The 71760-nt window shown below is 44.8% G+C and overlaps 1 protein-coding gene across 1 annotated transcript; it reads left to right on the top strand.

Moving 5' to 3' along the window:
- Positions 1 to 23226: 23226 nt before the first annotated feature.
- Positions 23227 to 52486, top strand: LOC309890694 (ATPase family AAA domain-containing protein 2-like; the record flags this gene model as incomplete). Its single annotated transcript, XM_082785121.1, has 7 exons — positions 23227 to 23248; positions 23469 to 23584; positions 24550 to 24724; positions 25098 to 25186; positions 50705 to 50864; positions 51730 to 51820; positions 52248 to 52486. Coding segments are annotated over exons 1-7 (888 nt in total), but the record flags the coding sequence as incomplete, so codon positions are not given.
- Between the last annotated feature and the right edge of the window lie 19274 nt (positions 52487 to 71760).

A 71760-nucleotide genomic window follows, 5' to 3' on the forward strand; every position in this document is an offset into this window, starting at 1 on the left:
GCAAGATACTCGGTGTCAAAGCCATGCCTGGATGAGCATTAAAGACAGATCAAAATTACCCAGTACAGGAGGAAAATCTATCATTTGAAGAAGATTATGGTCTCTGATTATTAGTTTCAAAATTAGTTTTTTTCTTTGGATTTCCTCTGAACTTAAACTTAGTTTGGAATGCCTTTGGTTTTGAATAGTTCTGAAATTGTATTACTTCTCCTAAGTAAGTTGATAGTCTGTTCTATTTACGTGAAATTCAAATAATATAGTGAAGGATCTGCCATCACTTTTACTGTGTGCCAGGCTGAGAGCCTTCCTGTACTTAAAGGCAACCTATAGGAAAGCTGGGGAGGGGGTCTTTATCAGGGCCTGGAGTGACAGGACATGGAGTAATAGCTTTACACTGAAAAGTTAGATTTCTGGTATATGTTAGGAAGAAATTCTTTACTGATAGTACTTCACATCCAGCCACTCCAGCCCCTGGCATGTTCCCTGCAGCCCCTCCAAGCCTGGCACAGGCCCTACAGCTGGCTCCGGGGACGACCCCGTTGCTGTCTCAGGCACCAATACACACAAGGGGAAGGAATGCATGCAGAAGTCATCTTGTCTCGGAAGGGCAGAAAGTTCTCCCAAGAAGAGGAAGGAGCAAGAGGAAGGCGAGGCAGCCTACCCCAAGGTAGCGCCATCCCAGGGCACAGGAGGCTGTTGGAAAGGAGAGCAGAGAGAAAAGCAGCAGGAAGCAGGTGATCCCCATCCCTGGGCGAGCTGCGAGCCATGGGACAAGATTGCAGCTGTCCTCCAGGCGAGCACATTGTCAGCTGGCTGCTGCGCTGCTGGGATAGCAGCTGCGGGAGCCTGGCAGCAGAGGCCAGGGAAGCCAAGCAGCTGGGATCCTTCTCTGGGAAAGGGGGCACTGAGAAAGCGCTTGCAAACGGGGCACAAGCCCTCAGCCTCTGGAGGCGGCGCCTGTCAGGCGTGAAGGAAAGGGATCCCTTCTGGGAAGATGCTGTGGGCTTGCTGAGGCTCGAAGAACAGACGGTGCTGGCTGCTACCAGCGTGCTGCAGCAGCGGCAAGACAGAGCCGTGGTGGTTTTCCTCAGCTGGGCAGCTGAGCTCCAGCACAAGCGCTCTCTCCCTGCCCCTCCTCCAACGCCAAGGGGAGAAAAGAGGCTGGCAAGGGCTCAAGGGCTGCCAGAAGGACAGGGAGATCACTCCACAAGGAGCGTCACGGGCAAAGCAGGCTCAGCACAGCCTGTTCCAGTCCAGCCCGGGGCCTGCTCCTGCGGGGGCTCTCCACAGGCCACGGCCTCCTCCAGGCCACAGCCACCTGCTCCACCGGGGGCTCCTCCACCCGCAGGGGGGCTGCAGCGTGGAGATCTGCTCCACGGGGGACCCATGGGCTGCAGGGGGACAGCCTGCTCCACCAGGGGCACAGCCTGCTCCACCAGGGGCCTCTCCCTGCACAGGCCGCAGGGGAACTGCTGCTGTGAGCCTGGAGCACCTCCTGCCTCCTGCTGCACGGACCTTGGGGGCTGCACAGAGCTTTCTCACTCCTCCCTGAGCCAGACGCTGCTGGGCAGCAGCTTTTGTTCCCTTTCTTAGATGCAAGATCTTCTTAAATTCAGTCCAGCCAAGTAGGAAAAGTAAATGTGGACAGCTGTATCTTGGCAAAGAAGATAGTAGGGAGCAAGGAGGTTCAGCAGTCAAGATGGAAGGTGATGCCATGAGGCTTACAGGCTAGTAATGTTCTAGTGAAACCCAGCCTTCCTAAAGAAACCTGCCTGACTACTTGATGTGAATAACAGACTCTGTTCAGCTCTTTCCTAACACAGAAACGGTGCTGACTGCTTCTTCAGAGTAACAGAAGTTCGAGATACTACTGAAATAGTTGTGGTTCAGATGTAGATCTGATTTATGCTAAGCACACTGAATTCACAACTGTTGATCCTCCAGAGGAGGCTTTGCAATTGAACACCTGGAGAATAGGTAAATGTCCCGCTGTTGTTCTCCTCTTGTTTTGTTTTGTTTTGTTTTGTTTTCCTAGTAGCATAGGCTTAAGACTCTGAAGAAACGGGCTGCTTTTTTTCATTTCCAGCACTGGCTGTTGCTCCTGAGCCCCGCCTTCTATTTTTGCAGTCATAGGATATGTGAATGTAAATTGGTGGGAGAGAAGTAGAAAACTCTGTTTCAACTGGTGTTTTTTCAGCTATGTGGAGAGAACAAATAGAGTGGTTTTGAATATTCTGGCTCTTATTCAGAGCAGCATGTGGAGGGAGACAGATACGTTTGCTTTTTAGTGCAATGGCTTCAGAAGCAAGAGGGGAAAAAGCACTTTCTCTGGGAGCTGAAGAAGGTGTCCTAATCACAGGAGAGGTTTCTAAATGGCATATCTTTGCGAGCGTTCCTGTAGTCCGGAGGTTTTTGTTTGTTTGTTTGACGTTGGAAGGTTTTACTCTTAATATTCATGTCCTTCAGCAGAAGTGAGAAATGTGATTTTATTTTGTGCAGTATCGCGGACCCTCCGAAATCTCCTGGGAATGATGAATACCTCGCCCAGTACCAATGTGATGACGGTGGAGACCAGGAGAAAGCAAGAAGATCAAAAGAACGTGACCTCATTTCAAAAGAAACCGTTTTGTACAGCGAAGAGTCTTGTGAGCCTGGTGAGAAATTGCGGCAAACTTCCTCTCTCAAGTCTGACACTGAATGTAGCTCTAAAAACCTTTCCTCCTCAGCTGTTACAGAGAGATGCCAAGATACAAAGGACGAGACTAAAACCACTGAGAAAGAGCATTACGAATGCAAGAGGGAACATGCTCCTAGTGAAGAGAAGGAGAGTCAAAAAGCAGGTCCTTCCAGCAAGAGAAGGGTAAAGTTGAATACAAAGAATACAAACTTGAGCTCTTGATTGGCTTCATGCTGAACTCTGTGCTGTTCTTGTCCTAATCTTGGTCTCTCCATAGATAATATGGTTTAAATCCAAATAGAATCGTGCGATGAGGAAGATCTCACTGCAACAAATTCAACATCTAAAATCAAAGTTGACATTTTCCGTGATTTTCTTCCTGAGCAGAAGTGTGCAGTACTCCTTTTATATTAACGTAGAGATTATTTCAAACAGTCTTGAAGTGCTTGATGACTTAACAGTCTGCAGATTTATTATCAAATCAAAAAAACCCCGACTTGGTAGACTATTTTTTTCCCAGTTTTGAATGACCACTAGGAAGAAGGTAGTTCCGGCATCAAGAAAGTCATGTGGAATGTAACAAAATTTACTGAACCAGTAAGTAAAAAATGTATTTTTCTATTAGTTCCATTGTTTCAACTCTTCAGACGCTTATGGATGGCATAGATAACAGAGGGGAGATCGTGGTAATCGGAGCTACCAACAGACTGGATTCTATAGATCCTGCTTTATGAAGACCAGGATGCTTTGGCAGACAGTTCCTCTTCAACTTGCCAAATAAAGAGGTGAGAACTTAAATTCAACGTTAGTGCTACCATGGCAAAGTCCAACTTTATAGGAAAAAAAAATAATTGACAACTTGAACAAAAGAGTGATACGTGGAGACACTGCGTTGTTCCATGGAGGGCAAATCTGGTACTGGATATATATGGTCAGGATGATACCACCAAGTAGTTAGTTCTATAATCAAACCTTTCATTCCCAAAGTTGTACCTGTTTGCTTAATTATTTAGTCCACTTGGGCGCTTTCATCATGAAGTTGTGTTTTTGGTCTCAATCCTTCACTTGTGAATGAATAGGGGACGTGTTTGCATTTGATTGTGCCCCTGCTCAGTGGTAGTAGTTTGAGTCATAATTCTTTTCTTCTTTATAGTAATTGTAGCAATTGGAAGCATTGTGCCAGAAGTGCTTTCTGTGAATTTACTGACTGGAAAGCAAATGTGATGAAGTAATGAGACTGTCCCAATGAAAGCTTGCTAAGTTTTAGAGAAGTTTTTTGGACAGCAAAGAAATGTTTCTGGATAAATTTTTCATGGCAGTATTTTCCTCTGGGTCCTTAGGTCTCGTAGTTTGGAAACTTGTTATTGAAGCTATAAATGCCTTTTCTTTCACTGTAGGTTCCTAGAACAAGTTCAGTATAACAAATAAGAAATATTCAATTTCGTGGTTGACAATGCAGAGTGTATATTAAATAACTGTAAAATACTTGAAAGTTGAGCAAGTAAGAAAAGTGTATTAGTAGATGAGGGGTTTTGAGGGAGGACTGTTTTGTTTTTTGTTGTTTGTTTGTTTGCCTTTTGGTTTGTTTGTTTCTTGTTGGTATTTTTAAGGAAAACTTGGGACAAGCTAAAATGCAATGATTTTGCCTCCAGGCTAGAAAAGAAATTTTCAAGATTCATACTCGTGACTGGACCCCTCAGCCACCGGACATGTTGCTAGATGAACTTGCTGAGAAATGCATTGGTAAGACTGAAACCAAAACGGATTCTTGCTTGTGACCAAGTTGTAAAGAACCTTAGCTTGTACCAGGCAGTACCCATGCTCTTGTGCCTTGCTGCACAAGTAGTCAACGAGGCAGCTGGCACGCCTTCATAGCAATCTGAGTGAGATGCTTTCATCTATTTACTCTTTGTTGTCGTTCCTCTTGTTGTCTAAGAATGTTAAATGGTTCTGGGGCATCTTCCTCAAGAGTATAGTTTTTGATGAGGAGTCTGCTTCAGCTGCATAAGTGCAGGATATCAGGCAGTGAGCAACATGAAACATCCTTGCAGAGCGGTAGCACTTTGAATTCCCTGTTAAGCTGTTTGGTTTTGGCATTACAAATTCTTTAAATGTTGCATGTTGTAAACCTGGGCCTTGACTGATGTAACATTTGATTTTTGTTTGTTAGGATACTGTGGTGCAGATATCAAATCTTTATGTACTGAAGCTGCGCTGTGCTCTCTACGCCGATGCTATCCTCAGATTTATGCAAGTAGGGAGAAGTTGCTACTAGACGTAAATTCTATTAAAATAAAAGCAAAGGACTTTTTCATGGCTATGAAGAAGGTTGTTCCAGCTTCAAACCGGATCAAGGCTTCACCCATACAAGCACTATCACCCATTTTCAAGCCACTTTTTCAAAGATCAGTAGAGAATATTTTACAAGTTGTGCAGAAGATCTTCCCGCATGCACAGCTTGCACTAATGGAGGACCGACAGCAAGGTATAACCACAGCATCCACTTCTTTATAATTCTGCTAAAGCAAAAACTTGTGGTTTGTGCAATCAACTTAAACCTTTCAGACGTAATGGTGGTAGAATTTTATTATTTTCATGTGCATGTCTTTTTTTTGGGCAAGTCTGGAATACAACACATAGGTTTTATTGTGGATTCGAAACTGAAATGCCAAATGGAAACTCTGAATGATTCAATACACAGTAAAGGACGATGCGTTCTCTACTGAAGCATCCTGCTTCTGACGGCAGCTAAGATAATTAGCATTTGTAGAGGTTGACTTGAGGTTTGAAGTATAAGGCACCTATTTTTCTTTAAAAAATCAAAACTCAGATCTTTGGAGGGGAAGCATTTCTAGGTCAATGTTTCTAATTCCTTTCTGAAGAATGTCAGGACCAGGATACAAGTATAACTGGTCTAAGCTAAATATTGTTTTAGCTATCATCATTTTTAACCAGTCTCCTAATTTAAATGTTTGTGGATCGTACTATACACGTGCACGTGAGATCAATTAGCATTGATACTTACTAGATGAATGGAATTCTGTGGCCATCACATCCTTTATCCCTATGCTTTCATTGTGGGAACCTCCTCCAGATAGATATGGTCTTGTTTGTTTTGTTTTTTTTTTTAATCTATTTAGCAACTGCAGAAATTGTTCGTAATCTCCTTTATTCTAAGGGGGAGAAAAAAATCACCAAGAGTAGCGTACCTTATACGTACACATCATTGGGACTTAGTAGAGCTTTGTAGGGCCTTGTGCCATCTCCTTAGATCTGTGGTGGGCTGAACTCTAGGAAATAGCTTTCAGTGTGTGCTCTCAAATGAAGAAAGGGTTTTGGCACTGATTTAGAAGCTGTATTAATGGAAGAGAAAGAGACAAAGGCTATTCAGGAAAGTTAACAAACCTCTTTTGCCTTTCAGAGCATTTCAATCCTATTTTACAAGGTGATATGTTTGACAGTGATGACGATGCATCCTTGGTTTCTGGAGATGAATTAAAAGATGGAATGCCTAACGGACCAGAGAAAAAATGCCTCTGTTTCAGCAGGTAAAGAAAGATAGATCCCTGTTACGTTTAAATTCTCAGGTCTGCTGAGTCTTTGTAAACAGTTCCAGCTGTTAAAAGTGCGAGGGGTGGTAGACGAAGGGGTAACATCAAGTTTGTGTGTTGAAGGGGTGCTTGGTATTCACAAGAAGAAAGGGTGGAGGGACTAAAGTTGTAATGAAGTTGCTCTGAATGACCAAATTGAAAAGCCCAGGCTTCTCTTCGTAAGCCGAAGTGATCCGTAGACTGCCAGAACACGTTGACTTAATCCATGGCATTCTTTGAAAGACTCAAGACCACATAAATGTGCTGTCTGTCCTTTTAGCTAAAAATACCCCAACTTTATGGGTTTGTGTTGCCACCTTTTGCCCTTCTGTTTTCCAGGATTGTTAAACCAGTAGTGAATTATGTAGCAGAAAGAAAACTGAGAAAGGGCTTGTTAAAACACCTTGAGAAAAAATTGAATGGTGTCTTTATTTGTTAAGCCACCAAGTTGTGTTAATCTTGTGATATTTTAGTATGGAAGTCATGCAAGCCCACAGTTGGAAAGTTAGATCATGTTGTCACAGCTGGATCAGTTATTTTTCTCAGTTTCTATTGCTGTGCTGTCCAGAAGATTTTCTGTGCTTTAGAGCAAGGCTAAGTCTCTAGCATCTTTGATTTAAGCCAGCAGAGGTACAGCCTGATTGTAGTGGGGAAACAAATGCTCCTCACCAATTTATTTCCTAGTAGTAAAGCAAGATTGCAGGGATATTAATTTGCAGTCTTGGTTTAGTTAAGAATAGGAAACACAAGGGAAGAAGATGAAACAAAGGGAAGAAGGTGAAACAATTGGAATGACTGAATAACTTAACTGGAAATCTTACATGTATTTAATGTAGCGCTGCCATTTGGATTATTTGGGGAGGGAAAAGAAAGTCTATAGGAAAATTACTTGGAACATCTGTGTGTCTATTCAGCACCTCATTTATAAGCTTGTTTTCTTAACTCTTGTTCTAGGAGTGCTTTCTGTGAACCAACATCATGCCAGCCCCGTCTGCTAATAGTAGGAAAAGAAGGGTACGGCCAGGTTTCTTACGTGGCACCCGTGGTGTTGCACGCTTTGGAGAAGTTTCCCGTTCACACCCTAGACCTTTCTGTTCTGCTTACAAACATTGCACCGCCAGAAGAAATCTGCGGACAGGTACCTTTTTTTCTTTTTCTTCTCATCGGATTCACTGACTGTATGTAAAGGATCAATCGAGTTGTAAGTAAGGTGAGCAAAATTAATTGGTAATGGAGGTGGCCTTGTTTTAATGTGCTGGGATGTTTGCTTCTGTCTGAAAATTCCCTTTTCTTTTAGACAGCACCACAAACAATCTGGATGTTGTACATGTCGACATTTTCCATACCCAATTTTACAGTGAGGCTGTTGCTAGCAGCTCAGGAAGCTGGGCGGTGTTGCTAATAAACATCTCTTTGTGGAAAGAAATGCTGCTCATGTCACTGGGATCCAGAAAGTAGTTCTCATTGCCTCCTAAGACTGTGTGCTCCAAGTAGATGGCTCTGTATCAGACTGCATGTCGGCTACTTTTTGTAGCCTTCTTCTAAATTATATTAGTAAGGCAACCAAGGTTTGGGGCTTCTGTTTATTTTGTTTTCGCATGGACATACACAACTTGTGCTGTTGCAGTATGTGCAATAACAGCATTAACATTCAGAAAACACTTCATTTGCACGGTGATGTGGTTTTAACTAGAAAAAATGAACAGATTTGGTGTTTTTACTTTTAGGCAGGAAATCCATTTTCTTGTTTGGCATCACTACCTTAAAATATTTTTACCTTTAGTGGAAACGTTTGAGAGCCATACAAGTAAGGACAGACATGTTACACGACTTAATACTGATGTGTCCCTTAAGAGGGACTTTTCCTTTCTTTGTTATGCGATGATTGTGGCTGTGGCCATATAGCTACGGTGTCTAGCCACTGCCTGAATATATCCTTCCCATGTTCTGACTAGAGTTCTCCGAATACTGATAATCTGAAAGGGTGCACAGAGAAATTCCTTATGTGAAAGGATGCTTGCCACTCTGTTCGCGTAGTTTCATTTCATGGGGCAGTCAGATGGCTATGTAGCTATGTATTAAGAGGTTATTGTATGTGTTTTAGTTTTCTTACCCAAGCTTTCCATTTCACTAGCTGATCCGAAATGCTCAGAAGACAGCACCAAGCACAATTTATGTCCCAGATATCCATTTATGGTGGGACAACGCCGGACCTGCCTTGAAACTTACTTTTCTAACTCTACTACGTAACATTCCAGCATTTTTGCCAGTTTTGCTGCTTGCTCCGTCTGATGTACGTCACTCAGATCTCCCAGAAGAGGTATTTGTCAATACTTTTCTTACTATTTCTTCAGTGTCTTGTAATTTATGAATGCTTTCAGCATCAAAATGCTGTGCTTTCTTAAATGCATGCTGTTATTACTCAGGCACCCTAACAAATCACTTAAAATTTGCTTAGAGAAAAAGAATACTGTGAAAGCATCTGCTTAAGGTTTTCTCTGAGTCAAGCAAGTGACTTTCACCCCCTTCTCACACATGCAAATAATAAATTAATACAATAATTCTGATGGCTGCAAAGTGGTTCAGTCAAGAATATGAAGTGCTTGAAATGACAAGAGGATGTTTTTACTGAAGAGATTTCTTCTGACAGTCTGCCATTCCACGCTATGTTGGGTAAACTGCTAATAATGCAATTTAGTAGAGAACTGAAACACTTTGATTAAAAAATAAATAAATAAATCAGTTTCTATCTTCATATAGGCCAAAGCTTTCCAAGCTGGAAAGCTGAGTTCCAATTTCTGCTAAAGTAACTTTGGAATCGAATTCTAGTTGTATTCCTAAATAAACTGTAGTAAAAGTAGGTGCAGAACTTCATTGACTTCTGAGAGTTTACATTAAGGGAAGGTGCCCAAAACAGGACCACGCTGTTGTCATTCTGATGATTTGGTCTCAGTCATTGGGGGAAGAGAACGGGTCTTACCTAGACGTGTTTATTATCAACTGCTTTGAAAGTGCTTGAGTTCCCACAGAAGTTTTTGTACAGGCTGTAAATTCCTTCTAAAATAAGTAGTGAAATTCCTGACCTACCTTTTAATACTAGAACTTGAAAATGGAGGAAGACGTGGAGGTACTAGCTACTTCAGACACCTTTTGGTAGAGAAATAAAAACTCAGCAAAAAGCCCTCACTTGTCTGCTGAAGCCTTTCTCTTCCCTCTATAGCCATAAAGGTTCTAAGTAAAGGCTGCAGCAAGGCAAGTAAATACAAAGGAGGCGCTGTTGGATGTGGTGAAAGCCATTACTTTATCAGTGTAGCGTACAATCCCTTCAGCGAGCTTTAATTCTACAGGTGATTCTTAAAGGTGATATTTGAATTTGCCGTGCCAGCCTGTGAAAATGTAGCCTTTTAAGGCCAGGAAGATAACTTTTTTCAGTTTGTGTTCTTCAGGTTATTCTTAATTTGAAAAGGTACTCGTCTTTTTCAAATAGAAGATGAGTTTTTTGTGGCCTTAAATCTGAAATGTCTCTCCTCCTTCTGCTTTAGATCCAAAAATTATTTAATAAGGAATTTGGAAAAGTGTGCAATATTGAGTTGCCTGGTAGGGCAGAGAGAGCAGCCTTTTTTTGAGGACCTAATTCTAAATGAAGTGACTAAGCCTCCTGTAAAGAAAAGAGGTGAGGAGGATATGAGAAGTACATCTAAAACTTTCCTATCGAAGTTACTATCTCTTTGGGCTTTGCTTTGGTGGTCATTTTCTGTCAGTAATTTGTCATATGCTTGTATTTGAGTACTGTAAATTGGCTAATTTTTCCTGATGAATTGAAGTTGATTGGACATTGGAAGTCGTGCCTGTAGCACCACCAGCTGAGCCTCAGAAGCCACAAGAGTGATCCCCACAAAAGTAGGGATGCTGGAGGAGGAAGAGGAGGATACCTTGCGTGACCTTAGAATTTTCTTGAGGGACGTTACTCGCAGACTTGCCACTGACAGACGTTTCAGGGAATTTGCAAAGCCCGTTGACCCACAGAAGGTAAAGTAGTGCTGATCTGTGTGTGCCTGTAACTTCTCAGTGTTCGTACTTCTCAGCGTTTTGGGGAAGGTTCAACTTTGTTTTTAGGGCTGCACTGTAAGGATTTTGCAAGAAGCAGAGGCAGTGCTTTTACTTCTGCTGACTCTCAAATGTCTCTTATGGGATTATTCGCTGAAAGCCCTGGTTTCGTTCTAAAAAGCCAGTCCAAATGCCAACACAGTTTGCTCGTGAAAAGGCTTTGATACGTAGGCGTGTCACAGCACTGAAAAGCACAGAGATCTTTCCTTATAATTACAAACAGTATTTACAGGACTACTTGAGTGAAGTCTGAAGCCCTTTATTGGACTGTCAGTTCCTGTGGGAACAGGAATAAGAGCAGCAGTTTGTAAAAATAAGTTTTGAGATCCTGTTCTCTCTTTCATCTGGAACTCCTCAATAGGAATCAACCATAAGTGCAGTGTGTTTTCTTTTTCCTCCAATTGGCTGCTTAGATGCCTCTTTCTCCTTAATTTATGAGATAAGCCTAAACTAGGGGCGTATATTTCAAAGACAGATGTAACTTGAATATACCTGGGGATCAGCAAAGTCCTCTTCTTGTGGGCATCCACTGGCTTTTCTTCCCCTTTTCTCCTAGGTTCTTGAGCTGTGAAAAATCTAGACAGATACATATGTCCTCATCTGAACTGGTCATTAGGCTCCTCTTCTGGTCTGAGGGCAGAAATGAGCACCTCAGGGCCCAGTTATCTCATTCTAAAGTAGATGCCTGCAATAGGTACTTCACAGGTGCAATTCATGCACCTTTTCCTCAATGTCGACAACAAAGAGAATGCCAGATGGCTTGCTCAGCTTTCACTGTTGTGATTTTCTGAAGCAAAGTGAAATGAATCTCCCATCCTGAGTTTTTCTTCTCTACCATGCATGTGCTTCTGACCTCCCTACTTCTTGTTGTCCTCTCCTAGCCGCGCTAATGAAAAATGAAAGAGCCCTTCCATTTTTGAGAAGCAAACTGGTTAATTTCAGCGTCTTGTGATGCATCGCAAATGTTCAGGGTTTTTAGGAAGTCGTTTATTTAAAGTTTTCAGAATAATTTTGGTAGACAGTGTGCAAGGTTAAGAAAACCTCTGAATGCTTGTATTTGATCTGCAGGTACCTGACTATGCCACAAGGATTAAAGAGCCGATGGATCTTTCAACAGTTCTGACTCAAATTGACTCGCGCCAGTACCTCGCTGCAGGAGACTAGCTGAAGGACATCGATCTAATCTGTAACAATGCCTTAGAGTACTACCCGGATCAAAGATCTACAGGTGAGGATGTGCTTTTTAGCCCTAGTTTAAAAAATCTGTCAAACATATAGATGGATAAATGCTGTGTGCAGACAATAGACGTCGGATGGATTAGATGATTTTGGACGTCCAGACTATAAATATTTTATCATTTTGCTACTTGGGCATGGAATTGTGATATAAGTGTTCCCCAGGAACTAATGCTTTTGTTTTAATTAACTTCGATGTTGTTATGCTGAAAATATTCACTGAGAGAACCTTTCGGAACCAACCTATGAAGAAAGCAATTTTCTTCTGTGATCAAAACAGTTTCATTGGTTGGTAGACAACATTCAGTTAAAGTCTGTAAAATTTCAGATCGTCACAGCGCCTATGTTTTGGAAGGCACTGCATATTCAATGGTGAGGAACGAAACGGATACAGAGTTTGTACGACTTTGTGAACAAATTAAAGAATCTTGTGAGAAAAGAGGTACGTGCTTTAACGCTAAGGATTTGAAGACTTGTCTCTGCATTTGTAACTGAAAATGCACGACGAAGATCTTTGGTATCTATTCTTTCTTGCAAGGTCGCACCTCTGCAGCGTGTGCTCCATGCGACAACTCCAAGTCACCACAGCAGAACCCTGCTACTGAAGACGAGAAACCAGATGAAGAGAGTAATGAAAATGAGGAGATGCCAGCGGCACCTGTAGATGCCAGTACACCCATTTCTAATGGCAAGTTGCATTTTATTCAGCTGCTCTTGTCGTTCATACCTTCTCTGTTCTTGAGGCGCAACAGGTGTCTCTGATGCCTGGCTCTTTATGGCAGAGGTATTTTGTTTTCAAATTGACTTCCAAATGGGAGAGAGAAATCCAGAGGTCATTCATTCAATATAGTGATGAATTAAAGTTCAAAGAAAGTTGGTTCATTTGATGTACTCTTACTGGAACTTCATTTTGTAAACAGAACGACCCCCCACTCAAGGATATCACAGCTTCCCTCCCGTACTAAAAATGATAGTACTCACCCTTGTAGGAGCAGCAATGTGAAGAAGGTCAAGGGCAGTAAGAAGGGTTCGAAGCTTTGATATAACAAGCCTTACACTTTTTTTGACAGAGCTCCTAATAAGCATCTTTAGCAAGGTCTGGAGATGGGAGAAAAACTCAAACTAGATTTTAATTCTAGGATGTATAATGTCAAGCTTGACTGTTCCTCTGAACAGTCAATTGAATTTAATTTTTTTTAATTTAAATTAATTAGTTTATTTTTTTTAATTTAAATTCAACTGAATTAAAAGTTTTGAATTTAAATTCCAATTGAATTTATTGAAAAAAATTCCAATTGAATTTAAAGGTTTTTTTGTTGTTGTTTGTTTTCACGAAACACTAAGTTTATGTGAAAGGTTTTGCTGCAATATCTTTTTGCCAAGGATATTAAGCTTAAGTTATCCACAAGAAAACGGTGGGGAGAGGGAAGCTTTAGTTTTGAAAGCTTTTTTTTTTTTTTTTTTTCTCTCCAGGTTTTTCTTGAGCACAGCAGCATTTCAGTGTCTGCCTGCCATTAGTTGCCCCACTACCAAGTCAGGAGGGTCAATTAAACTTGCGTGAGGCAGAATTTCTTTATCTGAATCTACGTGGTTCACATAAATATATTCTTGCTTCCTTCTTTCCCTAGGATTATTCTTCTCCCAGTATTGAATGTTTCAACGGACACCGTTTAAGATCAATGAGCAAAAGCATCCTGCGGTGTTCAGTCTCCAGCTTTGAAGAAAGTATGGCGATACTGAGGGGAAATGTCAAGAGAAGACGCTTTTCAAGGTACTGTATTTCTATATGTTCAATCTCTGTTCGATTTGTAGATTGAAAAGCAAGAGAGAAAGCATGTGCAGTGAGTTGTGGCCTGATAAACCTCCGGCTAAAATCAGCAGAGGCCTATGAGCATGCTGATGGCGTACCAGTACCTTAAAACTAGAATCCCTCTTCTCAGTGAAAGTCTTCTGCTTTTCTAAAAAAAACTGTTTTTTTCCCCAACCCCTTTGAGGTGGTGTTGTGGTTTAACCCGGCCAGCAGCTAAACACCACACAGCCCTTCTCCAACCCTCCCACCTCCCTCTCTGGGATGGGGGAGAGAAACGGGACAGTGAAGCCTGCGAGTTGAGATAAAGGCAGTTTATTAAGACAGGAAAATAATAATGATGATGATGATGATGATGATAGTACTGCTACTAGTAATGTGTACAAAACAAGTGATGTACAATGCAGTTGCTCACTACCCGCTGACCAGTGCCCAGCGTAACCCCTAGCAGCCCGGCTGCCCCGCCCTATCCATGGTGCAGCGTGTTGCCATAAGGCATAGAATTCTTTGGCCAGTTGGGGTCGGCCATCCTGAGTCTGTCCCCTTGCAGCTGTTGCTGTGCGCCGATTCTGATCGCCAGTAGGACAGTGAGACACCGAAAGGTCCTTGGCTTGTTGTAAGTACTGCTCTGCAGCAATTGAAACATCGGGGTGGTATCAGCAATCTTCTAAACATCCTTTCACACATCCTCAGCCAAAACATAGCAGCCTACCCGCTACTAGGAGGAGAACTAACTCTGTCCTAACTGAAACCAGGACATGTATCTTTTCCACTTGGGTGCTATTGCTCATAATTTTGAGAATTCAACATGAGCAAGCTAGGAAATGTGGGTACATACAGAACCGCGTGTATATGGCACGCAACAGACTTGGGATGTGGATCCTGCGTGAGGCCTACAGGCTTCTCTTTGTATACCATGGAGCACTGGCTTGTAAACACAGTGAAATTTCCCATCCTTGATGGGTCTAATACAACAAGTCTTTTCTCCCTTCTCTGCCCTGTCCTCTTTCTTAATGTAGGCAGCTGAGAAAGCCAAAATTGGAACGAAAAAAAGAATATAACACAGGTAAGTGGCTGTAAGTCCCCGGGATACCTATTTACGCTGGTTACTGAAGAGGATGGCACTTGGTCACTCCATGGCTTTCATTTGGCCCCAAAGCCTTCTGTAGTCAGCTGAATTCACTCCTCAGTGACTTTTCTGTGAAGAGAGGTAGGTGCAAATAGGAGATTTTATGAATTCCTTGGGGAGGGAGCAGCGTGAATTGCAGCTTGGTAGGCACAAAGCAAACTGTTCTAATTGTGCAAAGTAAATCGATACTTGATAAGTTCAAACTCAGTTTTATAGCTGGCAAGCACAAAAGTAAACCTTAGCTGTGATCCTAGCAGCACAGTGGTGTAGCTCTTCCCTTCCCCTTGTCCTCTTGGCTCTTTTAATGACAGTGCAAGCAACCAACCTGTGCCAAAGGGTGCTGTATGGCAAACAATGGGCAGGCTTTTTTCTAAAAAGCACGAGTTTGAGTTATGTGGTGTTTGGGTGTTTCTCTTGAAACGATTCTTCCCTCCTTGAGCTGTTAGATCCTAATGCAGGAAATGGAAGTGCTGCATGCATAAACAGAGTAATCAAACATACACCTCTTAGGAAGAGGCTTGCAATGTCATAGTGTTTGTTTTGAGCACTGTTAGATACAGTTTGACATGAATGGAGTGAAAACACCTTAGAATCACAGAATCACAGAATTTCCTAGGTTGGAAGAGACCTCAAGGTCATCGAGTCCAACCTCCAACCTAACGCTAACAGCCCTCCACTAAACCATATCCCTAAGCTCTACATCTAAACGTCTTTTGAAGAGTTCCAGGGATGGTGACTCCACCACTTCCCTGGGCAGCCTGTTCCAGTGCCTCACAACCCTTTCAGTAAAGAAGTTCTTCCTAACATCTAACCTAAAACTCCCCTGGCTCAACTTAAACCCATTCCCCCTCGTCCTGTCACCAGGCACGTGGGAGAACAGGCCAACCCCCACCTCGCTACAGCCTCCCTTGAGGTACCTAAAAAGAGCGATAAGGTCACCCCTGAGCCTCCTCTTCTCCAGGCTGAACAAGCCCAGCTCCCTCAGCCGCTCCTCGTAGGACTTGTTCTCCAGGCCCTTCACCAGCTTCGTCGCCCTTCTCTGCACCCGCTCAAGCACCTCGATGTCCTTCTTGTAGCGAGGGGCCCAAAACTGAACACAGTACTCGAGGTGCGGCCTCACCAGAGCTGAGTACAGGGGGACGATCACCTCCCTAGCCCTGCTGGTCACACTGTTCCTAATACAAGCCAGGATGCCGTTGGCCTTCTTGGCCACCTGAGCACACTGCTGGCTCATATTCAGCCGACTATCAACCATCACTCCCAGGTCCTTCTCTGCCTGGCAGCTTTCCAACCATTCCTCTCCCAGTCTGTAGCTCTGCTTGGGGTTATTGCGCCCCAGGTGCAGGACCCGGCACTTGGCCTTGTTGAACTTCATGCAGTTGACCTCAGCCCATCGGTGCAGCCTATCCAGATCCTCCTGCAGAGCTTTCCTACCCTCAAGCAGATCGACACACGCACCTAACTTGGTGTCATCTGCGAACTTACTGAGGGTGCACTCGATGCCCTCGTCCAGATCATCGATGAAGATATTAAAGAGGACCGGCCCCAGCACCGAGCCCTGGGGGACGCCACTAGTGACTGGCCTCCAACTGGACTTGGCTCCATTCACCACGACTCTTTGGGCCCGGCTATCCAGCCAGTTTCTAACTTTTTTCTTTTAGAGAAAGGTGTTGATTGTTCTCACTTTTCCAAGACAGAAATAGCTGGAGTAGATTTCCCTCCTGCATGGAACAAAAGATGCACGTTTGTTTTTGTCTGGCTAGCTTTCAGTCTCTTTAAAAATTTCCCTACAGGTCCCAGTTTTAAGTAGACAGTTTAAACGTGCAGAGCGATAAAGAAGTGGAATGCAGTGGTTGTGACACCAACTTCTGATCTGAAATGTAAAGAAAACTCAATCCACTTCAGGGTGCCTTTTTTGTTTGTCTGTTTCCATTTTACAAGAGCAACGGTGAAATAAGGAGAATCCCATCTTCACTGTTTCAAAATCCTTTGTTTCTGCGTTTCAGTCACCAGAACATTGAGGAGTAGAGGTGGTGCAAAAACTGTGAGACGAGTCCACGGAGAAAACTGGGACTTGGAGCTGCGCCGCAGCTGTAGAGTCGGACACAGTCGGTACTCGACTACTAACTCGTCCATTCTATTTGACAAACTTATGACAAAGTAAGTCATCTTTTCTTGCAGACCTCTTAGAATGATCTTTCTTAGCAAGCCTTTGCACTATGGCATGATGTTGGCCTCGACTTGCTCTTTATTTTGACAGCAAAGAGGTATGGCTGCTCCTGGCATTGAGAGTTTAATTCGTTGAGTTTTCCACATTTGGCAGTTTTCTTAGCATCAGAAGTGCCTTCATTTTTAATGAACTTTTTGTTCCATACTCACAAAAGTGAATGTAATGCTAGGTTAAGAAACTGAGGATGGTTTGATACAGTCAAAGCAAATTAGTCCTAGCGATTCTGCATTTCTGTCCATGGTTTATTTCTGTCTCTGAAGCCAAAATTGTTTTCTGCTTCAGAATTTGCTTTCCTTTCATTTCATCATTTTCTACAATACGAAACTTAGATTCCCACGTAGCGAAGAACAAACAGCCTTTCCTCGGTTAACAAAAAAGGACTTAATGCTACTGTGCAGAGCAACTTAAGTAGGATTAAAAGTTGACATAATTTTTGTATAACATCTTACTAGGATGTCAGAATTCTTATTTTCCTCCTGCATTTAAATATATATATTTTTTAAATGTGCTCAGTAAGAGGGGAAAATAAACCTGAAAACAGCGTATGTTTGCAAATCCTCAAAAGCTTGTTCTTAAATCTCTATCAAAAATAAAGATTTGACCTAATTTTTTGGTAAAGCCTAAAATCTTGGCTAAGTGTCAATGACTTTTGCTTTGTGCATACTACATTAAAATCTCTTATTGATTATGTGTGCTGTTTTATTTTTTTCATACATGCCGAACTTTGCTCTTACATGTCAACTTTGTATCTTAGTACTGCGGAAGTTGTGCTACAAAAAATGGATGAAATGGAGCAGATGCGTAGATGTTGGGAAGATGCTGAGGTACAAATGACAGAGCAAATACTCCGTCAGGTTGCCATTTTTGTAGAGTATTTCCCGTAGGGAAGTAACTTAGTTGTAATTTTAATTGAATTGAAATAACTTCCTTCCAAAGAATAGTGTGGTCTAAACTACTATTTGGTCTTGCTCTCTGGTTATATCTTCATGTCTTACTGATACGGTTGTGCTTCAGATATCTTTTCAGAGTGGAGGAAGCATCTTCTGCAGAAGATGTGGGATAACGGGGAGATGCTGAAATGCATGTCTTCCACTCCAGTTTCTGAATTGCCTTCTGCTTTTTGAATGGACACTGTTTACAAACAGCTGTTTTGGACTTGGGTTTTTACTCCAAATGTTACTAAAAGCTCTGCCTGGGGAACTGAATATGCAAACAGACTGGTGCTTTCCATCAGTTTGGCAGTTTAAGCTGTTTAGCTTTTTGTCCTTAACTCCTAGATCCTATTTCTCGTCACTTACTTGGAAAGCTTAACAAAAGGCATTGCATAGCTTCCTGTGTTGGTCACTCGCTCGAAGTTTGATTCCTGTTAACGTTTTTTTTTCCTGAGAGCTCACAAAGAATCTCCAGTATCATGTAGCTTTAATCATCTGTTACAGGCAAATGGAGCTGTTTTCTTTCATTGAGCTAACTTGCATTGTAGAATTCTTCCTTGGTTGCAAACTGCTCCCAGAGTTTTCAGGAACTTGAAGCCTTTCAAATTTCCAGCTGAATGAACTGATGGCTACTTTATGTATATTTGTTCGTGTGCTGGCCTTGCCTGAGAGCTTAAATAAACCCCTGTCTCTAGAGGAACCCCTGTTAAAGTTGTATGCAGCAATCATACTTCCTCTGTCTTAGTTTTGCTCTATTAAAGGAAACTATTTTGGTAAATTACTGTTCTTTTGAATGATAGGCACATCATTTTAAAACTTCCCGATAACCTACTTTCATAGCTTTTTGTTTAGCTCTGAATTCCCTTTTTTTTTCTCTCAAATCACGGAATGGTTGAGGTTAGAAGGGGCCTCTGGAGGTCACCTGGTCCAACCCTCCCCTGCTCAAGCAGGGACACCTAAAGCTGGTTGCCCAGGGCTGTGAAATGAATCCAGAATTGTCCACAGTACTTTTTATTAGCATCTCTCACACGCCTGTATGATTTCTTTTGGTATGTCTGCTAGAAAGGTAGTTCTTTTTCCTTGGTTCTGTCACGCTGTAGGTTATTAACCTCTGATTAACTAATGCACTCAGTTTTGTATCTGGGCAAGTATTTAACCACTGCATGTACTGAGCCCTGGTTTAGAGCAGAAATTCTTGTTACTGATTGTGGGTGCACGCAATCATATTCCCATTCTCTCCTCCTGTGCAATAATTTATTTTGTGTGTGTATACGGGGTGCCTCAATAATGTTACTGTGTAAGCATCAAGAGACAGACGTGTCTGTCAGTGGATGTATGTGTATGCACGTCTGTTTTTCTGCACGTTTGTGACCGATCTTTCTTGCTGCTTGGAATTAGGAGAACCTTGATATCTTGACCTGTGTGAAGTCGGACTTTGAAAGAACTGGACCTGGCAGTCCAGATGAGATTGGTGAGTTCTGGTTTTAAGTTTTCTTTACTCTGTTCTAACCAAAAGCCTTGTCTTAAACAATTGAAACAAGCTAATCTACTGGGTATTTGTCTTCTGTAACAATTCTGTGTTGCTATTGACTTCACAAGCCTTAGTATGAGCTCTAGGGCTGTACTGTAGTGAGCTCAGAACAGGTGAAAAAAAAAAAAATACAGTGCTTTTCCAAACTGCTTACAAGATAAAAGGCAACAGATGTTTGTAGACAGGTGGGAATGGAAAGAAATGGACAGCATTACTCAGCATGCAAAACGGCGATACTGCTACAGCAGGAGCAGGACAGTTTTCATGGTTCTGAGCAGCACAGCAAGAATTTTCAGGAAGCAAGATAGATAGGCAGCCAGATGTGTATGAAAAGCTCCTCCCAAGCGTGAAGCTCAGCAGGAGGGAAGATAGCGTTGTGCATTTCTGTGTTTAGGAGGCAGTCACCATAAGCTGCTGTCAGGACCTGTAATTAGGAGCTGTCATCTGGGTACTCAGTGACTCGTGGAATGAGGTTAAGCCACGAAAGACCGTATGAACTTGGAAGTGATGGGAAAACTTACAGTTTTTAAGAAGAATGTTAGTTGTGATTAAGGCAGTAAATTAGATCATCCTCGTAGGAGCTTTCTAAACAGATCAGAAGAGGGCAAGAGTGTACTTAAGGACCGAAAAGGGTGTTGCAGTAGATAGCTGATGAGTTAGATTATGTGATAGAGCTCAGCTGCACACCTGCAAAGGAGCTCAGAGAGACAGTGAGAGGAGGCTGAGCCCCAGAAAATACTTTGCTCCTCCCTTCAGAGGCCCAGAGGAGCAGAGAGATGCACAGTGGCAGGTGGGAACCCGAGGGAAGTTCTTCAGAGGAAGAATGGCTGGGCCATGGACTAGTAAGGGAGAAGCAGAGTTGACTCCTTTGGAGGTTTAGTTAGGAAAACATTAGCTCAAAGTCTTAATAAGAGTAGCTTGAATACAAGGCGGGCGCCAGTCTAGAGGGAGAAGCTTGGTTAAAGTGTGTGGGTTTCAGGGAGCTGTGCAGTAGAGACTTGTAGAGAGGAATTTTAAATAGCACGTTGAATGGGAAATGAGCCCGGGGCAATTAATTGATGATCAAAATGCAAACTACAATTTTAAATCAGGAAAGAGCTAGACTATACTTTTATAATGAAAAATACGCCAGAAAAGAGTGAGGAAAGTGTCAGTGTTGTTATAAAGGAAGCTACTGGAACAAAGGAAAGGGTTAGAGGAGCAATAAAGCAGAGAAATTCATGCTTTTGTGATAGAAGTGTTGGAACACCAAGGACTGGAGATGGTAGTGATCACAAACTCATTTCCTGATCGCTCAGTTTTCCGTGTGCTGTCTGTATACCCCATGGCACCTACCTCGCATTCAGAAAGCAATGCAACCTTTGGGGTTAAAAAATAAAAACCAGAGAGGGCAGTGCTTTCCAAGAAAAAAAGATAAGTCCTTGTGGCAAACAGGTAGGTGAACGGAGTATGTACGTTCCTTCCTCGGTGTCCTGCTGTTAATGTGAGAGGATATTCATCAGAACCCAGTAGATGATTGCACTCTGGTTCTTGCGTTTTTTACCATCTTTCATGAAACAACTTCAGGTTACTTGACAGAAGCTAATGGCCTAAGCTTATGTGCATTTGGCATTGTTTTCTCATTGGTGAGCTTCAAGCCTGTGTCTGGCCCATTATTGCTCACAGAATTTGTGGCAGAGCTAGACTTGGACTTAGATTACTATGCTTAGTCTTAGCACTGCAGATTATTAAAACCCTTTCCATTAAATACTTTTTCAAACTAAGAAGTGACTTTCTGAAATAGCTGTTTTCAGAAGATCTGCATCTTAGCTAAGCAATATGACAGAATTTTGCCTGTCGTTAAACACTGAGGCTGACGACAAGTCCATCAGCAGTTTCAGAGAGCACAGAACAATGTCCAGATGCATGCTCATCTGCTAGGATTTGTGATTTCTGAAACGTGACTTGCATAAATTCATCTTAAGGTTTTGCAGGATCCACTGTGTCATTAAAATAATGCTAATACTAAAACTTACAGGCATCTGTGTAATGCATTTTGGATTTCATATAATTTGCAAAAGTACTTAACGATTCGGTGTCATTTTGTGGTACAGTACAAACATCAAGAGGAAGTGAGAACAAAGAAAATGGTGGTGAAGATGTTCCAAGGCGTTACAACCTTTGACAGAGTAAACCTGTTGACCGCTACCAAGCTCCTATGGAAAGTAGGTTGAACGCACAGTTTCTCTTAAAACCTTATTTCTTGCACATAAGTGAGATAGAATTTTTGAATGCAAAGACGTGTTTGCGCACACAGTTCTATTTCAGTTCTGTACCTTCATTCTGCACATGAACTTCCCTGTTTTTATCAGACACGTGTGTCCTGTGCACATTGTATTTCTTTGCTGTTTGGTGTACTTAGTGCTATGTATCCTTGCTATAACAGTAATTAATCACACTTAATGGTCTTGCTCTTGTGATTTTCAGTTCACCTTTAAACAGGGCGTAGTTTTCCACTTGTACCATGCACTGATGAAAAGCAAAAACAGTTAAAAATTCTTCTGGAATTAGGGATGAGTGAAACACGTGGCATTTTCTTTATCTTTTGATATCCTCCTCTCTTGAATGTATCTGTATCATTATTCTAAATTCTTTCCTTTCAGTAAGACAAAGAGATCGAGAGAGGACTAACTCGGGCCAGCCGTGTTCTGTCAGACAGAAAGAGTCACTTGAAAATGCTGGGTCACAAAAATATAGAAGACGTGCCAGGTTGGTGTATGGCTAGTGATAGCTCTTACTTATCCGTAGAGCTGTCAGTCTCCTTACTGCATAATGCTTCAAAGGGTTTTCAGTTTAGTGGTAATTACAGAGTAAGTTTATGATCGGTACTTTGGTAGTCTGAGGATAGAGAGGAAAGAACTATTTGGAGGGGAGGAGGTGGATACTTTTAAGTTGGTTTCTTCTTTAAATCCAATATTTGTGGGTCGCTGATAAGATGATTATGGAGGTAGTGTCTGAGTTTCTGTAACTGAAATTCTTTGGTTCTGGAACTGAAGCCAGAATCCCCCCTTAAAAACCTTAGTCAGACTATTTAATCTTGAAGGATACAAAGGATTTTCTTAAAACCGAAAATAATTTTATTCGATTTAGAGGGAGAGGCTTTATGGAAGTTTTGTTAGATTTAAAAAAAAAAAAAAAGTTATCACTCAAATACTGACTCTAGTTTCTGTTTGGAATCAACTAATGTTTCTATATGAAGTTAACCTTAAACAATAAAAGATCTAAATGAAATCATAAATTGCCTTAGTAATGATAAAGGCTTTTTGGAGTCTGTAAGCAGTTAGTGCGTAGAGAATGCTGTTGATTGCCAGATATTTTGTTGAGCATTCTTGAAAGCAGACAGTTGTCACGAGGAAAATCGTGTCATGGCCTTTGAAATCAGATTCCTAAGGAGTACAGTGGACTGGAAAATAGATCTCAGAGGCAATTTGGAGATAGAATTCCCTTAATTTTTGGTGTTACTTAGTATCTGCTCTATTTTCTTTTTAACTTTCTGGTTTATATGCTTGCTTGCAGACGGAGACGTGCAGATGACATCAGTGATTCTACACCCTCTTGCTCATCTCCCTTGCTTAGCACGTGTGATACGGAGGAGGGTGGTGAGAGCAGTGAGGACGGCGAGAGCACATCTCCAAGAAGGTTGCTGTCGTTAGAGAATAGGGGAGGGATGAATCTCCTTCAAATGAATATTTAGCCATGTTTAAGTTTATCTAAATGTAACTGTGTAAGTTTATGTCAATTAATTAGGTCTTCTATGTATTAATTAATGTCTTCTACATTTGCTTGGCATTATTATGAAAAACAAAAATCTTCGAGCTGCATCTTAAAGAAAAAGAAGCCCTATAACTTCTCCTTAATTCAAATCAGGACTTTTCGAGTGAAACGTCAGAAACGGGACCTAAAGAGAGTTTGGAGGGATCAAAAGAAAGTTGGAGGAAGTCAGGGAGATGCAATGCAAATAGATAGTGCGGTAAGTCGTAAAGTAATCATCGTGTCAGCGAGTGTTTCCAGTGATTATGAAAGATCTCAGTGTGCCATCTACAACTACCTTTGTTGATGGTTTTCTCTAAAGCAACTTCAAAAATTGCCCAGAATGTTTGCATTGTGCTGAGATAATTTCTGATGAAACCTTGATCTAGGTTGCTGCTTTCTTTAACATACAAACTCTGTGGTGTTGAATTTCTCTTTAGATTGGATTTGAGAACGTGGGTGGTCTTTCGGAACACATCGCAGCTTTGAAAGAGATGGTGATTTTTCCCCTCCTGTATCCAGAAGTTTTTCAGCGGTTCAATATTCAGCCCCCAAGGTAACTCATGACAGTGATAAATCGTAAGTCAGCTGTTTTCAGGAGAAAGTTCAATTAAGCTATCAATATGCTTCCATGCTTCAACATTTTTGGCAGCGGTGAACATTTGTTTTAGTAGTAGCAAAAAGTGGTTTCTTAAAAACGGATAGAATCCAGAATATTTGTATTAAGCAATGTCTGAAAATGGTAAGTTTTACCATCTGGTGTTTTTAAAAAGTTGGGTTAGTTGGGTTGGAGTGGTTTTGTTCTCAGTTTTATGTACAAGTCAGCTTGATTAGTCTGTAAGCAAGAAGGGATTATCTAGTGGAAGTCAATTGTAATATGTTGCCTGGAAGCCCAGTTGTTTTTCCTGCCTACTTTTGCTTGCTATTTTTTTTTTTTTTTTTTTTTTTTTTTTTTTTTTTCCTCTGAGTGCTAAGGCATCGCTTTTCCTTCCGGCTTTAGGCTTCCTCACTTGACATCAGCAATAGATGGTCTGAGAGACCAAACCCAGTAACTTAATGCTTTTGAAAGGAGCATTAAATGCTTTACTATCAGATTCTGCATATTGTGAAAGCAAGAATATGCAGTTTATTGCTGCAGAATGAACTGGTGATTCACCATTCAGCCCATTCTCAGATTCTGTGCTGAAGTTTGCCCGTTTGGCTCCGGTTTGCTGTAATCACCCTGTTTGTCAGCAGTTTTGGAAGTGTCCTTCTGGGACAGTATGCTCTCTTTTGAAGGTTTTATACGTTTGAGTTATCCCCTTATTCATTTCTTTGGGTGAAAAAAATGAATTTTCTTGTGAAACCTTGTAAAAACGCGGAACTTCTATCTGTTCTGCCTCTACCCACACTTCAGCTATTACTGCTGTCTTGTACATGACGTGTTTTGGTTAGGAAAGACGAGTTTGTTCTAGAGACGATGGTTGTAGGAGGTACTCGTCATGATGTTTTTTTTCCTATCTGGATCTTTTTTTATTGCAGAGGTTGTCTATTTTATGGCCCCCCAGGAACAGGGAAAACACTAGTTGCTCGTGCACTTGCCAGTGAATATAGTCAAAGTGACAGGGAAATATCATTTTTTCTGAGAAATGCTTCGGACTGCATGAGAAAATACATGGGGGAATCAGAACGCCAACTTCGTGTGTTATTTGAACAGGTAAGGTTGAAATGACAGTGTATTCTGTCAGAGTTGAAACCATTATTTTCTGTGGTCAACGTTTTTAAGTAGCACTTGCTCTTTTTTTTGTATTTTGTTAGTTTTTTTTTCCCACTGAAATGGAAATGCCAGTGTTTCTGCTGTGAATGTCAGCTGTAAGAACTACTGGACCGATTTGCTTCCTGTCACCCGGATACAGTGGGTTGACACAGACTGCTGTCTTCTGTTAGTCATGCCAGATACTCCAGTAGCTCTATCAGTAGAGGTCCCAGAGGCTAAAGTGAAAAATCTAGTTTAGATGACATTCCAACCATGATGTATTTGTGCATTTTTCCTTTAAATAATGCTGTTTTACTCAGTGTTTTCCTGCTAGGCCTGTCAGATGCAACCTTCAATTATTTTCTTTGATGAGATAGATGGTCTCGCTCCTGTGTGCTCCAGTAAACAAGACCACATTCATAGGTATTACAGTTTTGCACCTACATAAAATCTGCTTGATCTTTGGGAAATGAAAAAAAAAAAAAAAAAGGGTGATGACCTGTTTAATTTACTGTGAACATGTTAATTTATCCTGAAAACTTGTAACTCAATGCCAAATCAGGTGATTCTAAACGATAGTAGAAACCAATTTACTAAGCCTGATATCAGCATGTAGTCTGTGATAACTTACCTATTTTTTATGTCTTAAAATGAGTCTTGTCCTTAAAAAGCTTGTCCTTTATGACTATTCATGGAAGAAAGTCATGTGGAATGTAACAAAATTTACTGAACCAGTAAGTAAAACTTCTATTTTTCTATTTGTTCCATTGTTTCAACTCTTCTGACCCTTCTGGACGGCATAGATAACAGAGGGGAGATCGTGGTAATCGGAGCTACCAACAGACTGGATTCTATAGATCCTGCTTTACGAAGACCAGGATGCTTGGCAGACAGTTCCTCTTCAACTTGCCAAATAAAGTGGTGAGAACTTTAGTTAGTGCTACCATGGCAAAGTCCAACTTTATAGGAAAAAAAATTGACAACTTGAACGAAAGAGTGATACGTGGAGACACTGCGTTGTTCCATGGAGGGCAAATCTGGTACTGGATATATATGGTCAGGATGATATCACCAAGTAGTTAGTTCTATAATCAAACCTTTCATTCCCAAAGTTGTACCTGTTTGCTTAATTATTTAGTCCACTTGGGCGCTTTCATCATGAAGTTGTGTTTTTGGTCTCAATCCTTCACTTATGAGTGAATAGGGGACGTGCTTGCATTTGATTGTGCCCCGGATCAGTGGTAGTAGTTTGAGTCATAATTCTTTTCTTCTTTATAGTAATTGTAGCAATTGGAAGCATTGTGCCAGAAGTGCTTTCTGTGAAATTATGGACTGAAAAGCAAATGTGATGAAGTAATGAGACTGTCCCAATGAAAGCTTGTTAAATTTTAGAGAAGATTTTTGGACAGCAAAGAAATGTTTCTGGATAAATTTTTCATGGCAGTATTTTCCTCTGGGTCCTTAGGTCTCGTAGTTTGGAAACTTGTTATTGAAGCTATAAATGCCTTTTCTTTCACTGTAGGTTCCTAGAAAAAAGTGTAGTGTAACAAATAAGAAATATTCAGTTTCCTGGTTGACAATGCAGAGTATATATTAAATAACTGTAAAATACTTGAAAGTTGAGCAAGTAAGAAAAGTGTATTAATAGATGAGGGGTTTTGAGGGAGGACTGTTTTGTTTTTTGTTGTCTGTTTGTTTGCCTTTTGGTTTGTTTGTTTCTTGTTGGTATTTTTAAGGAAAACTTGGGACAAGCTAAAATGCAATGATTTTGCCTCCAGGCTAGAAAAGAAATTTTCAAGATTCATACTCGTGACTGGACCCCTCAGCCACCGGACATGTTGCTAGATGAACTTGCTGAGAAATGCATTGGTAAGACTGAAACCAAAACGGATTCTTGCTTGTGACCAAGTTGTAAAGAACCTTAGCTTGTACCAGGCAGTACCCATGCTCTTGTGCCTTGCTGCACAAGTAGTCAACGAGGCAGCTGGCACGCCTTCATAGCAATCTGAGTGAGATGCTTTCATCTATTTACTCTTTGTTGTCGTTCCTCTTGTTGTCTAAGAACGTTAAATGGTTCTGGGGCATCTTCCTCAAGAGTATAGTTTTTGATGAGGAGTCTGCTTCAGCTGCATAAGTGCAGGATATCAGGCAGTGAGCAACATGAAACATCCTTGCAGAGCGGTAGCACTTTGAATTCCCTGTTAAGCTGTTTGGTTTTGGCATTACAAATTCTTTAAATGTTGCATGTTGTAAACCTGGGCCTTGACTGATGTAACGTTTGATTTTTGTTTGTTAGGATACTGTGGTGCAGATATCAAATCTTTATGTACTGAAGCTGCGCTGTGCTCTCTACGCCGATGCTATCCTCAGATTTATGCAAGTAGGGAGAAGTTGCTACTAGACGTAAATTCTATTAAAATAAAAGCAAAGGACTTTTTCATGGCTAAGAAGAAGGTTGTTCCAGCTTCAAACCGGATCAAGGCTTCACCCATACAAGCACTATCACCCATTTTCAAGCCACTTTTTCAAAGATCAGTAGAGAATATTTTACAAGTTGTGCAGAAGATCTTCCCGCATGCACAGCTTGCACTAAAGGAAGACCGACAGCAAGGTGTAACCACAGCATCCACTTCTTTATAATTCTGCTAAAGCAAAAACTTGTGGTTTGTGCAATCAACTTAAACCTTTCAGACATAATGGTGGTAGAATTTTATTATTTGCATGTGCATGTCTTTCTTTTGGGCATGTCTGGAATACAACACATAGGTTTTATTGTGGATTCGAAACTGAAATGCCAAATGGAAGCTCTGAATGACTCAATACACAGTAAAGGACGATGCGTTCTCTACTGAAGCATCCTGCTTCTGACGGCAGCTAAGATAATTAGCATTTGTAGAGGTTGACTTGAGGTTTGAAGTATAAGGCACCTATTTTTCTTTAAAAAATCAAAACTCAGATCTTTGGAGGGGAAGCATTTCTAGGTCAATGTTTCTAATTCCTTTCTGAAGAATGTCAGGACCAGGATACAAGTATAACTGGTCTAAGCTAAATATTGTTTTAGCTATCATCATTTTTAACCAGTCTCCTAATTTAAATGTTTGTGGATCGTACTATACACGTGCACGTGAGATCAATTAGCATTGATACTTACTAGATGAATGGAATTCTGTGGCCATCACATCCTTTATCCCCATGCTTTCATTGTGGGAACCTCCTCCAGAAAGAAATGGTCTTGTTTGTTTCTTTTTTAGCTATTAAGCAACTGCAGAAAGTGTTTGTAATCTCCTTTATTCTAAGGGGGAGAAAAAATTCACCAAGAGTAGCATACCTTATATGTACACATCAGTGGGACTTAGTACAACTCTGTAGGACCTTGTGCCATCTCCTTAGATCTGTGGTGGGCTGAACTCTAGGAAATAGCTTTCAGTGTGTGCTCTCAAATGAAGAAAGGGTTTTGGCACTGATTTAGAAGCTGTATTAATGGAAGAGAAAGAGACAAAGGCTATTCAGGAAAGTTAACAAACCTCTTTTGCCTTTCAGAGCATTTCAATCCTATTTTACAAGGTGATATGTTCAACAGTGATAACGATGCATCCTTGGTTTCTGGAGATGAATTAAAAGATGGAATGCCTGACGGACCAGAGAAAAAATGCCTCTGTTTCAGCAGGTAAAGAAAGATAGATCCCTGTTACGTTTAAATTCTCAGGTCTGCTGAGTCTTTGTAAACAGTTCCAGCTGTTAAAAGTGCGAGGGGTGGTAGAGGAAAGGGCAACATCAAGTTTGTGTGTTGAAGGGGTGCTTGGTATTCACAAGAAGAAAGGGTGGAGGGACTAAAGTTGTAATGAAGTTGCTCTGAATGACCAAATTGAAAAGCCCAGGCTTCTCTTCGTAAGCCGAAGTGATCCGTAGACTGCCAGAACACGTTGACTTAATCCATGGCATTCTTTGAAAGACTCAAGACCACATAAATGTGCTGTCTGTCCTTTTAGCTAAAAATACCCCAACTTTATGGGTTTGTGTTGCCACCTTTTGCCCTTCTGTTTTCCAGGATTGTTAAACCAGTAGTGAATTATGTAGCAGAAAGAAAACTGAGAAAGGGCTTGTTAAAACACCTTGAGAAAAAATTGAATGGTGTCTTTATTTGTTAAGCCACCAAGTTGTGTTAATCTTGTGATATTTTAGTATGGAAGTCATGCAAGCCCACAGTTGGAAAGTTAGATCATGTTGTCACAGCTGGATCAGTTATTTTTCTCAGTTTCTATTGCTGTGCTGTCCAGAAGATTTTCTGTGCTTTGGAGCAAGGCTAAGTCTCTAGCATCTTTGATTTAAGCCAGCAGAGGTACAGCCTGATTGTAGTGGGGAAACAAATGCTCCTCACCAATTTATTTCCTAGTAGTAAAGCAAGATTGCAGGGATATTAATTTGCAGTCTTGGTTTAGTTAAGAATAGGAAACACAAGGGAAGAAGATGAAACAAAGGGAAGAAGGTGAAACAATTGGAATGACTGAATAACTTAACTGGAAATCTTACATGTATTTAATGTAGCGCTGCCATTTGGATTATTTGGGGAGGGAAAAGAAAGTCTATAGGAAACTTACTTGGAACATCTGTGTGTCTATTCAGCACCTCATTTATAAGCTTGTTTTCTTAACTCTTGTTCTAGGAGTGCTTTCTGTGAACCAACATCATGCCAGCCCCGTCTGCTAATAGTAGGAAAAGAAGGGTACGGCCAGGTTTCTTACGTGGCACCCGTGGTGCTGCACGCTTTGGAGAAGTCTCCCGTTCACACCCTGGACCTTTCTGTTCTGCTTACAAACGTTGCACCGCCAGAAGAAATCTGCGGACAGGTACCTTTTTTCTTTTTCTTCTCATCGGATTCACTGACTGTATGTAAAGGATCAATCGAGTTGCAAGTAAGGTGAGCAAAATTAATTGGTAATGGAGGTGGCCTTGTTTTAATGTGCTGGGATGTTTGCTTCTGTCTGAAAATCCCCTTTTCTTTTAGACAGCACCACAAACAATCTGGATGTTGTACATGTCCACATTTTCCATACCCAGTTTTACAGTGAGGCTGTTGCTAGCAGCTCAGGAAGCTGGGCGGTGTTGCTAATAAACATCTCTTTGTGGAAAGAAATGCTGCTCATGTCACTGGGATCCAGAAAGTAGTTCTCATTGCCTCCTAGGACTGTGTGCTCCCAGTAGATGGCTCTGTATCAGACTGCATGTCGGCTACTTTTTGTAGCCTTCTTCTAAATTATATTAATAAGGCAACCAAGGTTTGGGGCTTCTGTTTATTTTGTTTTCGCATGGACATACACAACTTGTGCTGTTGCAGTATGTGCAATAACAGCATTAACATTCAGAAAACACTTCATTTGCACGGTGATGTGGTTTTAACTAGAAAAAATGAACAGATTTGGTGTTTTTACTTTTAGGCAGGAAATCCATTTTCTTGTTTGGCATCACTACCTTAAAATATTTTTACCTTTAGTGGAAACGTTTGAGAGCCATACAAGTAAGGACAGACATGTTACACGACTGAATACTGATGTGTCCCTTAAGAGGGACTTTTCCTTTCTTTGTTATGCGATGATTGTGGCTGTGGCCATATAGCTACGGTGTCTAGCCACTGCCTGAATATATCCTTCCCATGTTCTGACTAGAGTTCTCCGAATACTGATAATCTGAAAGGGTGCACAGAGAAATTCCTTATGTGAAAGGATGCTTGCCACTCTGTTCGCGTAGTTTCATTTCATGGGGCAGTCAGATGGCTATGTAGCTATGTATTAAGAGGTTATTGTATGTGTTTTAGTTTTCTTACCCAAGCTTTCCTTTTCACTAGCTGATCCGAAATGCTCAGAAGACAGCACCAAGCACAATTTATGTCCCAGATATCCATTTATGGTGGGACAACGCCGGACCTGCCTTGAAACTTACTTTTCTAACTCTACTACGTAACATTCCAGCATTTTTGCCAGTTTTGCTGCTTGTTCCGTCTGATGTACGTCACTCAGATCTCCCAGAAGAGGTATTTGTCAATACTTTTCTTACTATTTCTTCAGTGTCTTGTAATTTATGAATGCTTTCAACATCAAACTGGTGTGCTTTCTTAAATGCATACTGTTATGCATGACTGTTACAGCCTGTGAAAATGTAGCCTTTTAAGGCCAGGAAGATAACTTTTTTCAATTTGTGTTCTTCAGGTATTCTTAATTTTAAAAGGTACTCGTCTTTTTGGAATAGAAGATGAGTTTTTGTGGCCTTAAATCTGAACTGTCTTGCCTCCTTCTGCTTTAGATCCAAAAATTATTTAATAAGGAATTTGGAGAAGTGTGCAATATTGAGTTGCCTGGTAGGGTAGAGAGAGCAGCCTTTTTTTGAGGACCTAATTCTAAATGAAGTGGCTAAGCCTCCTGTAAAGAAAAGAGGTGAGGAGGATATGAGAAGTACATCTAAAACTTTCCTATCGAAGTTACTATCTCTTTGGGCTTTGCTTTGGTGGTCATTTTCTGTCAGGATTTTGTCATATGCTTGTATTTGAGTACTGTAAATTGGCTAATTTTTCCTGATGAATTGAAGTTGATTGGACATTGGAAGTTGTGCCTGTAGCACCACCAGCTGAGCCTCAGAAGCCACAAGAGGAAGAAGTAGAGATGCTGGAGGAGGAAGAGAAGGATACCTTGTGTGACCTTAGAATTTTCTTGAGGGACGTTACTCACAGACTTGCCACTGACAGACGTTTCAGGGAATTTGCAAAGCCCGTTGACCCACAGAAGGTAAAGTAGTGCTGATCTGTGTGTGTCTGTAACTTCTCAGTGTTCGTATTTCTCAGCGTTTTGGGGAAGGTTCAACTTTGTTTTTAGGGCTGCACTGTTAGGATTTTGCAAGAAGCAGAGGCAGTGCTTTTACTTCTGCTGACTCTCAAATGTCTCTTATGGGATTATTCGCTGAAAGCCCTGGTTTCGTTCTAAAAAGCCAGTCCAAATGCCAACACAGTTTGCTCGTGAAAAGGCTTTGATACGTAGGCGTGTCACAGCACTGAAAAGCACAGAGATCTTTCCTTATAATTACAAACAGTATTTACAGGACTACTTGAGTGAAGTCTAAAGCCCTTTATTGGACTGTCAGTTCCTGTGGGAACAGGAATAGGAGCAGCAGTTTGTAAAAATAAGTTTTGAGATCCTGTTCTCTGTTTCATCTGGAACTTCTCAATAGGAATCAACCATAAGTGCAGTGTGTTTTCTTTTTCCTCCAATTGGCTGCTTAGATGCCTTTTTCTCCTTGATTTATGAGATAAGCCTAAACTAGGGGCGTATATTTCAAAGACAGATGTAACTTGAATATACCTGGGGATCAGCAAAGTCCTCTTCTTGTGGGCATTCACTGGCTTTTCTTCTCCCTTTCAGACTGGGGGACGTTTATCCATCTTGCAAAACCATTGTTATATTTGGCGTAATTGTTGGCAGTTTCCGCAGGAAAAAGCTTGAACTTGAAGACAATGGGTCCACCCACACAGCCCTTTCAAAGCAGTTAACCTTAGTCTGTCAGTAGTTTTCCTGTAGTAGTTTTTCGCGTTTGTTTGATCATGCCTTTACCTCATTGCTCACATTCTCAGACTGCTGGGGTTTTATATTTTTGTCATTTTCTTAGAAAATGGCGAATGATGCATATCCCGGCTTCCAGATGATTCGTTCCTGTTACTCCCAATTTGTGTCAGGCTGCGTTTGGTTGGAAATGAAAATGTAATTGCAAATTCCCCTGAACAGCACAACATGTCTGTGGTATTAATTAAAGCACTGTAAATAGGTAGAATATCTGAGAATGCATTCCTTCAAGCATGGCCGTGTTTTTTTAAACCTACAGAGGAGGCAAAATACGGTATTTAGGCTTAGTAGATGAAATGTATTGCTTCTGTGGTGGCAGATCCGTGTCTTGAGATTTTAAACCTGGTGGATCTCGCGCTCGAACCTTCAAAGGAGATGTTACATAGACAATAAACCGTCCTCCTTTTCGGGGAGGACTCTCCTTAGGTCATTCAGAAAACGCCTTCAGTCTTCATTCACTGCAGCATTCACAAAGTGAATGCCTTCCTGTAAGGTTAGTCACTGATGGCCACTCATTCCATGCTTTCACTAAGAAAAACCTTCGCAGCTTTGCATCTGAATTTCCAGCCCCGCGTTTAGGTGAGCCCGGAGCGGCATCAGGCATCGCTGGGCTCCTCGTCCGGCGGCGCTGGTGAAGTGAAAGATTCCAAATGTGAAGTTTGACAGTGAGCTGAGGGGCTTATGCTGGCCCGGTGGCTCTCTAAGCCCCCATGTCTGAGCAGCGGGAGCATCCGAGCAGCACAGGACGGAGCTCAGCAAGAGGCTGGGGTCAGGGCACTGCTGCAAACAGAAATGCTTTGTGGGCTGCAGAGGTTAACCAGGTACACGGCACTGTTTTACTACATGGTGGAGACCTATTGAGAGTGTTTCTGCCCTCCTTTTTAGCTGAAACATCCCCAGATTCTAAGGGGAAAAGGAATAGAAGGGACTTGCGGAGGTAATCTGGCCCTGCCTCCTGCTCAAAGCGAGGTTAACTTTGAAATGAGATCGGGTTGGTCTGGGTCTTGCCCACTTTTGCAATCTTCCAGGGACGGAAATTGCTTCAAAGTTGCCAGCAGATCTCCTCGACCTCTCCAGACAGCTGCCTGCAGTCCCCAGCCGCTGTAGAGGTGCCGCTACATCAGAAGGCCTGAAATAAAGAGGTTAAAGGCAAATAGTTTCCATTTGGTTTGATGATGAAGTGGCAAACAAGAGGAAGAGTTGTAGCTCCCTTCTTAAATTCAGTCCAGCCAAGTAGGAAAAGTAAATGTGGACAGCTGTATCTTGGCAAAGAAGATAGTAGGGAGTAAGGAGGTTTAGCAGTCAAGATGGAAGGTGATGCCATGAGGCTTACAGGCTAGTAATGTTCTAGTGAAACCCAGCCTTCCTAAAGAAACCTGCCTAACTACTTGATGTGAATAACAGACTCTATCCAGCTCTTTGCTAACATAGAAATGGTGCTGACTGCTTCTTCAGAGTAACAGAAGTTCGTGATACTACTGAAATAGTTGTGGTTCAGATGTAGATCTGATTTATGCTAAGCACACTGAATTCACAACTGTTGATCCTCCAGAGGAGGCTTTGCAATTGAACACCTGGAGAATAGGTAAATGTCCCGCTGTTGTTCTCCTCTTGTTTTGTTTTGTTTTGTTTTGTTTTCCTAGTAGCATAGGCTTAAGACTCTGAAGAAACGGGCTGCTTTTTTTCATTTCCAGCACTGGCTGTTCCTCCTGAGCCCCGCCTTCTATTTTTGCAGTCATAGGATATGTGAATGTAAATTGGTGGGAGAGAGGTAGAAAACTGTTTCAACTGGTGTTTTTTCGGCTATGTGGGGAGAACAAATAGAGTGGTTTTGAATATTCTGGCTCTTATTCAGAGCAGCATGTGGAGGGAGACAGATACGTTTGCTTTTTTAGTGCAATGGCTTCAGAAGCAAGAGGGGAAAAAGCACTTTCTCTGGGAGCTGAAGAAGGTGTCCTAATCACAGGAGAGGTTTCTAAATGGCATATCTTTGCGAGCGTTCCTGTAGTCCGGAGGTTTTTGTTTGTTTGTTTGACGTTGGAAGGTTTTACTCTTAATATTCATGTCCTTCAGCAGAAGTGAGAAATGTGATTTTATTTTGTGCAGTATCGCGGACCCTCCGAAATCTCCTGGGAATGATGAATACCTCGCCCAGTACCAATGTGATGACGGTGGAGACCAGGAGAAAGCAAGAAGATCAAAAGAACGTGACCTCATTTCAAAAGAAACCGTTTTGTACAGCGAAGAGTCTTGTGAGCCTGGTGAGAAATTGCGGCAAACTTCCTCTCTCAAGTCTGACACTGAATGTAGCTCTAAAATCCTTTCCTCCTCAGCTGTTACAGAGAGATGCCAAGATACAAAGGACGAGACTAAAACCACTGAGAAAGAGCATTACGAATGCAAGAGGGAACATGCTCCTAGTGAAGAGAAGGAGAGTCAAAAAGCAGGTCCTTCCAGCAAGAGAAGGGTAAAGTTGAATACAAAGAATACAAACTTGAGCTCCTGATTGGCTTCATGCTGAACTCTGTGCTGTTCTTGTCCTAATCTTGGTCTCTCCATAGATAATATGGTTTAAATCCAAATAGAATCATGCGATGAGGAAGATCTCACTGCAACAAATTCAACATCTAAAATCAAAGTTGACATTTTCCGTGATTTTCTTCCTGAGCAGAAGTGTGCAGTACTCCTTTTATATTCATGTAGAGATTATTTCAAACACTCTTGAAGTGCTTGATGAGTTAACAGTCTGCAGATTTGTTATTATATCAAAAAAAACCCCGACTTGGTAGACTATTATTTTCCCAGTTTTGAGTGACCACTAGGAAAGAAGGCCTGAAATAAAGAGGTTAAAGACAATTAGTTTTCATTTGGTTTGATGATGAAGTGGCAAACAAGAGGAAGAGCTCTCCCCCAGGCGCAAACATCATCCTTTTGCTCTGCGTTCTGGGCAGCAGCGGGTGGGTCCCTCCTGGAAGGAGCCTCCTGGCAGCGGCCCTGAGCTCCCATGGGGCAGCTGCTGCATTCTCCTCACAGAGGACACCCCTGCAGCCCCCCGCTCCCACAGCCTGGCCACGCAAACCCAAGCCAAGACACCGAGCGAGCCTCCCTGATTGCCAGGCAGCAGCTGGCTCAGCCTGGGACTCCAGGCCAGTGCCCACAAGACTCTCCTGGGCCTTGAAAAGCAAGCCTTGTGGGGACGGAGCACCCACAAAGAACGGACTCACACAACAGGACTCCTTGCCAACACTGCCTCACAGACACCTGGGCCTTGAGCGGGTAGCTCACCTTGAGCGAGCTCATTTCCTTCCCAGTAGCTGAAATGTGCCGTTTCGGGGGCATCTGGGGGCTACAGCGTGCTGCTGAGAGGGATGTTGGAGCTCCTGCAGGGCAGTGCTTCCACTAAGGCAAGGCCTTTTCTGCATCTTCTACTGCCCTGCAAGCGAGGATGCTTGGGGCACACAAGAAGCTGGCAGGGGACACAGCTGCAGAGATTGCAGCGATTCCTAAAGTCATAGCCAAATACAAGAAAGACAGGAGGACGTGATGCTTCCGAGAGAAAGGAGCTCGCTTTGGGGTCCAAATCCGTCCCTTTTTCAGGGAAGGAAGAGATGCTGTGCATTTCTCTCGTCCCCCTGAGACAGCCACTGGGTGACGATGGTGCCAAGTGTCTGGAAAGAGACCTTGCTTTCTCAGGCCCAGGTGTCCAGCTGCACACCAAGGCCGTCCCTGGCTTCCAGGCGCGGTTGCCAGGCCCAAGGCCGAGCTCCCCTGCGAACCCCCAGCCCAGCAGACCTTGCTCCTGGCATTGTGGAGCAGCCATTTCACGGCAGCCTTTTCTCCTGGCAGTCAGCTTAGCGCCGAATGCTCTGTCACCGGGACGCCTGAGAGCCGTGGGAGCTCAGCAGAGAGTCACTGTCAGCCTTGGAGCTCACAAAGGTGGGTGGCCACAAGTGCCCTGAGCGTCCAGTTCGCATTGAGGACTGGTGCTGGCACTCGAGGCGTGGAGGTCGGCATGGTGCAATGGGAGACGCCACTGTCCTGCTGGTGGGACAAGAGACACTGATGTGCTGCTGCTGCAGGAGGAGACTTGAAGGTGCTGCTGCTTAGAGGTGCTGAGGAGCGGGCAGCCTCTTTCGTGGTGGCTGAGCTGAGCATGCTCCTGTTCATTAGTACTCTCCCCTTCCTATGTTTTTCCTAAGGTGGAGAGAGAGAAACGCACAGATCTCTTTCTTTCCCGGTAAGAAATGGAAGAGCCTCGTATCTACATATTTGCCAGATTCATCCTAGCACCCTTGGGACTGGGGATCTGTGTTGATCTGTAATAAAGAGCAATCATCAGCACAGCAAATCCCCGTGACCTTGTGTCTATCAGCATCGTCCAAATCCCTCTCTAGAGCTGTGGGCTGGCCAAGCTGTGTGTTGGATGGTGAAGCTGGGAAATGCTTGGGATGGGGAAGGCTGAGTGGGCCGAGAAATTCTTGCTGGGATGGGAAGGTTTCCTTGGTGTGGAAAGGCATTGGGCTAGGAAATGAGAGAGATGGGAAATGTTCCCGGGCTTTGAAAGCACTGGGAAGCAAAAGCATTGGGATGAGCAATCGCTCCTGGGATGGGAAAACATTGGGATGGGAAGTCTTGAAAGGGGTGGGTAACATTTGCTGAGGAAGGAAATACTTGGAAAAGTCATCCAAGAGAGGGAAATTCTTTGGGACGAGATCTCTTTGGATGAAGAAACGCTTCGTGTTGATGGGAAATCCTTTGTCTGGGAATCTGTTCTCATGTGAACTTGTCAGGATGGGAAATGACCATGAGGATGAAAGCTGGTCCTGGCATGGGAAATGCCAGGGAAAAGAGGCGGTGTGGAAGCGTGGTGGGCATGGCAAGTGCTGCGTGGGAGGGCAAGCCTGCTGGGGATGGCCAAGTCTTGCGCTGGGCAGCCTGCTTGGGTCCAAAGCCTGCAGTCCTCCCCAAGATGTCGGCGAGGGGCTGGTGAGCCGTTGGGACGGAACCCCCGTTGCCCGGGTTCCCCAAGCAACCGCCCCACTCTCCAGCCACCATGGCAGGTCCAGCAGCCGGCTCCCGCTCCTCCCGGGGCTGCGGCCCTGCTGGCGAGCCCAGCGCCCCAGAGCTCAGCCCAGCGCCCTTTTTCCCACAGAGGGTTTCCCCAGACGGCTTCCGCGGCTTGCGCAGACGCAAAACTCCCCCTTCGTCGTCCCAGCCGTGCCGCCAACGGTGGCTGCCTGGCTGCTGCCCTCCCTCCCCGGAGCGACGGCGCTGCCCTTGCAGCCCCCGCAGGTACCCACCCTCCCCTCCGCGCTGCCCCAGGCCACCGTCTGGCACGTGGTGCCGGGGGTCCAGGGGCAGGTGCTGCAGCTCCCCACCGGGGTGCAGCTGCCACCTGGGGGGCACCTCCCAGCCCAGGGGCACCACCTGCAGCTTGGGCAGCTCCCCGCCGGGGGGCAGCTCCCTGCTGTGGGGCAGCTCCCCCACACCGCTCCTCCCTGTGCCCCCAGTGTCTCCCAGTGGTGACAGACCATGCTGACGGAGGCGCTGGTGCCCCAGGATCCCCTCTGCTTGGGGCCCAGGGCCGTGCTCCAAGGGGAGCTCCTGCACCCCGCAGGCACCTGCCTGCTGCAGGCTCCTGCCCACCCCGGCCCCCCCCCACTCCTAGTGCCGGGGCCTCCGCTGCGGGCGCAGGCGCTCCCCGCGCCCCGCACCCTGAGCAGCAGCCGGGGGCAGCTGCCGGAGCCCTGCTTGCACGCCGTGGGGCTCAGCGAGGACCAGGGGCCCCGCTGCCCGGCCCCACTGCCCCCGAGCCTGCTCAGGCTCCAAGGACCGCCAGCACCCAGACGGCGACGCCCGACGGTGAGTTTGGGGCTGGCCCAGCCGGCTGCTGGGCGCCCCACACCCAGGAGCCATGGCAAAGCTGGCATCGGGGGATGCCTGGGGGATTGCATTGGCTTGCTTTTTCCTCAGCGGCGACACTTGCAGAGGTGCCTGAGGAGCCCCTGGAGCTGCTGGAGCTGGGCCCCGATGCCTTCACTGAGGCCTTTCCCCAGCTGGCAGGGGACAGCCAGCAGCTGCAGCACGTGCAGGACCAGCTCCTGGCCGACCTGGACAGCTCCGGCTTGGAGGCGCAGCTCAGCTGCCTGGATGCCGTGGAGCCCCAGGACGCCTTCCCCGATTTGCCCAGCAGTCCTGCCCTCAGCCGCTTCCTCTCGCAGCTGCCCGACCTCTGCGAGGACATCGAGGAGCCGAGCACACAGGGACTGGCAGCCACCAGAGCGCTGGGTGAGGTCCCCTCAACCCCTGGGCTGCACCCCGACAAGGTGCAGGCTGGGCGGGCGCTGCAGCCCCCTGCAGCTGCTGTGCCGCCACTCAGCTCCCCCCTCAAGCCTGCAGCCCGGCCCCAGCTCAGGAGAGCCCTGCCCAAAAGGCCCCCCCAGCAGGAATTCATCCCTGCCCGCAGGAGACCCCTGCCCAAGCCTCCCTCGGCTCCTGTCCAGAGCCCCCCCGACCCTGACTTCCTCACTGCCCTCAGGAGAGCCCTGCCCAAGCCTCACCTGAGTCCCCTCCAGAGCCCCCCCGACCCTGCCCGCAGGAGACCCCTGCCCAAGCCTCTCCCCAAAAGGCCCCCCCAGCAGGAATTCATCCCTGCCCGCAAGAGAACCCTGCCCCAGCCTCCCTTGGCTCCCCTCAAGAGGCCTCAACTTCTCCCAGCCCTGAGGAGAGCCCTGCCCAGTCCCCCTCGCAGTCCCCTCCAGAGCCCCCCGCCTGCCCCTGCGCCCACCGGCACCAAGTGGGGGGCCAAGCGCCCCGCGCCCACCAGCACCCCCAGCACAGCGCAGAGCTCCCAGCACAGGAGGCCCACGACGGACAAGACCCCCGGCAAGGAGAAGACGCTGCTGCTGGGCCAGGCTGGCCAAGGCCCCAAGACGCTGCGCCAGGGCAAGACGGCTGGCCACAGCGCGCTGCCTGGCAGCAGCAGCCAAGCGGGCAGCGGCAGGCAGCAGCCAGCGAGCGACAGCACCAGGGCGCCCAGCAAGAGAGCGCGAAGCCCGGGGGCTGCTGGGGGGCAAGGAGCAGCGGCGCCGCCTCTCTGCAGAGCGCGGCTGCTGCCGGAGCCCCTCCCCATGAAGCCCCGTGCCCGTGCCTGTGCCCGTGCCTGTGCCCGTGCCGTGCGGCCCCAGGACAGGCTCCGGCCCCAAGCCAGCGGGGCCAAGATGCTGCAGCGCCAGCAGCCGGGGACAAAGACCCCCAGCGAGACTTTGCAGCCGCTGGGGGCCAGGGCCAAGGCGCTGGGGCCAGTGCGCCAGCCGCCCTGTGTGCAGCCGCAGCCCACCTCCAGCGGCATGCCCAGGGCCCGGCCGACGCTGCCAGGCTCCAGCGCTGTGCCCGCTGCCCCCCGGCCCCCAGCTGGCCACAAGGCCCAGGCGCTGCCGGCACCACCAGGCAGCACAGGAGCACAGAGAGCTCCCCCAGAGCAGGCGCCCAGAGTGTGGGGCCTGCCAGCCGCAGGGGGCCAAGTGCAGCGTCCGGCTCTGCCCACACAGCCGCGCACGCTGCAGCGTCCGGCGCAGCTCCGCGTGGACTACGTGCCCTGCGTGGGGCCCTGGGCGGGCCGCGACGCAGCGCCCACGCCGCTGGAGGAGCAGGAGGAGTCGGTGCCCATCACGCCGCAGCAGCGTCCCGAGCGGGAGCGCCTGAAGAAGCTGGCCCAGGAGGAGCGGCAGCGGGCGGCCCACCAGACCAAGATCGGCCCCGTGCAATTCTTCGTGCAGCGGCAGAAGGACCACGCCATAGCCTACTATAACGGCTACCCGTGACCGACCTCGGGCTTCTCCTCGACGGCCCCCGCAGCACCCAGGCAGGCACAGAGACCTCTGCAGGCACCTGCTCCAGCTTCAGACACGCTCCTCAGCCCTTGCCCCTCTCGCTTGCCCTCTCCCCTCTCTCGTGCTGGAGCTAGGGGATGAGCTTGCCACTCTCAGGGATGGGCAACAGCGCCAATGGCAAATGCGCGCGCGCCTCACCCAGGAAGGTGGCAATGGCAAGCTGGGGAGATGCTGGCAGCAGCTGGGCTGGGAAAGCTTGGCCATGGCAACTGCTGCTTGGGACACCAAAGGGCTGAGAGACAAGACTTGCTTCTTCTTTCGGGGCATTGCTCTTCTTTCCTGCCTTCTGGATTAAATTCCTCTCCTTAGGTGGTCACTCAGCAAGGCCTCTGCCTGCAGCTCTTCTTGCACTGGCATGCCAAGGGGATAAGAACTGGGAGGTCTTTGGGATAGCAAGTGATCAGTGGGATGGGAAGTGATGATGGGGATAGCAATTCATTGGAATGGGAAAAATGGGTTTTATTTGTATTAAATTTAAATTTTTTAATTTTCATTTAATTTATTGGTTTTCTTATTTATTTAATTAAATCCACTTTATTGACTGTGTTGTACAGTATGGCATTGTTTTATTATTATAAAATTATAAGTATTTAATAGTATTAAATATTTTTATATATTAATATCTTATAAACTATAAGTATCATTATTTATTATTTTGTTGGTTTTTATTCCTTTTCTACCCTATTAAACTCTCTTTAACACAACGCACTGGTTTGGACTTTATTTTTCCTTCCGAGTCATTCTGGATTCACTCCGGATGGGGGGACACTAGCGAACGCCTGTGTGCTTCAGATCCAAGGTCACCTTTGCCCTCATTCAAGATACATCTTTGCATCTGTTGTTGTGAAACAAAATTAACAACAGGAACAATAAAGTTACCTACTTGCTAGCAGCAGCTCTACATTTGCTGGGGTCTGCTCTGTGCATTTTGAAGACCATTCCATGCTCTTCAGCCCCTTCAGGAGGAAATGTATGGTTCTAGGAAAATGCGTCTTGACCTGATGCAAAGCTGTGACGCAGCCTGCAGCTGCTGCAAGCCCTGGCATTTTACCTGCAGCCCCTCCAACAACTCTGATGTTCCCTGCATCGACTTCAACCACTGCGGCAGGACCTGAGGCCCCTCAAAGCCTTGTCACACACCCTGCAGCCCCTCGAGCCCCTGGCATGTTCCCTGCAGCCCCTCCAGCCCCTGGCATGTTCCCTGCAGCCCCTCCAAGCCTGGCACAGGCCCTACAGCTGGCTCCGGGGACGACCCCGTTGCTGTCTCAGGCACCAATACACACAAGGGGAAGGAATGCATGCAGAAGTCATCTCGTTTCGGAAGGGCAGAAAGTCCTCCCAAGAAGGGGAAGGAGCAAGAGGAAGGCGAGGCAGCCTACCCCAAGGTAGGGCCATCCCAGGGCACAGGAGGCTGTTGGAAAGGAGAGCAGAGAGAAAAGCAGCTGGAAGCAGGTGATCCCCATCCCTGGACAGCTGCGAGCCATGGGACAAAATTGCAGCTGTCCTCCAGGCGAGCACATTGTCAGCTGGCTGCTGTGCTGCTGGGATAGCAGCTGCGGGAGCCTGGCAGCAGAGGGCAGGGAAGCCAAGCAGCTGGGATCCTTCTCTGGGGAAGGGGGCACTGAGAAAGAGCTTGCAAACGGGGCACAAGCCCTCAGCCTCTGGAGGCGGCGCCTGTCAGGCGTGAAGGAAAGGGATCCCTTCTGGGAAGATGCTGTGGGCTTGCTGAGGCTCGAAGAACAGACGGTGCTGGCTGCTACCAGCGTGCTGCAGCAGCGGCAAGACAGAGCCGTGGTGGTTTTCCTCAGCTGGGCAGCTGAGCTCCAGCACAAGCGCTCTCTCCCTGCCCCTCCTCCAACGCCAAGGGGAGAAAAGAGGCTGGCAAGGGCTCAAGGGCTGCCAGAAGGACAGGGAGATCACTCCACAAGGAGCGTCACGGGCAAAGCAGGCTCAGCACAGCCTGTTCCAGTCCAGCCCGGGGCCTGCTCCTGCGGGGGGCTCTCCACAGGCCGCGGCCACCTCCAGGCCACAGCCACCTGCTCCACCGGGGGCTCCTCCACCCGCAGGGGGGCTGCAGCGTGGAGATCTGCTCCACGGGGGACCCATGGGCTGCAGGGGGACAGCCTGCTCCACCAGGGGCACAGCCTGCTCCACCAGGGGCCTCTCCCTGCACAGGCCGCAGGGGAACTGCTGCTGTGAGCCTGGAGCACCTCCTGCCTCCTGCTGCACGGACCTTGGGGGCTGCACAGAGCTTTCTCACTCCTCCCTGAGCCAGACGCTGCTGGGCAGTAGCTTTTCTTCCCTTTCTTAGATGGGCTCTCCCCCAGGCGCAAACATCATCCTTTTGCTCTGCGTTCTGGGCAGCAGCGGGTGGGTCCCTCCTGGAAGGAGCCTCCTGGAAGCGGCCCTGAGCTCCCATGGGGCAGCTGCTGCATTCTCCTCACAGAGGACACCCCTGCAGCCCCCCGCTCCCACAGCCTGGCCACGCAAACGCAAGCCAAGACACCGAGCGAGCCTCCCTGATTGCCAGGCAGCAGCTGGCTCAGCCTGGGACCCCAGGCCAGTGCCCACAAGACTCTCCTGGGCCTTGAAAAGCAAGCCTTGTGGGGACGGAGCACCCACAAAGAACGGACTCACACAACAGGACTCCTTGCCAACACTGCCTCACAGACACCTGGGCCTTGAGCGGGTAGCTCACCTTGAGCGAGCTCATTTCCTTCCCAGTAGCTGAAATGTGCCGTTTCGGGGGCATCTGGGGGCTACAGCGTGCTGCTGAGAGGGATGTTGGAGCTCCTGCAGGGCAGTGCTTCCACTAAGGCAAGGCCTTTTCTGCATCTTCTACTGCCCTGCAAGCGCGGATGCTTGGGGCACACAAGAAGCTGGCAGGGGACACAGCTGCAGGGATTGCAGCGATTCCTAAAGTCATAGCCAAATACAAGAAAGACAGGAGGACGTGATGCTTCCGAGAGAAAGGAGCTCGCTTTGGGGTCCAAATCCGTCCCTTTTTCAGGGAAGGAAGAGATGCTGTGCATTTCTCTCGTCCCCCTGAGACAGCCACTGGGTGACGATGGTGCCAAGTGTCTGGAAAGAGACCTTGCTTTCTCAGGCCCAGGTGTCCAGCTGCACACCAAGGCCGTCCCTGGCTTCCAGGCGCAATTGCCAGGCCCAAGGCAGAGCTCCCCTGCGAACCCCCAGCCCAGCAGACCTTGCTCCTGGCATTGTGGAGCAGCCATTTCACGGCAGCCTTTTCTCCTGGCAGTCAGCTTAGCGCCGAATGCTCTGTCACCGGGACGCCTGAGAGCTGTGGCAGCTCAGCAGAGAGTCACTGTCAGCCTTGGAGCTCACAAAGGTGGGTGGCCGCAAGTGCCCTGAGCGTCCAGCTCGCAATGAGGACTGCTGTGGCACTCAAATTGTCACCTGTTTGCTGCGATGCTGGGATACCTGCTCTGGTAGCCTGGCATCAGAGGCCAGGGAAGCCAAGCAGCTGGGATCCTTCTCTGAGGCAGGGGACACTGAGAGTGGAAATGGAAATGGGGCACAAGCCCTCCGCCTCTCAAAGGAACCCCTCAGATGTTTAGGTATAGTAAACTTATGTATATCTGTGTGACTCTAGACCACAACATGTTAGTGTTCTGGTTTGTCCACTGCTTTGTTGTGGGGGCTTTGAGTTGGCCTCTACTCTTTAGGTGAATGCTGACTTCATATCTATGGTGCACTTTATTCTTAAAATGGGAAGTTTCTACCAATTTCCTGTCCAAAGTTCCTCATAAGCCAACTGCAATCATCATTTCAGATGTATCTCCCAACTTACACATTTCCTAATTCTCCTTGATATTTACTCAAGAAATGCATTTTCACAGAGACAGCATATTTTTCTCTCAACTGGCATCTGGCTGAGCAGAATGATGTCCTTTAATTCCCTTCCACACAATAGGCAACTTGTTCCTTCTGTCTTCTGAACACTTCCTCCTAAGTTCAATGTGAATACAAGTGGCAGAATTTTGCCTCATGTCTTAAATGTGTGGCAGGGCTGCCCTGTCAGGTGTACTTATACTGGAGGAAAAAAAAAAAAAAAAAAAAGAATAGCCATACACACCATATAACCACTTAACTTTTTCAGTTCTTCTGTTAAGAGTGCATGAACATGGGGTTTTGTTGTTTTATTGTTTGTTTTAAACTCCTGACTGCCATATAGCAAACATGACAAAAAAAAAAAAAAAAGAAAAAGAAAAAAAAAAAACCACCCTTTGTTGAGAATCTCTAAGCATGGCTCTGCTTTGTATTATCAAATGTCACTTCACCTGAACCATTTCAATCACAAGGGATATCCTTCTGTCAGGCTCGGTAGGACTTCCCAACTTTATGTCACCTGGAAATCTCAAAGCTCATATGTAATTTTTAGTCTTCGGCCACCACGTCCATACTGAACATACCTAAATTTGAAGTCATCTCTGCTCTGAATAGGAGGTTGGGTTTTCAGAGCTCCCTTCCAGCCTACATTTCTCCATGAGTCTTTGCCTCCTTAGCAGCTACAGTTTCAGAACTGTCTCTGAGAATCACTACAGGTAACCTCTCCTTTGCCGGTAATTCCCTCTTCGAACAGTGTGAACAATTGCAAACTCCCTTGATTCACTTGCAGCCCCAAAGCCCAAATCCATAGATAAGGTATCAGAAGCTCACAGAAAGTGAAATAGATGTAGTTCATCCCCTGTGTAGGGGAGCACTGGTCCTACAAAGGCAAGCTACTAAATTCTCTGGAAACAAATTAGCTTTAATAAATTATCTTGTAAATTCCACATTACCCGCTACTTCCCTAGTCTTATCTCTTCTTGCTACAAAACTTTGCCCAGCGTTGATGTCAAACTAACAGGCCTGCACTTGTCTGGATCACTCTTTACATTCTCCTGGACAGAAGTATATTTGTTACTCTCCCATTCTGGGGACTAGCCCTGATTGGCACAACTGTGATGTATTTTTCCTACTTGACTTGTTGTTCTGTGTGCCAATGCTGTTAATAGGCTAGGTAGATATCAGCTTGTCATTTTTCACTTGAATCACTGTAGATTTTTATTTCACCTCAGATGATGTTGTGCCTAGTGCCCTACCCTCATTTGCAATGGGAATCCTGTCACTGCCCTTAATATCACATTGTTGTTGCTGTTAGATGCAGGAAATAAGATTTGCAGCATTTGAGACATCATTAACTTTTGACCTTTTTTTGCCTCGAGTATGAAACTGTCTTAATTTGTTCTCTTTGTTCCCCCTGAGTTCTGTGGCTTAAGTATCATTTACTATTATTGTTTAATTTCCTATGTGAAGGAGGTTTTGGGTCATTTGTACTTTATTTTTGCAGTTTTTAACCTCTGAAATGTACCTTTTCTCATTGCTTTTTTCCCATCTGAATTTTGAATTTTAACTCTGCCTTCTCTGCACTCCCGTCCCAGAGATGCTTAGTCAGACTCAATTATTCGTTTCCTTAGATTTCAAAGTTTGCATTTCTAAGCCTCAAAACCTTCGTTCTAAGCCTGGTGTTGTCTGTCTTGAAATGTAAAATGAGAAAAGTCAGCTCATGATCAGACTTTATTCAAATCTTACTACATTTAAACCCGTACAGGAGCCAAGTCTAAAATGGTCTTATATTTTTTCACTTTTGTGAAGAAATCCATCACATAGTATATCTGTATGAGAATAAGTGGCAATCATCTTTCAGTCTTTTGCTGGGAAGTTGAAGTCTCCCGTAATTCCCATTATTGTTTATGTGTCTGGTAACTGTAGACTGGAGCTAAGAGCAAAGAGCAGGCTAGCAAGGCTGTCTTTCTTTAGCAGTGATTTGCACAAAACCACTCTATTGCTGACCCATAACATTTCCCTATCCTCTGCTTCTTGCTAACACAAAGCACCATCTTATTCCATCCATCTGCCCTGGTTTCCAGACTTCCTGAGATTTATCAGTACTTGTATGGCATTCATGCCTTTATTTCACCCTTCCTGTGTTGACACTTGTCTTAAGAGTTTTAGATCCTGAACATGATCATCTCAAAGTTTGCCTGACAGTTTGGTCTTCCTCACATTGTCGTAGAGTATCAGGTCTCTACCACTTGAAACAGATTGTATTGGATTAGATTATTGGCACTGTCTCTTGTGCTGGTAGTCCATTATCTTCGCGGTCCATACAACTGGCCATCAGCGGACATGAAGTGGCCTTATCCTGCCCATTTACCTGTCTGGAAATCAGCCACTCTCTCTGCCTAGAACAGGGAATGGATTTTCCTCAGCTTTCTTCAAAAGCTCTGAAGTTTTCTGTGACCTTTCCACTTATATGGTATGATAAGCTTTTGCTTCCACTGAAGGGTAGAAGTCATTATGAATAGTGCCAACAAAACAGAAACATAACAATGAAAATGATATTTGAATTCAGAATAGGTATTTAAAAAGTTCACCTTCTCCAGCACAAATGGGGAAAAGAAAAAATAAAATATATAAATAAATAAATAAAGCAGTCCTAAATCATCAAAACTGGCCAAAGAATTAGAAGAAGCACTATTTTTCCAAAGCTGCAATGTTTTCCATTCATCTCACTGGGCCAGCAGAGCACTAGAGAGCTGGATGCACTGAAGTCCTGGCTCATACCCTAAATGACCTGTAGGAAGATCTTCTTATCTCTGTCCCCCCGTTTCTCCTTTCAATCTCTGTTTTGTCTGTTTGTATCACTAGCTATCAAAGCGCTACTGAGATATGCACGTGCAGCACCCAGCACAACCTTGTTTCAGGCTCCAGTGGGACCTTTAGGCATTACCATCCTATAAACAAGTCACAGTGATAGTGAGTGTAATTACAGTCGTCAAACTATTCCAGCTCCACATCATTAGCCATGCCCTGAGCTAAATAACATTTAAATCAGTTTGATATGTCATCTGTGGCTTTCTTCACTGTCACTTGCAATCCAGCAAACTCCTTCCTTCATGTTTCTACATTAGACAGAGGGTTCTTAACTGCAGACATCCACTTCCCTGTTCAGGAAGCAGTGAGACCTTTCATCTTCACCCAGAATTAAGATGATATCCAAGCATCATTAGACACAGCGCGTATGTCTCCTAGGCCCATCCCATAAGAGCAGGACATTTACCTCACATGAGAAGAAGACTTAATGCAGAGGCAAAGCAAGATACTCAGTGTCAAAGCCATGTCTGGATGAGCATTAAAGACAGACCAAAATTACCCAGTACAGGAGGAAAATCTATCATTTGAAGAAGATTATGGTCTCTGATTATTAGTTTCAAAATTAGTTTTTTCTTTGGATTTCCTCTGAACTTAAACTTAGTTTGGAATGCCTTTGGTTTTGAATAGTTCTGAAATTGTATTACTTCTCCTAAGTAAGTTGATAGTCTGTTCTATTTACGTGAAATTCAAATAATATTGTGAAAGATCTGCCATCACTTTTACTGTGTGCCAGGCTGAGAGCCTTCCTGTACTTAAAGGCAACCTATAGGAAAGCTGGGGAGGGGGTCTTTATCAGGGCCTGGAGTGACAGGACATGGACTAACAGCTTTACACTGAAAAGTTAGATTTCTAATATATGTTAGGAAGAAATTCTTTACTGATAGTACTTCACATCCAGCCCCTCCAGCCCCTGGCATGTTCCCTGCAGCCCCTCCAAGCCTGGCACAGGCCCTACAGCTGGCTCCGGGGACGACCCCGTTGCTGTCTCAGGCACCAATACACACAAGGGGAAGGAATGCATGCAGAAGTCATCTTGTCTCGGAAGGGCAGAAAGTTCTCCCAAGAAGAGGAAGGAGCAAGAGGAAGGCGAGGCAGCCTACCCCAAGGTAGCGCCATCCCAGGGCACAGGAGGCTGTTGGAAAGGAGAGCAGAGAGAAAAGCAGCAGGAAGCAGGTGATCCCCATCCCTGGACAGCTGCGAGCCATGGGACAAGATTGCAGCTGTCCTCCAGGCGAGCACATTGTCAGCTGGCTGCTGCGCTGCTGGGATAGCAGCTGCGGGAGCCTGGCAGCAGAGGCCAGGGAAGCCAAGCAGCTGGGATCCTTCTCTGGGAAAGGGGGCACTGAGAAAGCGCTTGCAAACGGGGCACAAGCCCTCAGCCTCTGGAGGCGGCGCCTGTCAGGCGTGAAGGAAAGGGATCCCTTCTGGGAAGATGCTGTGGGCTTGCTGAGGCTCGAAGAACAGACGGTGCTGGCTGCTACCAGCGTGCTGCAGCAGCGGCAAGACAGAGCCGTGGTGGTTTTCCTCAGCTGGGCAGCTGAGCTCCAGCACAAGCGCTCTCTCCCTGCCCCTCCTCCAACGCCAAGGGGAGAAAAGAGGCTGGCAAGGGCTCAAGGGCTGCCAGAAGGACAGGGAGATCACTCCACAAGGAGCGTCACGGGCAAAGCAGGCTCAGCACAGCCTGTTCCAGTCCAGCCCGGGGCCTGCTCCTGCGGGGGCTCTCCACAGGCCGCGGCCTCCTCCAGGCCACAGCCACCTGCTCCACCGGGGGCTCCTCCACCCGCAGGGGGGCTGCAGCGTGGAGATCTGCTCCACGGGGGACCCATGGGCTGCAGGGGGACAGCCTGCTCCACCAGGGGCACAGCCTGCTCCACCAGGGGCCTCTCCCTGCACAGGCCGCAGGGGAACTGCTGCTGTGAGCCTGGAGCACCTCCTGCCTCCTGCTGCACGGACCTTGGGGGCTGCACAGAGCTTTCTCACTCCTCCCTGAGCCAGACGCTGCTGGGCAGCAGCTTTTGTTCCCTTTCTTAGATGCAAGACACCTTCTTAAATTCAGTCCAGCCAAGTAGGAAAAGTAAATGTGGACAGCTGTATCTTGGCAAAGAAGATAGTAGGGAGCAATGAGGTTTAGCAGTCAAGATGGAAGGTGATGCCATGAGGCTTACAGGCTAGTAATGTTCTAGTGAAACCCAGCCTTCCTAAAGAAACCTGCCTGACTACTTGATGTGAATAACAGACTCTATCTAGCTCTTTGCTATCATAGAAATGGTGCTGACTGCTTCTTCAGAGTAACAGAAGTTAGTGATACTACTGAAATAGTTATGGTTCAGATGTAGATCTGATTTCTCCTAAGCACACTGAATTCACAGCTGTTTATCCTCCAGAGGAGGCTTTGCAATTGAACACCTGGAGAATAGGTAAATTTCCCGCTGTTGTTCTCCTCTCCTCTTGTTTTGTTTTGTTTTGTTTTGTTTTCCTAGCAGCATAGGCTTAAGACTCTGAAGAAACAAGTTGCTTTTTGTTCCCTGAGCCCTGCCTTCTATTTTTGCAGTCATAGGATATGTGAATGTAAATTGGTGGGAGAGAGGTAGAAAACTGTTTCAACTGGTGTTTTTTCGGCTATGTGGGGAGAACAAATAGAGTGGCTTTGAATATTCTGGCTCTTATTCAGAGCGGCATGTGGAGGGAGACAGATGCATTTGGTTTTTTAGTTCAATGGCTTCAGAAGCAAGAGGGGAAAAAGCACTTTCTCTGGGAGCTGGAGAAGGTGTCCTAATCACAGGAGAGGTTTCTAAATGGCATATCTTTGCGAGAGTTCCTGTAGTCCGGAGGTTTTTGTTTTTTGTTTGCCTTTGGAAGATTTTACTCGTGATATTCATGTCCTTCAGCAGAAGTGAGAAATGTGATTTTATTTTGTGCAGTATCGCGGACCCTCCGAAATCTCCTGGGGATGATGTATACCTCGCCCAGTACCAATGTGATGACGGTAGAGACAAGGAGAAACCAAGAAGATCAAAAGAACGTGACCTCATTTCAAAAGAAACCGTTTTGTCCGGCAAAGAGTCTTGTGAGCCTGGTGAGAAATTGCGGCAAACTTCCTCTCTCAAGTCTGACACTGAATGTAGCTCTAAAAACCTTTCCTCCTCAGCTGTTACAGAGAGATGCCAAGATACAAAGGACGAGACTAAAACCACTGAGAAAAAGCATTACCGAAGAAAGAGGGAACATGCTCCTAGTGAAGAGAAGGAGAGTCAAAAAGCAGATCCTGCCAGCAAGAGAAGGGTAAAGTTGAATACAAAGAATACAAACTTGAGCTCCTGATTGGCTTCATGCTGAACTCTGTGCTGTTCTTGTCCTAATCTTGGTCTCTCCATAGATAATATGGTTTAAATCCAAATAGAATCGTGCGATGAGGAAGATCTCACTGCAACAAATTCAACATCTAAAATCAAAGTTGACATTTTCCGTGATTTTCTTCCTGAGCAGAAGTGTGCAGTACTCCTTTTATATTAACGTAGAGATTATTTCAAACAGTCTTGAAGTGCTTGATGACTTAACAGTCTGCAGATTTATTATGAAATCAAAAAAAAACCCGACTTGGTAGACTATTTTTTTCCCAGTTTTGAATGACCACTAGGAAGAAGGTTATTCCGGCATCAAGAAAGTCATGTGGAATGTAACAAAATTTACTGAACCAGTAAGTAAAAATTATATTTTTCTATTATTTCCATTGTTTCAACTCTTCAGATGCTTATGAATGGCATAGATAACAGAGGGGAGATCGTGGTAATCGGAGCTACCAACAGACTGGATTCTGTAGATCCTCCTTTACAAAGACCAGGACGCTTTGGCAGACACTTCTTCTTCAACTTGCCAAATAAAGAGGTGAGAACTTAAATTCAATGTTAGTGCTACCATGGCAAAGTCCAACTTTATAGGAAAAAAAAAATTGACAACTTTAACAAAAGAGTGATATGTGGAGACACTGCATTGTTCCATGGAGGGCAAATCTGGTACTGGATATATATGGTCAGGATGATACCACCAAGTAGTTAGTTCTATAATCAAACCTTTCATTCCCAAAGTTGTACCTGTTTGCTTAATTATTTAGTCCACTTTTGTGTTTTCATCATGAAGTTGTGTTTTTGGTCTCAATCCTTCGCTTATGAATGAATAGGGGACGTGTTTGCATTTGATTGTGCCCCTGCTCAGAGGTAGTAGTTTGAGTCATAATTCTTTTCTTCTTTATAGTAATTGTAGCAATTGGAAGCATTGTGCCAGAAGTGCTTTCTGTGAAATTATGGACTGAAAAGCAAATGTGATGAAGTAATAAGACTGTCCCAATGAAAGCTTGCTAAGTTTTAGAGAAGTTTTATGGACAGCAAAGAAATGTTTCTGGATAAATTTTTCATGGCAGTATTTTCCTCTGGGTCCTTAGGTCTCGTAGTTTGGAAACTTGTTATTGAAGCTATAAATGCCTTTTCTTTCACTGTAGGTTCCTAGAAAAAGTTCAGTATAACAAATAAGATATATTCAATTTCCTGGTTGAAAATGCAGAGTGTATATTAAATAACTGTAAAATACTTGAAAGTTGAGCAAGTAAGAAAAGTGTATTAATAGATGAGGGGTTTTGAGGGAGGACTGTTTTGTTTTTTGTTGTCTGTTTGTTTGCTTTTTGGTTTGTTTGTTTCTTGTTGGTATTTTTAAGGAAAACTTGGGACAAGCTAAAATGCAATGATTTTGCTTCCAGGCTAGAAAAGAAATTGTCAAGATTCATACTCGTGACTGGACCCCTCAGCCACCGGACATGTTGCTAGATGAACTAGCTGAGAAATGCATTGGTAAGACTGAAACAGAAACGGATTCTTGCTTGTGACCAAGTTGTAAAGAACCTTAGCTTGTACCAGGCAGTACCCATGCTCTTGTGCCTTGCTGCACAAGTAGTCAACGAGGCAGCTGGCACGCCTTCATAGCAATCTGAGTGAGATGCTTTCATCTATTTACTCTTTGTTGTAGTTCCTCTTGTTGTCTGAGAACGTTAAATGGTTCTGGGGCATCTTCCTCAAGAGTATAGTTTTTGATGAGGAGTCTGCTTCAGCTGCATAAGCGCAGGATATCAGGCAGTGAGCAACATGAAACTTCCCTGCAGAGTGGTAGCACTTTGAATTCCCTGTTAAGCTGTTTGGTTTTGGCATTACAAATTCTTTAAATGTTGCATGTTGTAAACCTGGGCCTTGACTGATGTAACGTTTGATTTTTGTTTGTTAGGATACTGTGGTGCAGATATCAAATCTTTATGTACTGAAGCTGCGCTGTGCTCTTTACGCCGATGCTATCCTCAGATTTATGCAAGTAGGGAGAAATTGCAGCTAGATCTTAATTCTATTAAAATAAAAGCAAAGGACTTTTTCATGGCTATGAAGAAGGTTGTTCCAGCTTCAAACCGGATCAAGGCTTCACCCGTACAAGCACTATCACCCATTTTCAAGCCACTTTTTCAAAGATCAGTAGAGAATATTTTACAAGTTGTGCAGAAGATCTTCCCGCATGCACAGCTTGCACTAAAGGAGGACCGACAGCAAGGTGTAACCACAGCATGCACTTCTTTATAATTCTGCTAAAGCAAAAACTTGTGGTTTGTGCAATCAACTTAAACCTTTCAGACATAATGGTGGTAGAATTTTATTATTTGCATGTGCGTGTCTTTTTTTTGGGCAAGTCTGGAATATAACGCATAGGTTTTATTGTGGATTCGAAACTGAAATGCCAAATGGAAGCTCTGAATGACTCAATACACAGTAAAGGACGATGCGTTCTCTACTGAAGCATCCTGCTTCTGACGGCAGCTAAGATAATTAGCATTTGTAGAGGTTGACTTGAGGTTTGAAGTATAAGGCACCTATTTTTCTTTAAAAAATCAAAACTTAGATCTTTGGAGGGGAAGCATTTCTAGGTCAATGTTTCTAATTCCTTTCTGAAGAATGTCAGGACCAGGATACAAGTATAACTGGTCTAAGCTAAATATTGTTTTAGCTATCATCATTTTTAACCGGTCTCCTAATTTAAATATTTGTGGATCGTACTATACACGTGCACGTGAGATCAATTAGCATTGATACTTACTAGATGAATGGAATTCTGTGGCCATCACATCCTTTATCCCCGTGCTTTCATTGTGGGAACCTCCTCCAGAAAGAAATGGTCTTGTTTGTTTCTTTTTTAGCTATTAAGCAACTGCAGAAATTGTTCGTAATCTCCTTTATTCTAAGGGGGAGAAAAAAATCACCAAGAGTAGCGTACCTTATACGTACACATCATTGGGACTTAGTAGAGCTTTGTAGGGCCTTGTGCCATCTCCTTAGATCTGTGGTGGGCTGAACTCTAGGAAATAGCTTTCAGTGTGTGCTCTCAAATGAAGAAAGGGTTTTGGCACTGATTTAGAAGCTGTATTAATGGAAGAGAAAGAGACAAAGGCTATTCAGGAAAGTTAACAAACCTCTTTTGCCTTTCAGAGCATTTCAATCCTATTTTACAAGGTGATATGTTTGACAGTGATGACGATGCATCCTTGGTTTCTGGAGATGAATTAAAAGATGGAATGCCTAACGGACCAGAGAAAAAATGCCTCTGTTTCAGCAGGTAAAGAAAGATAGATTGTGTTAATCTTGTGATATTTTAGTATGGAAGTCATGCAAGCCCACAGTTGGAAAGTTAGATCATGTTGTCACAGCTGGATAAGTTATTTTTCTCCATTTCTATTATTGTGCTGTCCAGAAGATTTTCTGTCCTCTAGAGCAAGGCTAAGTCTCTAGCATCTTTGATTTAAGCCAGCAAAGGTACAGCCTGATTGTAGTGGGGAAACAAATGCTCCTCACCAATTTATTTCCTAGTAGTAAAGCAAGATTGCAGGGATATTAATTTGTAGTCTTGGTTTAGTTAAGAATAGGAAACACAAGGGAAGAAGATGAAACAAAGGGAAGAAGGTGAAACAATTGGAATGACTGAATAACTTAACTGGAAATCTTACATGTATTTAATGTAGCGCTGCCATTTGGATTATTTGGGGAGGGAAAAGAAAGTCTATAGGAAACTTACTTGGAACATCTGTGTGTCTATTCAGCACCTCATTTATAAGCTTGTTTTCTTAACTCTTGTTCTAGGAGTGCTTTCTGTGAACCAACATCATGCCAGCCCCGTCTGCTAATAGTAGGAAAAGAAGGGTACGGCCAGGTTTCTTACGTGGCACCCGTGGTGTTGCACGTTTTGGAGAAGTTTCCTGTTCACACCCTGGACCTTTCTGTTCTGCTTACAAACGTTGCATCGCCAGAAGAAATCTGCAGACAGGTACCTTTTTTTCTTTTTCTTCTCATCAGATTCACTGACTGTATGTAAAGGATCAATCGAGTTGCAAGTAAGGTGAGCAAAATTAATTGGTAATGGAGGTGGCCTTGTTTTAATGTGCTGGGATGTTTGCTTCTGTCTGAAAATTCCCTTTTCTTTTAGACAGCACCACAAACAATCTGGATGTTGTACATGTCCACATTTTCCATACCCAATTTTACAGTGAGGCTGTTGCTAGCAGCTCAGGAAGCTGGGCGGTGTTGCTAATATACATCTCTTTGTGGAAAGAAATGCTGCTCATGTCACTGGGATCCAGAAAGTAGTTCTCATTGCCTCCTAGGACTGTGTGCTCCCAGTAGATGGCTCTGTATCAGACTGCATGTCGGCTACTTTTTGTAGGCTTCTTCTAAATTATATTAGTAAGGCAACCAAGGTTTGGGGCTTCTGTTTATTTTGTTTTCGCATGGACATACACAACTTGTGCTGTTGCAGTATGTGCAATAACAGCATTAACATTCAGAAAACACTTCATTTGCACGGTGATGTGGTTTTAACTAGAAAAAATGAACAGATATGGTGTTTTTACTTTTAGGCAGGAAATCCATTTTCTTGTTTGGCATCACTACCTTAAAATATTTTTACCTTTAGTGGAAACGTTTGAGAGCCATACAAGTAAGGACAGACATGTTACACGACTGAATACTGATGTGTCCCTTAAGAGGGACATTTCCTTTCTTTGTTATGCGATGATTGTGGCTGTGGCCATATAGCTACGGTGTCTAGCCACTGCCTGAATATATCCTTCCCATGTTCTGACTAGAGTTGTCCGAATACTGATAATCTGAAAGGGTGCACAGAGAAATTCCTTATGTGAAAGGATGCTTGCCACTCTGTTCGCGTAGTTTCATTTCATGGGGCAGTCAGATGGCTATGTAGCTATGTATTAACAGGTTATTGTACGTGTTTTAGTTTTCTTACCCAAGCTTTCCTTTTGTCCTGGTTTCAGTTAGCACAGAATTAATTTTCTTCCTAGTAGCTGGTGGAATGCTGTGTTTTGGCTTAGAATGAGAAGAGTGCTGATAACACCCCGATGCTTTAATTGTTTCAGAGCAGTGCTTATACTAAGCCAAGGACATCTCAGCCTTTGCTCTGTCCTGCCAACGGGCAGGCTGGGGGGTGCAGTAAGAGCTGGGAGGGGACAGACCCAGGACAGGTGACCCAAACTAGCCAAAGGGGTATTCCATACCATCTGACGTCATGCTAAACAATATATAGGGGTGGCTAGCCGGGGGGAGGGGGCCGGACTGCTCGGGGTTAGGCTGGGCATCGGTCAGCGGGTGGTGAGCAATTGCATTGTGCATCACTTGTTTGTACATACTATTATTACTTTCGTATTATCACCATTGTATCATCATTATCATTATTGTTATTATTATTTTGTTATTTTTTTTTCCTGTCTTATTAAACTGTCTTTATCTCAACTCACGGGCTTCACTTTCCATTTCTCTCCCCCGTCCCAGAGAGGGAGGGGGGAGGGTGAGCGAACGGCTGCGTGGTGTTTAGCTGCCGGTCGGGTTAAACCACGACAGTCTTTTTGGCGCCCAACGTGGGGCACGAAAGGTTGAGATAACGGCAGATCTGATCAGAGTGTGTTAAACTAAAATTGGTGTAAGGATTAGACCTGCTTAATAGTCACTTGTCATGATGCTGATTGCTTTAATCACAACTCTGCTGCGCCTGTTTTCCAAATTGAGTATTATAGTACATTATTTTCCGTATTTGCTCTCTGTAGTGTTGTTTCTCCTCTCCGGGCCCTGGTTTCAGACCATTATGGTACTAAGTGTTATAGCAATGGCTTATGAGACGATAAGATATCTGGTCATGACTCTAACTTGGTATTTATACTCAGTAACATCGTGGACTCTGTACTTTGGAAACAGCATCTTGGGAACTATTAGCAATTATACCTATTGTTTTTCTCCATTAGAGAGTCAATCTGTGGAGGGGAAAGGGGAGGATATTTTTCCTTACTTGCTTACTCTCCCTTTCTCCTTCACCACCCCTGTATCCTCCTGGGTCACTCTGCCTTCCTCCTTCACCACCCTCTTATCCCCTGAGCTTGTCACAATAGCTCTCCAAGATATTGAATATTTCTGGAATACTCAGAATACCATAGTCTTGTTGTTCTGCCTCATGAATGCACTTCAGATTCTGCTTAAAGTTAAACAACTACTTATGAAGCTCATCCGGAGATCTGCCCGGAGGCAGTATAGTTGTGGGTGGCAGGGAGTATGGGTGGATATGGGCAGGCATCTAGAGCAGTTGGCACCCCCAGTGTGTTGGAAATTCACCCCTGAACAATGGCAAAATCCTCAAAAACTGGCAGAATGCTTGAAAAAAAGGTGTAATGATTCTGGCAGTTCCAAAGTAACACAAATCATTGTAACGTGCTGGGGCCTGGCTCATGCCTATCGAGCTGCCATTGATACTGCTGTCAACTTAGTGACAGACCCTGCGGCCACTCCAAACCCTGTGACAGATCCAACGGCCACTGTGACCCCTACGGTGGATTCTGCAGCCGCTCCAGTCCCAGCTCCTGCAGCCGCTCCAGTCCCAGCTCCTGCAGCCACTCCAGTCCCAGCTCCTGCAGCCGCTCCAGTCCCAGCTCCTGCAGCCGCTCCAGTCCCAGCTCCTGCAGCCGCTCCAGCTCCAGCTCCTGCAACTGCTCCAGTCCCAGCTCCTGAAGCTGCTCCAGCTCCAGCTCCTGCAGCTGCTCCAGTCCCAGTTCCTGCAGTCGCTCCAGTTCCAGCTCCGGCCGCTACTCCAGTCCCAGTTCCTGCAACTGCTCCAGTCCCAGCTCCTGAAGCCGCTCCAGCTCCAGCTCCTGAAGCCGCTCCAGCTCCAGCTCCTACTGCTGCTCCAGTCCCAGCTCCTGCAACTGCTCCAGCTCCAGCTCCTACTGCTGCTCCAGTCCCAGCTCCTGCAACTGCTCCAGCTCCAACTCCAGCTTCTGTAGCCGCTACAGCTCCGGTTCCTGCAACTGCTCCAGCTCCTGTAGCCGCTCCAGCTCCTGTGGCCGTGTCAGAGAAACGAGCTGTAGCAGTGCAAGTTGACCCTGCAGAGGGCATTCCAACCCCTGTGGCAGACCCTGTAACAAAGTCAGAGAAACGAGCAGTAGCAGTGCAAGCTGCCCCTGTAGAGAAGGTGAAAATATGGTATAGAAATTCAAGTCGTTTAGAACGCAGAGAGTCTTCTGCCAATCCAGGTAAGGCTTCTGCCAAAACTAAGTATAGAGATGACGAAGATGATGACGACGCTGGGCCGTCAAGGATTCAGGAGGAGGAAGATGAGGATGCCGAAAGAGCAACAGTAACTACCCGAAGCCTAAACGAGCGCGAGCTACGAGATGTGCGAAAAGATTTTGGTCGCTGTATAGGTGAGCAGCTTGTCACCTGGCTGCTCCGGTGCTGGGACTCTGGAGCCAATTGTGTGGAATTAGACGGCAGGGAAGCCAAGCGGCTGGGATCCCTTGCTCGAGACGCCGGCATTGACAAAGCAATTGCAGATGGAGCACGACCCACCAGCCTCTGGAGGCGTCTCCTCTCAGCTGTGAGGGAAAGGTATCCCTTCAAGGAAGATATTTTATGTCTACCAGGCAAGTGGACCACTATGGAGAAGGGAATCCAGTACCTGAGGGAATTAGCCGTACGGGAAGTGATTTATGAGGATCCAGACCTCAAACAAACATCCACAGATCCAGATGAAGTCAAGTGTACACGACCCATGTGGCGGAAGTTTGTACGGAGTGCACCATCATCATATGCCAGCTCATTGGCAATAATGGCCTGGAAAGAGGATGAGGAACCCACAGTGGGTGAAGCGGCTAAACAACTCCGGCAGTACGAAGAAAGTCTCTCCTCTTCCTTACAGGCCTGCGTCTCAGCTGTGGAGAAACTTTCTGAAAAGGTTCACCAACTTGAAGAGAATCTATTGTCCTCCCCACCTGAACCAACCAGTGCCCACCGACCAAAGGAGAACACTTGGGAGAAACTTTCTGAAAAGGTTCACCAACTTGAAGAGAGATTATTCTCCTTCGCACCTGTACAAAGCAGTGTCTCAGCTGTCAGGGGTAGGCGTTCACCCACACAAGGAAGACGATATGGTGGGTACTCACCCCGTGCCACCCTGTGGTTTTACTTACGAGACCATGGAGAGGACATGAGAAAGTGGGATGGAAAATCTACCGCGACCCTAGAGGCACGGGTACGTGAGTTGCAAAAGAAAACAATCAGGAAAAAGGGATTCTCCGAAAAGTTTGCTGCTCCAACTTCCAGCAGACAGTCCTTCAAACACAGAAACGAGGAAGATTCTGACCAGGATTAGGGGGGCCCTGCCTCCAGCCAGGGGGAGGAAAGGGACAATCGAGTTTATTGGACTGTGTGGATTCGATGGCCTGGCACATCACGCGCACAGAAGTATAAGGCTTTAGTAGACACCGGTGCACAATGTACTATAATGCCATCGAGCTATAAAGGACCAGAGCCCATCTATATTTGTGGAGTGACAGGGGGATCTCAGCAGTTGACTGTATTGGAGGCTGAAGTGAGTCTGACTGGGAATGAGTGGGAAAAGCACCGCATTGTGACTGGTCCGGATGCTCCATGTATCCTTGGCATAGACTATCTTAGAAGAGGATACTGCAAGGACCCAAAAGGGTTCCGGTGGGCTTTTGGTATTGCTGCCTTAGAGACAGAGGGCATTAAACAATTATCTACCTTGCCTGGTCTCTCAGAGGACCCCTCTGTTGTGGGGTTGCTGAGGGTCGAAGAACAGCAAGTGCCAATTGCTACCACAACTGTGCACCGGCGGCAATATCGCACCAACCGAGACTCCCTGATTCCCATCCATAAGCTAATTCGTCAATTGGAGAGCCAAGGAGTGATCAGCAAGACTCAGTCACCTTTCAATAGTCCCATATGGCCAGTGCGAAAGTCTAATGGCGAGTGGAGACTAACAGTGGACTATCGCGGCCTGAACGAAGTCACGCCACCACTGAGTGCTGCAGTGCCGGACATGCTGGAACTTCAGTATGAACTTGAATCGAAGGCAGCCAAGTGGTACGCCACAATTGATATCGCTAATGCATTTTTCTCCATCCCTCTAGCAGCAGAGTGCAGGCCACAATTTGCCTTCACTTGGAGGGGAGTCCAATATACTTGGAATAGGCTGCCCCAGGGGTGGAAACACAGCCCTACCATTTGCCATGGGCTGATCCAGTCTGCACTAGAGCAGGGGGAAGCTCCTGAACACCTGCAGTACATCGATGACATTATTGTGTGGGGTGACACAGCAGAGGAAGTTTTCGAGAAAGGGAAGAAAATAGTCCAAATCCTTCTGAAAGCCGGTTTTGCCATAAAACAAAATAAAGTCAAAGGACCTGCACGGGAGATCCAGTTTTTAGGAATAAAATGGCAAGATGGACGTCGTCAAATCCCAATGGATGTGATCAACAAAATAACAGCTATGTCTCCACCAACTAACAAAAAAGAAACACAGACTTTCCTAGGTGTTGTGGGGTTTTGGAGAATGCACATCCCAAATTACAGTCTGATTGTAAACCCACTCTACCAAGTAACTCGTAAGAAGAATGAGTTTGAATGGGGCCCTGAACAACGACAAGCCTTTGAACAAATCAAGCAGGAAATAGTCCATGCAGTAGCCCTTGGGCCAGTTCGAACAGGACCAGATGTAAAGAATGTGCTCTACACTGCAGCCGGGGAGAACGGCCCCACCTGGAGCCTCTGGCAGAAAGAACCTGGGGAAACTCGAGGTCGGCCTCTGGGGTTTTGGAGTCGGGGATACAGAGGATCTGAGGCCCGCTATACTCCAACTGAAAAGGAGATATTGGCAGCATATGAAGGAGTTCGATCTGCTTCGGAGGTGGTCGGTACTGAAGCGCAGCTCCTCCTAGCACCCCGATTACCGGTACTAGGCTGGATGTTCAAGGGAAGGGTCCCCTCTACGCATCATGCAACTGATGCTACATGGAGCAAGTGGGTTGCACTGATTACTCAGCGGGCTCGAATAGGAAACCCCAGTCGCCCAGGAATATTGGAAGTGATCATGGACTGGCCAGAAGGCAAATACTTTGGGATATCATCAGAGGAGGAGGTGGGTCGTGCTGAAGAAGCCCCACTGTACAACCAGTTGCCAGAGAATGAAAAGAAATATGCCCTGTTCACTGATGGGTCCTGTCGTATTGTGGGGAAGCATCGGAGATGGAAGGCTGCTGTATGGAGTCCTACGCGGCGAGTTGCAGAAGCTGCTGAGGGAGAAGGTGAATCGAGTCAGTTTGCAGAAGTGAAAGCCATTCAGCTGGCTTTAGACATTGCTGAACGAGAAAAATGGCCAGTTCTCTATCTCTACACCGATTCATGGATGGTAGCAAATGCCCTGTGGGGATGGTTACAGCAATGGAAGCAAAACAACTGGCAGCGTAGGGGCAAACCTATCTGGGCTGCTGCATTGTGGCAAGATATTGCTGCTCGGGTAGAGAACCTGGCTGTGAAAGTACGCCACGTAGATGCTCATGTGCCCAAGAATCGGGCTACTGAAGAACATCAAAACAACCAGCAGGTGGATCAGGCTGCTAAGATTGAAGTAGCTCAGGTGGACCTGGATTGGCAGCATAAAGGTGAATTATTTATAGCCCGATGGGCCCATGACACCTCAGGCCATCAAGGTAGAGATGCAACATACAGATGGGCTCGTGATCGAGGGGTGGACTTGACCATGGACGCTATAGCACAGGTTATTCATGACTGTGAAACATGTGCTGCAATCAAGCAAGCCAAACGGTCAAAGCCTCTTTGGTATGGAGGACGATGGCTGAAATATAAATATGGAGAGGCCTGGCAGATTGATTACATCACACTCCCTCAAACTCGCAATGGCAAGCGCCACGTACTTACAATGGTGGAAGCAACCACCGGATGGCTGGAAACATATCCTGTGCCTCATGCTACCGCCCGGAACACCATCCTGGGCCTTGAAAAGCAAGTCCTATGGCGACATGGCACCCCAGAAAGAATAGAATCAGACAATGGGACTCACTTCCGAAACAACCTTATAGACACTTGGGCCAAAGAACATGGTATTGAATGGGTGTATCACATCCCCTATCATGCACCAGCCTCCGGGAAAGTTGAACGATACAATGGCCTGTTAAAGACTACCTTGAAAGCAATGGGCGCTGGGACGTTCAAAAACTGGGATACGCATTTGGCGAAGGCCACCTGGTTAGTCAATACTAGGGGATCTACCAACCGAGCTGGACCTGCCCAATCAAACCTGTTACGTACTGTAGATGGGGATAAAGTTCCTGTAGTGCATGTAAAAAATATGCTGGGTAAAACAGTCTGGGCTACTCCTGCCTCAGGAAAAGGCAAACCTATTCGTGGAATTGTTTTCGCTCAGGGACCTGGATATACTTGGTGGGTGATGCAAAAGAACGGAGAGGTCCGGTGTGTACCTCAAGGAGATTTAATACTGGGTGAGAATAGCCCATGAACTGAATTGCACCATGTTAAATAGTATATTATACTGTATGTTATCACTACCATGATTACTATAGGTGACTAATTAGAATGTATGGAAAAGAGTGTAACCTGAGCATGACATAAATGGTATGGAATAAGGGGTGGATAGATGTCCTGGTTTCAGTTAGCACAGAATTAATTTTCTTCCTAGTAGCTGGTGGAATGCTGTGTTTTGGCTTAGAATGAGAAGAGTGCTGATAACACCCCGATGCTTTAATTGTTGCAGAGCAGTGCTTATACTAAGCCAAGGACATCTCAGCCTTTGCTCTGTCCTGCCAACGGGCAGGCTGGGGGGTGCAGTAAGAGCTGGGAGGGGACAGACCCAGGACAGGTGACCCAAACTAGCCAAAGGGGTATTCCATACCATCTGACGTCATGCTAAACAATATATAGGGGTGGCTAGCCGGGGGGAGGGGGCCGGACTGCTCGGGGTTAGGCTGGGCATCGGTCAGCGGGTGGTGAGCAATTGCATTGTGCATCACTTGTTTGTACATACTATTATTACTTTCGTATTATCACCATTGTATCATCATTATCATTATTGTTATTATTATTTTGTTATTTTTTTTTCCTGTCTTATTAAACTGTCTTTATCTCAACTCACGGGCTTCACTTTCCATTTCTCTCCCCCGTCCCAGAGAGGGAGGGGGGAGGGTGAGCGAACGGCTGCGTGGTGTTTAGCTGCCGGTCGGGTTAAACCACGACACCTTTTCACTAGCTGATCCGAAATGCTCAGAAGACAGCACCAAGCACAATTTATGTCCCAGATATCCATTTATGGTGCGACAACGCCGGACCTGCCTTGAAACTTACTTTTCTAACTCTACTACGTAACATTCCAGCATTTTTGCCAGTTTTGCTGCTTGCTCCGTCTGATGTACGTCACTCAGATCTCCCAGAAGAGGTATTTGTCAATACTTTTCTTACTATTTCTTCAGTGTCTTGTAATTTATGAATGCTTTCAGCATCAAAATGCTGTGCTTTCTTAAATGCATGCTGTTATTACTCAGGCACCCTAACAAATCACTTAAAATTTGCTTAGAGAAAAAGAATACTGTGAAAGCATCTGCTTAAGGTTTTCTCTGAGTCAAGCAAGTGACTTTCACCCCCTTCTCACACATGCAAATAATAAATTAATACAATAATTCTGATGGCTACAAAGTGGTTCAGTCAAGAATATGAAGTGCTTGAAATGACAAGAGGATGTTTTTACTGAAGAGATTTCTTCTGACAGTCTGCCATTCCACGCTATGTTGGGTAAACTGCTAATAATGCAATTTAGTAGAGAATTGAAACACTTTGATTAAAAAAAAATAAGTAAATCAGTTTCTTTCTTCATATAGGCCAAAGCTTTCCAAGCTGGAAAGCTGAGTTCCAATTTCTGCTAAAGTAACTTTGGAATCGAATTCTAGTTGTATTCCTAAATAAACTGTAGTAAAAGTAGGTGCAGAACTTCATTGACTTCTGAGAGTTTACATTAAGGGAAGGTGCCCAAAACAGGACCACGCTGTTGTCATTCTGATGATTTGGTCTCAGTCACTGGGGGAAGAGAACGGGTCTTACCTAGACGTGTTTATTATCAACTGCTTTGAAAGTGCTTGAGTTCCCACAGAAGTTTTTGTACAGGCTGTAAATTCCTTCTAAAATAAGTAGTGAAATTCCTGACCTACCTTTTAATACTAGAACTTGAAAATGGAGGAAGACGTAGAGGTACTAGCTACTTCAGACACCTTTTGGTAGAGAAATAAAAACTCAGCAAAAAGCCCTCACTTGTCTGCTGAAGCCTGTCTCTTCCCTCGATAGCCATAAAGGTTCTAAGTAAAGGCTGCAGCAAGGCAAGTAAATACAAAGGAGGCGCTGCTGGATGTGGTGAAAGCCATTACTTTACCAGTGTAGCGTACAATCCCTTCAGCAAGCTTTAATTCTACAGGTGATTCTTAAAGGTGATATTTGAATTTGCCGTGCCAGCCTGTGAAAATGTAGCCTTTTAAGGCCAGGAAGATAACTTTTTTCAGTTTGTGTTCTTCAGGTTATTCTTAATTTGAAAAGGTACTCGTCTTTTTGGAATAGAAGATGAGTTTTTTGTGGCCTTAAATCTGAAATGTCTCTCCTCCTTCTGCTTTAGATCCAAAAATTATTTAATAAGGACTTTGGAGAAGTGTGCAATATTGAGTTGCCTGGTAGGGCAGAGAGAGCATCTTTTTTTGAGGACCTACTTCTAAATGAAGTGGCTAAGCCTCCTGTAAAGAAAAGAGGTGAGGAGGATATGAGAAGTACATCTAAAACTTTCCTATCGAAGTTACTATCTCTTTGGGCTTTGCTTTGGTGGTCATTTTCTGTCAGTAATTTGTCATATGCTTGTATTTGAGTACTGTAAATTGGCTAATTTTTCCTGATGAATTGAAGTTGATCGGACATTGGAAGTTGTGCCTGTAGCACCACCAGCTGAGCCTCAGAAGCCACAAGAGGAAGAAGTAAAGATGCTGGAGGAGGAAGAGAAGGATATCTTGCGTGACCTTAGAATTTTCTTGAGGGACGTTACTCGCAGACTTGCCACTGACAGAAGTTTCAGGGAATTTGCAAAGCCCGTTGACCCACAGAAGGTAAAGTAGTGCTGATCCGTGTGTGTCTGTAACTTCTCAGTGTTCGTATTTCTCAGCGTTTTGGGGAAGGTTCAACTTTGTTTTTAGGGCTGCACTGTAAGGATTTTGCAAGAAGCAGAGGCAGTGCTTTTACTTCTGCTGACTCTCAAATGTCTCTTATGGGATTATTCGCTGAAAGCCCTGGTTTCGTTCTAAAAAGCCAGTCCAAATGCCAACACAGTTTGCTCGTGAAAAGGCTTTGATACGTAGGCGTGTCACAGCACTGAAAAGCACAGAGATCTTTCCTTATAATTACAAACAGTATTTACAGGACTACTTGAGTGAAGTCTGAAGCCCTTTATTGGACTGTCAGTTCCTGTGGGAACAGGAATAAGAGCAGCAGTTTGTAAAAATAAGTTTTGAGATCCTGTTCTCTCTTTCATCTGGAACTCCTCAATAGGAATCAACCATAAGTGCAGTGTGTTTTCTTTTTCCTCCAATTGGCTGCTTAGATGCCTTTTTCTCCTTAATTTATGAGATAAGCCTAAACTAGGGGCGTATATTTCAAAGACAGATGTAACTTGAATATACCTGGGGATCAGCAAAGTCCTCTTCTTGTGGGCATCCGCTGGCTTTTCTTCCCCTTTTCTCCTAGGTTCTTGAGCTGTGAAAAATCTAGACAGATACATATGTCCTCATCTGAACTGGTCATTAGGCTCCTCTTCTGGTCTGAGGGCAGAAATGAGCACCTCAGGGCCCAGTTATCTCATTCTAAAGTAGATGCCTGCAATAGGTACTTCACAGGTGCAATTCATGCACCTTTTCCTCAATGTCGACAACAAAGAGAATGCCAGATGGCTTGCTCAGCTTTCACTGTTGTGATTTTCTGAAGCAAAGTGAAATGAATCTTCCACCCTCAGTGTTTCTTCTCTACCATGCACGTGCTTCTGACCTCCCTACTTCTTGTTGTCCTCTCCTAGCCGCTCTAATGAAAAATGAAAGAGCCCTTCCATTTTTGAGAAGCAAACTGGTTAATTTCAGCATCTTCTGATGCATCGCAAATGTTCAGGGTTTTTAGGAAGTCGTTTATTTAAAGTTTTCAGAATAATTTTGGTAGACAGTGTGCAAGGTTAAGAAAACCTCTGAATGCTTGTATTTGATCTGCAGGTACCTGACTATGCCACAAGGATTAAAGAGCCGATGGATCTTTCAACAGTTCTGACTCAAATTGACTCGCGCCAGTACCTCGCTGCAGGAGACTAGCTGAAGGACATCGATCTAATCTGTAACAATGCCTTAGAGTACTACCCGGATCAAAGATCTACAGGTGAGGATGTGCTTTTTAGCCCTAGTTTAAAAAATCTGTCAAACATATAGATGGATAAATGCTGTGTGCGGACAATAGACTACGGATGGATTAGATGATTTTGGACGTTCACAGAGAACATCTCTTACCACATTGTAAATATTTTATCATTTTGCTACTTGGGCATGGAATTGTGATAGAAGTGTTCCCAAGGAACTAGTGCTTTTGTTTTAATTAACTTCGATGTTGTTATGCTGAAAATATTCACTGAGAGAACCTTTCGGAACCAACCTATGAAGAAAGCAATTTTCTTCTGTGATCAAAACAGTTTCATTGGTTGGTAGACAACATTCAGTTAAAGTCTAAAATTTCAGATCGTCACAGCGCATGTGTTTTTCATGACACTGCATATTCAATGGTGAGGAACGAAATGGATACAGAGTTTGTACGACTTTGTGAACAAATTAAAGAATCTTGTGAGAAAAGAGGTACGTGCTTTAACGCTAAGAATTTGAAGACTTGTCTCTGCATTTGTAACTGAAAATGCACGACGAAGATCTTTGGTATCTATTCTTTCTTGCAAGGTCGCACCTCTGCAGCGTGTGCTCCATGCGACAACTCCAAGTCACCACAGCAGAACCCTGCTACTGAAGACGAGAAACCAGATGAAGAGAGTAATGAAAATGAGGAGATGCCAGCGGCACCTGTAGATGCCAGTACACCCATTTCTAATGGCAAGTTGCATTTTATTCAGCTGCTCTTGTCGTTCATACCTTCTCTGTTCTTGAGGCGCAACAGGTGTCTCTGATGCCTGGCTCTTTATGGCAGAGGTATTTTGTATTCAAATTGACTTCCAAATGGGAGAGAGAAATCCAGAGGTCATTCATTCAATATAGTGATGAATTAAAGTTCAAAGAAAGTTGGTTCATTTGATGTACTCTTACTGGAACTTCATTTTGTAAACAGAACGACCCCCCACTCAAGGATATCACAGCTTCCCTCCCGTACTAAAAATGATAGTACTCACCCTTGTAGGAGCAGCAATGTGAAGAAGGTCAAGGGCAGTAAGAAGGGTTCGAAGCTTTGATATAACAAGCCTTACACTTTTTTTGACAGAGCTCCTAATAAGCATCTTTAGCAAGGTCTGGAGATGGGAGAAAAACTCAAACTAGATTTTAATTCTAGGATGTATAATGTCAAGCTTGACTGTTCCTCTGAACAGTCAATTGAATTTAATTTTTTTTAATTTAAATTAATTAGTTTATTTTTTTAATTTAAATTCAACTGAATTTAAAGTTTTGAATTTAAATTCCAATTGAATTTATTGAAAAAAATTCCAAATGAATTTATAGTTTTGTTGTTGTTGTTGTAGTTTTTCACGAAACACTAAGTTTATGTGAAAGGTTTTGCTGCAATATCTTTTTGCCAAGGATATTAAGCTTAAGTTATCCACAAGAAAACGGTGGGGAGAGGGAAGCTTTAGTTTTGAAAGCTTTTTTTTTTTTTTTTTTTTTTTTCTCTCCAGGTTTCTCTTGAGCACAGCAGTGTTTCAGTGTCTGCCTGCCATTAGTTGCCCCACTACCAAGTCAGGAGGGTCAATTAAACTTGCGTGAGGCAGAATTTCTTTATCTGAATCTACGTGGTTCACATAAATATATTCTTGCTTCCTTCATTCCCTAGGATTATTCTTCTCCCAGTATTGAATGTTTCAACGGACACCGTTTAAGAACAATGAGCAAAAGCATCCTGCGGTGTTCAGTCTCCAGCTTTGAAGAAAGTATGGCGATACTGAGGGGAAATGTCAAGAGAAGACGCTTTTCAAGGTACTGTATTTCTATATGTTCAATCTCTGTTCGATTTGTAGATTGAAAAGCAAGAGAGAAAGCATGTGCAGTGAGTTGTGGCCTGATAAACCTCCGGCTAAAATCAGCAGAGGCCTATGAGCATGCTGATGGCGTACCAGTACCTTAAAACTAGAATCCCTCTTCTCAGTGAAAGTCTTCCGCTTTTCTAAAAAAATGTGTTTTTTTCCCCAACCCCTTTGAGGTGGTGTTGTGGTTTAACCCGGCCAGCAGCTAAACACCACACAGCCCTTCTGCAACCCTCCACCTCCTTCTCTGGGATGGGGGAGAGAAATGGGAAAGTGAAGCCCGCGAGTTGAGATAAAGGCAGTTTATTAAGACAGGAAAATAATAATGATGATGATGATGATGATGATAGTACTGCTACTAGTAATGTGTACAAAACAAGTGATGTACAATGCAGTTGCTCACTACCCGCTGACCAATGCCCAGCATAACCCCTAGCAGCCTGGCTGCCCCGCCCTATCCATGGTGCAGCGTGTTGCCATAAGGCATAGAATTCTTTGGCCAGTTGGGGTCGGCCATCCTGAGTCTGTCCCCTCGCAGCTGTTGCTGTGCGCTGATTCTGATCGCCAGTAGGACAGTGAGACACCGAAAGGTCCTTGGCTTGTTTTAAGTACTGCTCTGCAGCAATTGAAACATCGGGGTGGTATCAGCACTCTTCTAAACATCCTTTCACACATTCTAAGCCAAAACATAGCAACCTACCCGCTACTAGGAGGAGAACTAACTCTGTCCTAACTGAGGATACATGTCCTAACCAGTACATGTATCTTTTCCACTTGGGTGCTATTGCTCATAATTTTGAGAATTCAACATGAGCAAGCTAGGAAATGTGGGTACATACAGAACCGCGTGTATATGGCACGCAACAGACTTGGGATGTGGATCCTGTGTGAGGCCTACAGGCTTCTCTTTGTATACCATGGAGCACTGGCTTGTAAACACGGTGAAATTTCCCATCCTTGATGGGTCTAATACAACAAGTCTTTTCTCCCTTCTCTGCCCTGTCCTCTTTCTTAATGTAGGCAGTTGAGAAAGCCAAAATTGGAACGAAAAAAAGAATATAACACAGGTAAGTGGCTGTAAGTCCGCGGGATATCTATTTACGCTGGTTACTGAAGAGGATGGCACTTGGTCATTCCATGGCTTTCATTTGGCCCCAAAGCCTTCTGTAGTCAGCTGAATTCACTCCTCAGTGACTTTTCTGTGAAGAGAGGTAGGTGCAAATAGGAGATTTTATGAATTCCTTGGGGAGGGAGCAGTGTGAATTGCAGCTTGGTAGGCACAAAGCAAACTGTTCTAATTGTGCAAAGTAAATCGATACTTGATAAGTTCAAACTCAGTTTTATAGCTGGCAAGCACAAAAGTAAACCTTAGCTGTGATCCTAGCAGCACAGTGGTGTAGCTCTTCCCTTCCCCTTGTCCTCTTGGCTCTTTTAATGACAGTGCAAGCAACCAACCTGTGCCAAAGGGTGCTGTTGCAAACAATGGGCAGGCTTTTTTCTAAAAAGCACGAGTTTGAGTTATGTGGTGTTTGGGTGTTTCTCTTGAAACGATTCTTCCCTCCTTGAGCTGTTAGATCCTAATGCAGGAAATGGAAGTGCTGCATGCATAAACAGAGTAATCAAACATACACCTCTTAGGAAGAGGCTTGCAATGTCATGGTGTTTGTTTTGAGCACTGTTAGATACAGTTTGACATGAATGGAGTGAAAACACCTTAGAGAAAGGTGTTGATTGTTCTCACTTTTCCAAGACAGAAATAACTGGAGTAGATTTCCCTCCTGCATGGAACAAAAGTTGCACGTTTGTTTTTGTCTGGCTAGCTTTCAGCCTCTTTAAAAATTTCCCTACAGGTCCCAGTTTTAAGTAGACAGTTTAAACGTGCAGAGCGATAAAGAAGTGGAATGCAGTGGTTGTGACACCAACTTCTGATCTGAAATGTAAAGAAAACTCAATCCACTTCAGGGTGCCTTTTTTGTTTGTCTGTTTCCATTTTACAAGAGCAACGGTGAAATAAGGAGAATCCCGTCTTCACTGTTTCAAAATCCTTTGTTTCTGCATTTCAGTCACCAGAACATTGAGGAGTAGAGGTGGTGCAAAAACTGTGAGACGAGTCCACGGAGAAAACAGGGACTTGGAGCTGCGCCGCAGCTGTAGAGTCGGACACAGTCGGTACTCGACTACTAACTCGTCCATTCTATTTGACAAACTTATGACAAAGTAAGTCATCTTTTCTTGCAGACCTCTTAGAATGATCTTTCTTAGCAAGCCTTTGCACTATGGCATGATGTTGGCCTCGACTTGCTCTTTATTTTGACAGCAAAGAGGTATGGCTGCTCCTGGCATTTCCTTCCTGTTTACAGGGAGACACCGTTACCTGGCTAGATAAACAGATTTTCTTGAAGGTGCTATTTCAGCATATAAGAATTGATTTAAAAAACAACCAACAACAGCAACAACAACAAAAGTGCTTCATGGCTTGCTAGTTTTGTAATCTCACATTTCTCCAGGAATACTTGATTTGCTGCATTTCACCATTACACTCGTCAGCGCCGCTGATTCTGGTTTATCACTATTTGCATTGCAAATCTCCTTGTCCAAAGCTTAAACTGATGTATGCACTTCTTGAAAACAAAACCTGAAGTTGCAGAGCAGAAGACTCAAGTCATTATGTTAGCAGCTGTGTAACCGTACTGCTTTCCAAACATAAGATGTCCAGCTTATTTTGTTTCTATGAAGAGTTTAAATGGCTCCCGGTAAGCAAAGATGTCCCCACACTGATACTTACTATTAAGCAAGGATTCCACCTCCTTTGGCTGAGGTCTGCTCCCTTACTCATATTCGAACATTCATCCAAGTAGCCTGCAATTCCACACTGTCGGGGGAAAGTCCATAGAATAGAAAAGGTTCCTCCAGTCTCTTCCTCAGCCTTTTTTTTTGAAGCATGCAATAAAGCAAAACATTCACAGGCTGCCCTTCCATGCAAAACAAGGCAAATTAGTAAGACAGGAGCCACAAAACTGATCGTCCTTTAAAGTTAAAATGAGATTTGAAATAGATCGAGTTAGCAAGTGTTGTAAGTCTGTAGCTAAGTCTGGTTTTGCCAATGCAGCACAATTCCCTATCACGTAGCCAGAGCTGCTTCTGTAGCTCCAAGAAGCAAAACTGCTTTGAAAAAATACTGTGTCATCAAAGCATTCGTTGGCTCGGTAGGCACGGCTCAGGTTCAACAAGTTTGTGAAAAAATGAGTACTAAGAGAAGCAGCAGGGTCCAAAGAAACACTTCATGTCCCCACTGCGAAATGAGGGGCTTTACCTTGAGTGTTATGCACACTGTCAATAGAAAAGCACTGTAACAGAATCTGCCACGGCAGTTTGCATGTTACTGAAAGACCATCAGAGTGGGACTGCAGCAAGATCATTGCGAAGTTACAAAAAAAACATGTGGGGGTGGGAGTTTAGTTGCGTTAGATAACACAATCTTAGATAAAGATTTTGGTCTTAACGTAAAAGTAAGGATGTCTACTGATCTCTTCAACTCCAACAACTGAAGCCCAAGTCTGAAAAATCGCCTTTAAGAATGCAAAGAAAATATTTAACTCTTCTGTATGTTCATACTTTGCTATCAAGCAAAGGAATGAATGCTGATGCCTTAACTATGTAGGGCTGTAGCTTACAGAGAGACTACACCTTCCTGTTTATTTCCCTTTAAAAACGTTAAATGCATGTGAAATTATTTGGGGGTGTTTTCACATGCAAAGCCTAATGCAGTGCATGCAAGCCCTGTCATCTTCTTCGTCTAGTAGTGTCGCGTTAAGGGGTGTAGCCGATTGACCGTCATGGGTCCCGTCGGATTCAGGGTGCTGAACTATCACGGTCACAGATTCACCAACAACGCAGTACGGCCTCGCTCTAGTCGCATTCAAGGAGAACTCTCACAGCTAGGAAGAATGCAATTAAGTGCAATTTCTTACGGCGACAGGTACACAGGTTCTTTGGATTGTCAGTGATAAATTCACTGTCTGCAAAAGCAAGCTAGCATGCATGAAATGCACAGGTACACAGCCTAGGTATTAAGACATTAAAA

This window comes from Aythya marila (genome assembly GCF_965140915.1).
Source record: "Aythya marila genome assembly, contig: HAP1_HAP1_SCAFFOLD_184, whole genome shotgun sequence".
NCBI classification, from domain to species: Eukaryota; Metazoa; Chordata; class Aves; order Anseriformes; family Anatidae; genus Aythya; species Aythya marila.